This window comes from Phodopus roborovskii, unplaced genomic scaffold, assembly GCF_943737965.1.
Source record: "Phodopus roborovskii unplaced genomic scaffold, PHOROB, whole genome shotgun sequence".
NCBI classification, from domain to species: domain Eukaryota; kingdom Metazoa; phylum Chordata; class Mammalia; order Rodentia; family Cricetidae; genus Phodopus; species Phodopus roborovskii.
The window spans coordinates 11,931,371-12,003,459 of NW_026126418.1; positions in this window are offsets into that span (position 1 = coordinate 11,931,371).

The window sequence follows — 72,089 nt, forward strand, 5'->3', positions numbered from 1 at the left end:
TTCCCTGATAGCTAAGGATGTGGAGCATTTTCTTAAGTGTCTTTCAGCCTTTTTGATTTCCTCTATTGAGAATTCTTTCTTCAGTTCTGTACACCATTTTTTAATAGGGTTATTTGATATTTTGTTGACTAGTTTCTTGAGTTCTTTGTATATTTTGGAGATCAGCCCTTTGTCGGATATAGGATTGGTGAAAATCTTTTCCCAGTCTGTGGGCTGCCATTTGGTCTTGTCGACTGTGTCCTTTGCCTTACAGAAGCTTCTATGATTTAAAAGGTCCCATTTATTAATTGTTTCTCTCAGTGTCTGTGTCCCTGGAGTTATGTTCAGGAAGCGGTCTCCTATAACACTTTGTTCAAGGGTACCTCCTACTTTCTCTTATGAGAGGTTCAATGTGGTTGGATTGATGTTGAGGTCTTTGATCCATTTGGACTTGAGTTTTGAGCATGGAGACAGACATGGGTCTATCTGCAGTCTTCTCCATACCATCATCCAATTGTATCAGCACCATTTATTGAAGATCCTGTCCTCACCCCATTGTATACTTTTAGCTGTTTGGTTGAAAATCAGGTGTTCATAGGTGTGTGGGTTAACATCAAGATTTTCAATTTGATTCCATTGGTCTTCTTGTCTATTTTTATGCCAATACCAGGCTGTTTTCAGAACTATAGCTCTGTAGTAGATCTTAACGTAAGGAATGGTGATGCCTCCTGATGTTCTCTTATTGCATAGTGTTGTTTTGGCTATCCTGGGTCTTTTGTTTTTCCATGTAAAGGTGATTATTATCCTTTCAAGGTTGGTGAAAAATTGTGGTGGGATTTTAATTGGGATAGCATTGAATCTGCAGATTGCTTTTGGAAAGATTGCCATTTTTACTATGTTTATCCTACCTATCCAAGAGCATGGGAGATCTTTCCATTTTCTGGTATCGTCTTTAATTTCTTTTTTTAGAGCCACAAAGTTCTTATTATATAGGTCTTTTACTTGTTTGGAAGTGTTACATCAAGATACTTTATGTTGCTTGTGGCTATTGTAAAGGGTAATGTTTCTCTGATTTCTTTCTCTGTCTCTTTGTCTCCTGAAAAAAGTAGGGCTACTGATTTTTTGAGTTTATCTTGTATCCTGCTAGTTTGCTGAAGGTGTTTATCAACTGTAGGAGTTCCCTGGTAGTGTTTATTGGGTCGCTTATGTAAATTATCATATCATCTGCAAATAGAAACAGTTTGACTTCTTCCGTTTAGATTTGGATCACCCAGATCTCCTTTGTTGTCTTATAGCATTAGCTAGAACTTCTAGTACAATACTGAAGAGATATGGAGAGAGTGGGCAGCCTTGTCATGTTACTGATTTTAAAGGAATTGGCTTCAGTTCTCTCCATTCAGTTTGATGTTGGCAGTTGGTTTTCTGTATATTGCTCTTATTATGTTTAGGTATGTTCCTGTTATCCCTGACCTCTCCAATACCTTTATCATGAAAGGGTGTTGGATTTTGTTGAAGGTTTTTTCCGCATCTAGGGAGATAATCATATGGTTTTTCTTCTTCTGTTTGTTTACATGGCAGATCACGTTGATAGATTTTCAAATGTTAAACCATCCCTGCATTCCAGGGATGAAGCCTACTTGGTCATGTTGGATGATTTTTCTGATGTATTCTTGAATTCGGTTTGCCAGTATTTTATTGAGTATGTTTGCATCGATGTTTATCAGGGATATTGGTCTGTAGTTTTCTCTCTTAGTTGTGTCTTTGTGAGGCTTGTGTACCAAGGTTATTGTGGCCTCATATAAAGAGTTTGGCAATGAACCTTCTGTATCTATCTTGTGGAACAGTTTGAGGAGTAGTGATATTAGTTCTTCCTTGAATGTCTGGTAGAATTCTGCATTGAATCCATCTAGCCCTGGACTTCTGTTGGTTGGAAGGCTTTCGATGATTGCTTCTGTCTCATTGCTGGTTATAGGTCTATTTAAGTTGTTTGTCTGGTCTTGATTTAATTTTGGCAAGTGATAGTTATTGAGAAATTTGTCCATTTCCTTTGAATTTTCAATGTTTGTGGAATACATATTTTCAAAGTATGACCTGAAAATTGTCTGGATTTCCTCTGTGTCTGTTGTTATGTTCCCCTTTTCGTTACTGATTTTGTTAATTTGCATGTTCTCTCTCTGTTTTTTTGTTAATTTGAATAAAGGTTTGTCTATCTTGTTGATTTTCTCAAAAAACCAACTCTTTGTTGCATTGAGTTTTTGTATTGTTTTCCTGGTTTCTATTTTGTTGATTTCAGCCCTCAAGTTGATTATTTCCTGGTGTCTACTCTTATGGGATGAATTCGCTTCTAAGGATTTCAGTTGTTCTGTTAATTCTCTTATGTGACTATCCTCTGTTTTCTTCATATGGGCACTTATTGCAATGAACTTCCCTGGTAGCACTGCTTTCAAGGTGTCCGATAAGATTAGGTACGTTGTATCCTCATTCTCGTTGAATATTAGAAAGTCCTTAATTTCTTTCTTTATTTCTTCTTTGACCCAGGAGTGATGCAATTGCACATTGTCCAGTTTCCATGAGTTTGCAGGTTTTCTGCTCTTTGTGTTGTTGAATTCCAGTTTCAAAGCATGATAGCATGATAAGTTACAGGGGACAATTCCTATTATCTTGTATCTGTTGAGGTTTGTTATGTCACTTATTATGTGGTCAATTTTAGAGAAGGTTCCATGTGGCGCAGAGAAAAAGGTATATTCTTTTGTCTTTGGATGGAATGTTCTATTGATGTCTGTTAACCCCAGTTGAGACATAACTTCTGTTAATTCTTTTGTTTCTTGGAGAGTTTTTGATTTGTGGTCCTGTCTAGTGTTGAGAGTGATGTATTGAAGTCTCCTAATATAAGTGTGTGAGGTTTTATATGAGCTTTGAGTTTTAGTAGTGTTCCTTTTATGAATGTGGGTGACTTTGTATTAGGGGCATAGATGTTCAGAACTGAGACCTTGTGTTGATGGATTTCTCCCGTGATGAATATGAAATGACCGTCTTCATCTCTTTTGACTAATTTTGGTTTGAAGTCTAACTTGTTAGATATTTGGATAGCTATGCCTGCTTGCTTCTTATTTCCATTTGATTGGAAAATCTTTTCCCAACCCTTTACCCTGAGGTAATGAACTATCTTTGAAGCTTAGATGTGTTTCTTGTATGCAGCAGAATGATGGATTCTGTCTTCGTATCCATTCTGTTAGCCTGTGTCTTTTTAAAGGTGAGTTAAGACCATTAATGTTGAGGGTGAGTATGGACCATTGATTGTTGATGCTTGTTGGCAGTGGTATTGTGAATATATTAGTTCTGCTTTACCCTTGGTTTCTGGTGTAGTTGGATTATCTGTTGCCTACATTTTTGTGGGCTTAGTTACCTTCCTTGGGTTGGAGTTTTCCTTCCAATACTTTCTGTAGGGCTGTATTTGTAGATACATATTGGTTTTGTCATTAAATATCTTGTTTTCTCCATTTATAGTGATTGAGAGTTTTGCTGGATATAGTAGCCTAGACTGGCATCCGTGTTCTCTTAATACTTTTAGAACATCTATCCAGGACTTTCTGGACTGAGTGTTTCCATGGAAAAGTCAGGTGTAATTTTGATAGCTCAGCTCTGCCTTTATATGTTACCTGTCCTTTTCCCTGCACTAAATATTCTTTCTTTATTCTGTATGCTAGGCATTTTGATTATTATATGTTTAGGGGTCTTTTTTCTATGGTCCATCCAATTTGGGGCTCGGTATGCTTCTTGTACTCTCATGGGCATGTCCTTCTTCAGATTTGGAATGTTTTCCTCGATGATTTTGTTGAATATATTTTCGGCACCTTTGAGCTGGGCTTCCTCACCTTACTCTTATGCCTATTATTCTTAGATTTGGCCTTTGCATGGTGTTCCACATTTCCTGGATGTTGTGTGTTAAGGATTTGTTGGATTTATGATTTTCTTAGGTCAATGAATCTATTTCTTCTAGTTTATCTCCTGCGCCTGAGATTCTTCTCTCTTCCATCTCTTGAATTCTGTTGGTTATGCTTGTGTCTGTAGTTGCAGATTTTTTGCCCTGTAATTCTATTTCCAGCATTCCTTCAGTTTTTGTTGCCTTTATTTTCTCTATTTCAGTTTTCAAGTCTTGAACTGTTTCCTTACCTGCTTAATTGTTTTTTCTTGGCTTTCTGTACTTTCTTTGCTTTCCTTAAGGAATTTGTTCATTTCTTCCACTTTTTTTTGTTTGTTTTTTCCTCCATTTCTTTAACGGATTTTCTCACATCTTCTTTGAGGGCCTCTATCATTTTTAATTTGTTCCTTTCTGCTTCCTCTGCTTTGTTGTTGTGTTCCATTCTAGTTGGTGTAGATTCTGGTGGTGTCATGCTTGTCTTTCTGTTGTTAAGTGTTTTCTTGTATTGCTGTCTTCCCATAGCTTCTTCCAGTAAATGTTGGTGGGGTCTCCCCTCTTTCTATGGTACTTCCCCAGTGGGCTTATCTGGGTCTGAGATTCAATATATGTAGCTCTATGTGGTCCAAGCTCTCTAGGTGGTCTCTCGGCAGACAGGGACCCAGTGAGGGGTCAAGGATGAGGATCCAGTAGAGGATGCCAGCAGGAACTCACAGTGGTCCTGCATAGATAGGTGGTTCTCTGGGAGGGGCCTGGGACTCCAGCAGAGGACTGGAGGTGGGGTCAGAGACCAAGCAGTGAAAATTCCAGGTGTTCCAGTGTGGATAGGCTGGTCTCCTTTGTTCAGAGTTGCTCTGAGAAGTCTCTGAAGTAGGGTGGATTGTTGGCTCCACACTCTAACCCAGTGCTCAACCAGAGAGGCAGGACCTTGGGTTGGTAGAGCACAGGGAAGGTGTGGCAGGCTTGTGGTGGGGATGGGTGGATGTGTATCATAACTCCAAGGGTGCTCTCGATGGGGGCAGGACACAGGAGCAGTGGGATCAGGGGCCAACCCAGGGAGTTTGGGGGGGGGAGCTTGTAGGTGAGAGGCTGCCCCAATTGAGCCCTGCCTCACTTCTAGCCAATGACTAGTGGAGGAGTACAAAGACTGAGCTGAAATGTGGGAAGTTTTTGTAGGATAGTTGGATCTCACTGGAAACTGGGTCTCTCCAGCTGAGGCCTCTTTCTTTAGCAGAGGCCCTGCTTTGGGGGTCAAGGATCTTGCACGCATATATTGAGTTTTAATAAACTTTCAATTGGGAGCTTCTGTTTTTGGAACTACGGCAATGCTCTAATACCTGTCATAAATAGAAATGAAGAAAATATTTAAGTTCTGGTAGGAATATTCTTTTTCAATTCAAAATACCACATTCCACTACATGGACCCATAGGCTAATTGCCATATCATAATACAAAAGGACATTCAGTCCAACTTAAAATGTCCCACACTCTATGGAAGTATCTGCAATGCTTAAAAGTCCAATATTCAACTCTCTTCTGTGATTCATGACAGTCTCTTTTCTATAAATCCTTATAAAAAAAAACAACAAAAACAGACCACATACATTGGCACAGGATATTAATAACCATTACAAAATGGAGGAACTAGAGAATAGTGAGGAAATAATGGGCCAAAACTCTAGGTCACTATAGAAAAAGGAGTTGTAGGGCAGAAACAAAAGTCCCATAAGCTATGCTGTGTCTGGTTAGGCAAGGGGCCCTGCCTCTTTGGGGATGGTGGGGGAAGGGAGTCCCATGAAAATACGGATCCTACTCCTGACACCAGATATTGTGGTTTAATAAGGATTAGGAGAACAATTAGGCTGAATAGATGTTTATTCAGGGAGAAATAACTTACAACATAGACAGATGAACACCAGCATATTCCTGGTCCCAAGAATGCCTCCGGATACTCTCCTGTCCCCATGCTGCAACAAAAAGAGCTCCTGGGACCCCCTCTAGACTTAGTTCCCCCAGGTAACATCTGCCCTGTCCTCATCCCCAGTTGTCATGGTCTGTGCCACATGTATGGACAAAATGAATATCTCACTACACACAAATCACCTGGGCAAACTCAAACTCTGCATCAGACCTCCAACTTCTTTCAGATTAGTTAACAGCAACATACTTCTTTCTCATGGATTGTGTCTACTTCCTGTTAGCAGATTTCCTCTTCAGGTATTAAATGGGTCTGACATCTCCAACATTTGGGGTCTCTATGGAAATTCAGACTTAACCTTCACAGCTTCGTGCAATGGCTTTCTAGGCTTCCATTCAGGGACACCCCTGACACATGCCTTGCCTCAGTGCCTTTCCTTAATCATGAAGGTAGATTCTTCACCCCTGTAACCTCATGAGCTGGCCCCCCACAGTTCAAATCACCCTCATTTTCACTATATTCCATGCTCCTGCTAGTATGCTCTGAGGCCTGCTTAAACTGCACAATCATTTTGGTAGTCCAAAGTTCTAAATGTTCCATATTCCTCTAAACAAAAGCATGGTCTGGACTATCACAACAGGACTCCAGTTCATAGTACCAAATTATGTCTCAGAGTTTCTATTGCTGTAAAGGGACACTATGACCAGGACAACTCTTATAAAAGAAATCATATAGTTGGGGGGGGCTGGCTTATAGTTCAGAGGCTTAGTCCATTATCATCAGTCATGGAGGGAATCATAGGAGAATGCAAACAAACATGGTACTGAGAATTCTATATCTGGAATGTCAGGCAGCAGGAAGGGTAAGGGAGCCACTGAGCCTAAGTTGACCTTTAGAAAGCTCAAAGCTCACCCCTGGTGATACACTTTTTCCAACAAGGCCACTACCACTCCAACAATAATTTTTCCACTCCCTATGAGCCTATGGAGACCATTTTAATTCAAACTACTGCAGATATATTTTCAGCAATGTCACACAGATTCAAAGAACAGATATATCCCTAAATGTTTAATTCCTTTACCTTTGTTACTCACCCTCAATTCATTCACATGGCTTTAAATACATTCAGAAAATGATGCTATGTGAATTTTCAGTAGCTGTCTAGAAAGCTAAATTTCCTAATGGAATTACTCTAGTTATCTTATTCTTTTACCCAATTTTACCACATGTTCCGTTCCACACAGTATGCATTCTATGAAGATCCCCCTCCAAAAGAAAATAAAACTTTCATTTTGGAGTCATCCATTTTCTCAATGAATATTTTTTACAGAAAAAGATTTATTTTTATTTCATTTTATATGTGCCTCTGTCTGTGTTTGTATGTGTGAATGGAAGTATCTGTGGAGGCCAGAAGAAAGCAGCAGACCACCCTGGAACTGGAGTTATGAGGCATTGTGATTCAGCTGATTTGAGTGTTGGAAATTGAACTCAGAGCTTTTGAAAGAATAATACAAACTTCGATTCAATGAACCACTTCTCCAGCTGCAACAAACATTTAATAAGCAGCTATAAAGTATCAATTACTAGTATACATATTGGAACAAATCATCATACAAAACAAATATTTCTGAGCTCATGTGGTCTTTGCTGCATTGGATGAGGAATGTATAAATAAGCAAAGCCTTCCAGTTACATCATTTATTGAGAAGTCTAAAGCTCATAACATATGCATGGAAATTAAGTGGTATTCATGTGAATTTCAGTAGGCTATCCTAAAGCTATTTCTGAATTTTGTGATATTTGAGCAAAGACTTGAACATGATGAGAAAGCAAATCAATAAATGGCTAACAAATATACTAACTCACTGTTAGAGACTTTCATCTTCTGAAACTAGGAGAGTCACTGGTAGCCTAGTACTCAATGGAATCTATTGGTTCATTGCTCTCTCTCTCTCGCTATATATATATGTATATATATATATATATATATATATATATATATATATAGTGTGTGTGTGTTTGTGTATGCAAGCATGTGAGCGCGTGTGTGAGCATGTGTGTGTTTTGAAAGAGAAAGTTCTAGTTTAGCCATGGTTTCTGTGATAAAATATTCTGAAATATAACCACTTAAGGAATAGAAAGGTTATCTTAGCTCATAATTCTATGTTACAGTCCATCACAGCAGGAAGTCAAGGCAACAAGGTCTAGAAGACACTACTTACATCATACCTATAGTCATGAGTAGAGATTATTGAAAACATATGCTCTACTTACCTAATCTCAGCCTCATGTCTCTAGATCAGGAGACACTGCCTACTATGTTGTGGATTAATATTGGCATGTATCTTCTTACAAGCAATTAATGAATTTATTGTGCCCACAGTACAAACAAATGTACACAATATTCCATTGTGATTTTGTCCAAGATCAATCTAGGTTTTGTCAAGTTGACAAGTTTAATTGTCATAGAGCCCTATATACCTGAATCCTTATGAGAAAGACAAACCAATTGCTCCAGTGAGATTTTAGCAAATCATATATTTCAAAAACACCTCAGCCCACTCTCTGATGCACTGCTTAGAATGAAACGTAAAAAAATAAAGGAACAATAAACAGACAGAATATTAGCATAAACCATGGAAATTATTAAGAAACAAAACTGAACACCATCATTAAGTATCACCAAAGGCTTCTTCCCCCCCCCCTTTCAGGAACTAAAATTATTTATCAAAGTCATATTCCATGTCAACAAGATGCCAAAATTACAAAAAAAAAAAAAAAAAAAAAAAAAAAAAGCACATTGCAATCTCAATGCAAACAATCATATGGAACCCCTTGAATCTATTGGTCTACCTGTCTATTTTTGTGCTAATAACAGGCTGTTTTCAGAACTATAGCTCGGTAGTAGATCTTAAAGTAAGGGATGGTAATGCCTTCTGAAGTTCCTTTATTGTACAGGGTTGTTTTGGTTATACTGTGTCTTTTGTTTTTGCATATAAAGATGATTATTATCCTCTCAAGGTCAGTGAAGAATTGTGGTGGGATTTTAATGGGGATTGCATTGAATCTGTAGATTGCTTTTGGCAATACAGCCATTTTTACTATATTTATCCTACCTATCCAAGAACATGGGAGATTGTTCCATTTTCTGGTATATTCTTTAATTAATTTCTTTAGAGCCATAAAGTTCTTATTATATAGGTTTTTCACTTTTTTTGGTAAGTGTTACCCAAAGATGCCTTATGTTGCTTGTGGTTATTGTAAAAGGTGATGTTTCTCTGATTTCTTTTTCAGCCTCTTTGCTGTCTGAATAATGTTGGGCTACTGATTTTTTTAAGTTTGTCTTGTATCTTGCTAGGTTACTGAAGGTGTTTATCAGCAGTAGGAGTTCCCTGGTAGAGTTTATTGGGTCACTTATGTAAACTATCATATCATTTGCAAATAGAGACAGTTTGACTTCTTCCTTTCCAATTTGGATCCTCCTTTTGTTGTCTTATAGCTTTAGCTAGAACTTCTAGTATGATGTTGAAGAGATATGGAGAGAGAGAGCAGCCTTGTCTTGTTCCTGATTTTAGAGGAATTGCCTTAAGCTTCTCTCCATTTAGTTTGATGTTGGCTGTTGGTTTGCTGTATATTGCTCTTATTATGTTTATGTTTGTCCCTGTTATCCCTGATCTCTCCAAAACCTTTATCATGAAAGAGTGTTGAATTTTGTCAAAGGCTTTTTCAGCATCTAGGGAGATGATCATATGTTTTTTTTTTTCAGTTGGTATATATGGTGGATAACATTGATGGATTTTCATATGTTAAACCATACCTGCAATCCAGGGATGAAGCCTACTTGGTCATGGTGGATGATTTCTCTGATGTATTCTTGGATTTGGTTTGCCAGTATTTTATTGAGTATTTTTGCATCGATGTTCATCAGGGATATTGGTTTTAATTTTCTTTCTGATTGTGTCTTTGTGAGGCTTGGTTATCAAGGTGATTGTGGCCTCATAAAAGAGTTTGGCAATGAAACTTCTGTTTCTATTGTGTGGAGCAATTTGAAGAGTATTGGTATTAGTTCTTTCTTGAATTTCTGGTAGTATTCTGCATTGAGCTATCTAGCCCTGAGCTGCTTTGATTGGAAAGCTTTCAATGACTGCTTCTGTTTCCTTGTGAGTTATAGGTTTATTTAAGTTGTTTATCTGTCCTTGATTTACTTTTGGTAAGTGATAGGTATTTATCAATTTCCTTTGAATTTTCACATTTTGTGGAATACAGGTTTTCAAAGTATGACCTGAAAATTGTCTGTATTTCCTGTGTCTCCATTGTTATGTCCCCTTTTCATTTTTAATTTTGTTAATGTGCATGTTCTTTCTCTGATTTTTCTTTAGTTTGGATAAAGGTTTGTCTCTCTTGTTTATGTTCTCAAAAAACCAACTCTTTGTTGCATCGATTTATTTATATTGCTTTCCTTGTTTCTATTTTGTTGATTTGAACCCTCAAATTGATTATTTCCTGGCATCTACTATTCCCAGGGTGAGTTTGCTTCTTTTTATACTAAGGCATTCAATTGTGTTGTTCATTCTCTAATGTGACTGTCCTCTATTTTTTTCATATGGGCACTTAGTGCAATGAACTTCCCTCATAGCATTACTTTCAAGGTGTCCCATAAGGACACACCTATAAACACCTGATTTTTGAAAAACAAACAAACAAACAGACAGACAAACACACAAAATCATCTAAAAGAATACAATGGGGTGTGGAAAGCATCTTCAACAAATGGTGCTGGCACGATAGGATCATGGTATGCAGAAGACTGCATATAGACCCATGTCTGTTGCCTTGCACAAAACTCAAGTCAAAATCGATCAAAGACCTCAACATGAATTCAGCGACACTGAACAACTTAGAAGAGAAAATAAGAGGTATCCTTGAACCAGTTGGTATAGGAGACCACTTCCTGAACATAACTCCAGGAGCACACACTGCGATCAACAATTAATAAATGGGTCCTCCTCAAACTTACAAGCTTCTGTAAGGCAAAGAACACATTGGACAAGACCAAATGGCAGTACATAGACTGGGAAAAGATTTTCATCAATCCTACATCTGACAGAGGGCTGACCTGCAAAATATACAAAGAACTCAAGAAACTAGTCAACAAAACACCAAATAACCCTATTAAAAAATGGGGTACAGAACTGAAGAAAGAATTCTCAATAGAGGAAATCAAAAAGGCTGAAAGACACTTAAGAAAGTGTTCAAAATCCTTAGCTATTAGGGAAATGCAAATCAAAACAATTTTGAGATACCATCTTACCCCTGCCAGAATGGGTAAAATTATAAACACTAGTGATGACTCATGTTGGAGAGGATGTGGAGAAAATGGAACACTCCTCCACTGCTGGTGGGAGTGCAAACTCATGCAGTCAGTTTGGAGATCACTATGGAGGTTCCTCAGGAAAATGGGAATTAGTTTACCACAGGACCCAGAAATCCCCCTCTTAGGCATATACTCAAATGATCCACATCCATGTGCTCAACTATGTTCATAGCAGCATTATTTGTAATAGAAAGATCCTGGAAGCAACCTAGATGCTTCACAACTGAAGAATGGGTAAAGAAGATGTTGCACATGTACACAATGGAATACTACTCTGCAGAAAAAAAAGTAATGGAATCTTGAAATTCACAGGCAAGTGGTTGGTACTTGAAACCATCCTGAATGAGGTAACACAGTCACTAAAAAAGGGGCATGGTATGTACTCACTCATATATGGATTTTAGACCCTGAGCAAAAGATCACCAGCCTATAATTCACACCACCAGAGGAACTAGGATACAAGGTGTATTCTAATAGATTCATATAAACTCTCTCACAGAAGTGGGAAGGGACAAGTCCTCCAGAGAACATGGGAGTTGGAGGGGGGCGGTGAGTGGATAGAGAAGTAGGAGAAAGAGAAGGGGAGGACAGGAAAGCACATGCCACTAGGAAGTTTGAGTCAGGGTAGGAATAGAAGACAGCAGAGAGAGACAGAGACATAGACAGAGAACAAACATAAAAGAGGGAGCCATTATTGGTTTGAAGAGAAAACTGAAACTAAAGAAAGCTCTAGAGACCTATAAGATTGCCGCCAACTAACAATTTGAGCAACTGTGGAATGGCTACCATAAATGCCCTACCCAGATAATGACATCAACAACTAACTTATCCACCATAATGGAGCCCTCATCTAGTACCTGTTGGAAATAGAAGTAAACACCCATAACTAAACAGTGAGTCAAACTAGAATTCAGATGCAGAGGGAGAGGAAAATACCAGGTTGCAGAAACACATAGAGACAGCTGACCTGAACAAGGAGGAGCTAATGGGCCACCAGACTGATAGCAGGGAATCCAACATGGAACTGATTCATAACCCCTGAATATGGGTCACAGCTAGAAGGACTGAGCAGTCTAAGGAACCTCAGATAGTGGAACCAGGATGTATTCTTGGTACAAAAAAGACCTTCCTGACACATTCCCCATGGAGGGATACTGCCCTAACCTAGAGTCAGCAGAGAAGTCCTAGTCCCTACTTCAAATGCCTTGACAGATTTACATGATCCCACCTAGATGTCATTGCCCTACATGTGGAATTGAGGTGGGGGGATGGAAGGGGAGGTTGGTCAGAGTGCATGTGAGGTGGAAGGGAGGGAGAAAGGCACAGCAAAGTGGGATCGACCTGTAAAATGAAAAAAAAAATAATAATAAAATAAAATAAATAAATCGAATTGCCCCAAAAAGCAATTCAATTTTTTAAATATCTTTATAAATCAAGCCAACTAATTAAATTTTTTTTTAACAAGAAACACAAATTCAGAGTTTTGGTATTATTGTTTAAAAAATGCAACTGCTTAAGCATTTCCATCCATTTGAACATCAATCTCTTGGCCACTCAACTTCATGCCATTCATCATCTGGTAGGCTCTCTCAGACATTTCTGGAGACTCAAAGTTAAGCACACCACATTGCTTGGACTTTCTGTTCTCCATCTTAATATCGGTAGGGCACATAGACCCTGCCATTGAGCGTATGGGCCTGAGCATGTATCACATGGTGCCCACAGGCATGGGGGCCAGCCTGGACCTCATTGGCCCTGTGATGGATAGTATGGCTACTGGCCTGGAGCAAATGGGTGCCAACAACCTGGAGCACATGGGCATAGAGCAAATGGGAGCCAATAGCCTGGAGATAATGGGCCCTGCCATAGGTGGCACTGGAGGTGCCAACTTTGACAGAGCCATTGAGATGGAGCGGGGCAACGTTAGAGGAATCGTAGAAGATTACTTTGGCGGAGCTGGAGGCCATACACCTGGAGTAGCCAGGAAGGCCTGCCAGATATTTGTAAGAAATCTCCCATTTTATTTTACATGGGAGATGCTAAATGACAAATTCAACGAATGTGGCCACTTAATGTTCACCAAAGGCTTCTTAAAAGTGTAAGTATTGTAGGAGTTGAAGTAAAATTTAAGGGACTAATACATAAATTTGTGTGTACAGGCGTTTTTGAAGGTCAAAGAATTCAAAGAACCTTCTCCCATACAGGTTTCTTATGACAGATTGACTAAGATAATATTAAGACCTGGGTTCTAGCAAGTTCTAAAGTACAATATATATATAGATAGATAGATATAGATATATATAGATATATCCCTATGCTTATCTATATAAGCTATGGCTCTAAGCCTACATCACCCTACTTTTAAAAAACATGGACCTTATAAAAATGAGCCATAATTTCTTTCCAATGTCGACTTTTATCAAGCCACAAGTCTGGCTTAGGAGGTAATAAGATGCTTAAGTTGTTACTAACATGTGTGAACAATCATAGATGATCCTTTGCAGAGCCATGTCTCTGATGTTGGAGTTAAACAACAGAGTTTAGCTAATGCATGAATGAAAAAGATGCTAGCAATTTGAGTTTAGAATATGAAGTCTCTTCATTCACCAAGTTTGAAATATAGTAAGATCACAAGATTAGTGTTCTTCATGTTGATTTAACTTTTTCAAAAATGAGACAACAGGTTGAAATGTCTAATAGTCATTTAACAATAATTTACAGGTTGAAGAAGATAACTCTGGCTGATGATCCTAGACATATGCATGTTGTAGTAGTTTAAAAACACTTCTTGGAAAGCTTTAAGTGCCTAATTCTTCTTTGAAGATTTTCTATGCTTGTTTGTTTTATGTGCATATATATGTGCATGGGTGCTAGAGAAAAAAATCCAACAATCACTTTTTCATATTCATCATTTTGCCTTTTCCCCTATCAAATTTTCTTTTATTGGAAATATTTTTACGTAATATATTCTGATTATTCTTTTTCCTCCCACAACTCCACTGAGACCCTTGTCACTTCCCCTGCTGTCCAAATTCTCACCCTTTCTGTCTTTCCTTGGGAAAGAAAAACAGGAATCTAAAAAAAATAACAATGAAATAAAATAAAAATAAATAACCTAGAATAAGACAAAACAATAACAATAACAACAACAACAAAAGACAAAGAAAAATTATCCAAAGGTGGGGGGGAACATAAGAAAACATATAGACAAGAAGACAAGCATATTAGTATACACAGGAATTCCATAAAAATATAAATGAGAGGGTCTCTCATTGAACCCAGAGCTCACTGATACAGCTAGGTTCATTGTCCTGCAGTCCCCATGACTCTTACTGTCTTCCTGTACCAACACTGAGTTTACACATATGCACCACTAAATCCCAGTTTTGGACATGGTTGCTAAAGAGTCAAATTAATGTCTTCATGATTGCATGGGAATCATTACCAACAGAGGCATCTTTATTAAAGATTAACTGACTGACAGATTTAAGCTACTGGCATTTTGATAAGGCTCCCCCTCATAGGCAATATGTTTTTTTTTTTAAACAGTGCTATATTTTACATAATAAAACATAATGGTTTCTGAGCAGTAGAGGTTCATTTTTCTTAATTCTTAGGGAAATATTGTTATGTTGACCAAGTTCTTGTCCATTGAGTTTTCAGAGACAAAAATAAACTTCTATTGGCATGATGCTGACAATAGAGTAAAGCATGCACTCTCATCCTGTAAGCCCAGTGAGCAATGAGCTGAGCTCAGGTTTTTGAGAGTTAATTAGACAGTGGAGTCTCAAGAGACTGCTAAATCATGACACTATTTAAACTGCTTATCCTCAAGCATAGGGTAATAGCACAGTGATTCGTAAAATGAAGAAATTTCTGATAAAATCAGTCTTCTTTTATAAACTGAAGCCTCTTGGTCCATTGCAAATGATGTCATCTTCAACTCCAATGCTAGATGTTGAGCTTTTGCATATAACACAAGTTGAAAGTCCACAGTAATTGATTCCAGTTGTCTTAGCCACAAAAATTATTTTGCTAGAAACAAAATGTATTTATGGATTTGATCACATATTTGTCACTGCCTTCACTTATTATACATTCATTTTCTTCTCTGTTTCCAAACAGAACAGTTGGCAAATAATATACTTTAAGAATTCATTAGACAAAGAAAATTTCTCCACAGGGTGGATTAAATAATAACTTTCATTTTTCTTTGCTCTTAAGAGTAAAACATTTTAGATTGTAAACATGTTTAAAAATAAAAAAGAAAGAAAAAGTTGAAAGAAAAAACTCCATAATCATTTAACATAATGGTAAGCACAAAGGAAAATGAAATCATGAAATTTGAAGGTAAATATACAGAACTGGAAAACATTATGTTGAGTGAGGTAAACCTCGATCCAGAAAGCCAAACACTGCCTGTTCTCTTATAAGGGGATCTTAGCTACAATTTTTATTTTGTATTAAAGTTTTCTTTCTACGTAAACATCCACCTTTTTAAAATTAATTTGTTCATTGTGTGAGTGTATGTGGGTATGGATGTATGCTTGTCTGCACTTGTGTGTGTGTGTGTGTATGTGTGTGTGTGTGTGTGTGTGACTATATGTATATACATTTGTGTGCTTGTGTGTATGTGTGTGTATATATGCATGTATACATGTGTTTCTACAGGGTATGTACATGTATGAAAGTATGCATGTCTGCATATGTATGTGTTTATATGTAAATACCAAAGTATCACAGCATGTATGAAAAGAAGACACCTTAGATGATTCAGCTCTCTGCTTCTATCAGGTAGGGGGTGGAGGTTATCTGTCTTGTTAGGTGTGGTGTAGGACTCTTAACAGCTAAACCAACTTACTGGCATATTTTGCTTTTTAATAAATTAGAACTAAATGTTCTTTTGGTTTCTGTTTTTGTCTCCCACATTCATTAACCTATTTCAAAAACATTATATTTGAAAACATCCAGTTAAGGACATTTGCAATATCTCATTGAACCTTCTGTAATTTATCTAATATTTAGCTAGTTTCTGTAGGTCATTTATTAAGTAATTTTGATACTTGGCTAATCATAGTCCTTATATAACCATGCTCTTATAATTTGTAATTTTTTCTAGAATCTCTAAAATTGCAAATTCTCTGCTGGGGGGAGGAGATAAGAAGAAAGACATTGACTCCTAGAATTTGATTCATAAAATACAAGTGTTCACAGTAGAATTCAAAGGTGAGATGGTTCAAAAAAAAAAAAAAGGTTTTTATGCAATTTCTGCTGAGCTTCATTTTGCTGCAGGAAGTCCATATGCTAACAGACATTTTCTATAAAATGGCCTCGTGAATGCTTTCCCACAGGGTAGCTTGCAAGGATCATAAACATTTTAATATCTTTGTTTTAGGCCCTTTTGCAAGTGATGACAGAAAAGAATGCATATAACCATGTACTGTCTAGAAATTTTATTTCTCCCTTCAATTGTTCATTCATATTAATTCATGAAATTAAGTTACTAGTGTTAATATTATATGAAAGTGTAAAACAAAAATATTTGTTGCTTGAAATTTATGTCAGCTCATCCTGGCACTGGGAAGTATAGGAGAGAAACTGAATCAGTTAAGGGTTTCTATTTGAATCTATGAGATGTATCAGAACTCATCATCATTTTCAACTCATGTAATATTGGTTTTAAAGTCACCTCACCTAACACTGCCTTTAAGTCCTTCCTGTCTTTGTTATCTCTCATATTCTAGATTATGCCATATGCACACAAACACACACACACACATGCACGCACACACACACACAAATCTTTCTCATTTTCGTTTTTTGGGGTGGTGGTGGTAATATGTGGAATTTGCCTTCAATATTATGTACATAGTCACAGTATAACATTATAGAGGGATTTTATTTAGTCTGGTCATTAATATGGATTCGATTCATGGAGACTTACAGTAATAACAGAGTAGTTAAGTGTGATAAATGTACAAATACAACTTCTTCATTCCTTTTTCATAGTAATAATAATCCTGAGCCAGTGAAAAGGGACCCTCAAGTTCCCATAGTAGATTGAGAGACCCTGGGATGCCAAAGCAATAAGAAACTGTAAAGGCTCCAAGTTGCTATGTAGAGAGAAGTTTTTGTTTTATTTAATAAGATGACTTCTCTGGTTTGGCCCCAAAACAATGTTAGCTGGATGATTCTTGTTGTAGGGGGCAGTCTGAACACTGTGTTAATCCAGAAGCATCTCTGGCTGTTTCCTGATTAATATCAGTAGCAACACTGAAGCAATGATGACTCAAATATAAAAAGAATCAAGTCACCACCAATATATTCTGTGGAAGGAATTTCTCTGATTGAGACTTGCTGCATAAAAATGGCATATACACAAATGACCACATCCATGCAACAAAGAATTGTGCTCAACTATGTTCATAGCAGCATTATTTGTAATAGCAAGAACCTGGAAGATGCCCCTCAACTGAAGAATGGATAAAGAAGATGTGGCACAATGGGGAACTACTTTGTGTGTGGGGGGGAACAATGGAATCTTTAAATTCACAGGCAAGTGGATGGAAATTGAAGAAACCATCCTGAATGAGGTAACCCAGTTACTAAAAGAGGAACATGGTATGCACTCACTCATATATGAATGTTAGACATAGAGCAAAGGATCGCCAGCCTATAATTCACACCGCCAGAGGAACTAGGATACAAGGTGGATTCTAAGAGATTCATATAAGGTCCCTCACAGAAGTGTGAAGGAACACGTTCTCCAGAGTGCATGGAGAGTGTGGGAGGCAGTGAGTGGGGAGGGAACTAGGAGAAAGAGAAGGGGAGGAGAGAAAAGCACATGCCACTAGGAAGATTGAGTCAGGGAAGGAATAGAAGAGAGAAGACAGAAAGAGAGAGACAGACAGACAGACAGAGAGAGAGAGAGAGAGAGAGAGAGAACATAGAAGATGGAGCAATGATAGGATTGAAGAGAAAACTGTACCTAATGAAATGTCCAGAGACCTACAAGAGTGACCCCAATTAACAATTTGAGCAACAGTGGAAATGCTACCATAAATGCCCTTCCCTGATAATGAGATCAATGGTTAACTTATCTACCATCATGGAGCCCTCATCTAGTACTGAGGTAAACAGAAGCCATCACCCACAACTAAATACTGAGCCGAATTAGAATCCAGATGCAGAGAGGGAGGACAATACCAGGATGCAGAAACACATAGAGATAGCTTATCTGAACAAGGAGGAGCTAATGAGTACCCCAGACTGATAGCTGGGAATCCAGCATGGGAATGACTCAAAGCCTCTGAATATGTGTCTCAGCTAGAAGGACTGAGCAGTCTAAGTGTCCTCATACAGTGAAACCATGATGTATTTCAGATGCACAAAATGACTTTGGGGGGCTCATACCCCTTGGAGGAATACTGCTTTAACCTAGAGACAGGAGGGAAGTCTTAGACCCTATTCCAAAAGACTTAACAGATTTAGATGACCCCTCCTGAAGGGCATCACCTTTCATGTAGAGTGCAGTTTGGTGGGGGTGAGGGTTGTCAGGGTGTATGAGAAGGTCAGATAGAAGGAGGGAGAGAGGTAGGGAGAGAGGGAAGGATAGAGAGAGAGGGAGCCAGGATCTATATGTAAAATAAAAATAAAATAATAAAATAGTAATATTGTAGAGAGTGAGGAGAGATGAACAAAGGGTCAAGAACAGGCTGGAGAAACCCACAGAAACAGCTGAACTGAACAAGGCGGAGCTCATGGACTCCAGTCTGATAGTTGGGAAACCAGCATAGGACTGACACAGATTCCCTGAATGTGGTATCATTTAGAAACCCTGAGCATTCTATGAGGCCTCTGTTAATGAAACAGTATTTATCCTCGTGTGGTAGTGGACTTTCAGAGTCCATTCTACAGAGGTGTACTCTCTCAGCCTAGATATATGGTTGAGGGCCTAGGCCCTACCCCAAATAATTTCACAGACTTTGATGATCCTCCATGGAAGATCTCACCCTCCCTAGAGAGCAGAAGGGGGTTAGAATGGGGGATTGTGGGGATCATGGGAGAATGGGAGGTATAGGAAACTGGGATTGATAGGTAAATTAATATTATTTCTAATATAAATAAAAAGTAATTTAAAGAAGTATCTTCTCTTCTCATCACATTGCCCCCTCTGAGCCCATCCTTCTCGCATCTCCAGAGACCAAGTATACATTAAGAATAATGTTAGCTACACACCATCATACAATTGTGCCCACACAATTTGTTGAAGATGCTTTCTTACCCCCATTGAATTCTTTTAGCTGTTTTGTAGAAAATCAGGTGTTCATAGGTGTGTGGGTTTATATCAGGATTTTCGATTTGATTCCATTAGTCTACCTGTCTATTTTTGTGCCAATACCAGGCTGTTATCAGAACTATAGATCCGTAGTAGAGCTTAAAGTCAGGGATGGTGATGCCTCCTGAAGTTCTTTTATTGTACAGAGTTGTTTTGGCTATCCTGGGTCTTTTGTTTTTCCATATAAAGTTGATTATTACATACTATGTTCCTCTTTTTGTGACTGGGTTACCTCATTCAGGATGACTTCTTCTAGTGAAATCCACTTGCCTGCGAATTTCAAGATTCCATTATTTTTTTTCTGCAGATTAGTATTCCATTGTGTAGATGTGCAAAATCTTCTTTATCCATTCTTCAGTTGAGAGGCTTCTTGGTTGCTTCCAGGTTCTTGCTATTACAAATAATGCTGCTATGAACATAGTTGAGCTCATGTCTTTGGTGCATGGATGTGGATCATTTGGGTATATGCCTAAGAAGGGGATTGCCGGGTCCTGTGGTAAACTAATTCCCTTTTTCCCGAGGAACCGCCATACTGATCTCCAAAATGGCTATACGAGTTTGAACTCCCACCAGCAGTGCAAGAGTGTTCTTCTTTCTCCACATCCTTACCAGCATAAGTTGACCCCACCTGGATGGCATTGCACTATATATGGAACTGGGATGGAGGGATGGGAGGGGAGGGTGGTCAGGGTACATGTGAGGGGGCAGAGAGTGTAAGGGGGGAGGGACAGGGAAGTGGGATCGACAAGTAAAATAAAAAATAAATAAATAAAATTTAAAAAGGAAAAAAATTAAAGAAGATACCAGAAAATGGAAAGATCTCCCATAAGAAAAAAAAAAAAAAAAAAAAAAAAAAAAAAAAACAATGTAGTAATGTAGTTTTCTAAAATTTCTTTTTCTTTACACTGAGTCTATGAACTGGATACTTATTTGATATCATTTCTACTTAGTTTCTGAATACACTGGCCTGCTTTTATTATTTTGACTTTCTAGATTAAATAAAGCTCACAATCATTATCTATCTCAGTATGTTTGACTTGCATAATTCTAAAAATTAGATATTTGGTGCTTGTTATGAACTTGTTAAACTGTAAATGAATATAGACTTATTTGTGGGTTTTGAAGTCTCTAAATTTGATAGCACACCATTTGCTTTACATCAGAATTCAGTATTTCAAGGGGTGAAAGGCACTTAGGTGAATCACATATGAATAATACTCTCTATAAATCCAGTATTTAAAACTCTAACCCATTTATAGCTGCTCTGTGCTTACTCCTATCTTGTCATAAAGATCAGCCAACTGTATGGTATTTCTTTTCTAAATTAGTTAGTTAATTTAGTTATAGCAATGCAAGTCAAATAAGCATATGACTTATTTTGTTGATTTTTGGACAGAATATCCTTTATTTCCATACAAAAGTTTGCATTTTGGTGTTGCGGAAAGGCCTTATATCCACATATTTGATATCAGCTACAGGGGGCTTTCTGTCTCTTAGCGGTAGAGTTAGAATCCAAGCTTAAAGAGTGATGGATGCCCTTCTTATCTTGTTTATTTGTCACCAAATAATAGCAGAAGATTAAACAACTAGGCCACAAACTTCAGAAGCACTTAAAGCTACTTTGTTATTCAAGAATTTGGGGAAAAACAAGACCTCTGCAATGGAATGATCTGGAAGAAGCAAAGTGGTCTGATTCACAAGGGATAGATGTTGTGGAATGTCACTGTGAGATGTAAGACTTCTTTTGGACATTGTGTTTGAAAGCTTTTTAGCATCATGAAAAATACATGTTTTTTATCCATTAGCTAGCTGTCTGTGGGAAGTGTGTGAGAATGAGACTCTGACCTTTTGGGTTTTCTAATAATGACCAACATTGAAAGATGAGGCAATAAGAAATCAGAAAAGTCTTATTATTTTACAAACATAGAAGACAGTGAAGTCTTAAAATTTATCTTCTAATTTACTAAATAGTCTAATTGAAATGACTTCTTTTCTTAATTTTCCATCTTCCACCTCTGTTTTTAAGATGTTGGATATTATGCAGATTTTCAAACAGGTTCTTGTCAAGGAAATAACAAATGGTTTTTATTAGAGCATTAGTGACTCAGAGCTTTGTAATCATTCAGAGAACAGTACAGGATTAGTAAAATATGAATGCAGCAAGGGATTAAGCAGAAGCCCAATCATTTGGAAGAGTTGAATGAATTCTCCATCTTTGTGAATATTGGAAACTATTTGATTAACTCAATTTTATAGAAATTATTCTTGACCCTTGCTGATGTTTCCCAAATGGAAGTGTTATGATTTATATACACACATAAGCCTTCTGCATTAGCAATACTCTTTCACTGTTTTATTAACCAGGTACCAAGTAGTTCATGCTTTAAGTCTTACTTGTCAGGAAGCTGAATACTAACATCCAACTATCTAAATCCCAATGACCAAAATATCTGGGGAGATGAATTAGCAGATTACATCATGAATAATAGAAAATGAACTTCTTTTTTTTTAATTTTATTTTTTCAAATAGAAATAGTTAATTATTGAATTACTTTTACAGTATTAAGGCTCAAACCCTGTGTTTCTTTTATGCCAGTCAAGTGCCCTACCACTGAGAAGTATTATTAGTTTCCCTCATTTAATTATTCGTTTGGCAGAGTCTCATTAAGTTCCCTTTTAGATACTGTGTAGCCTAAGTGGGCTTTGAGATTATAATTCTCTACCTCAACTTTTCAGTAGTTGAAATTTTAGAAGCGGGTCACCAGGTCATTCTTATAGTTAGGAAAGAATTTTATGATCATCATACTAACTAGTTCATGACATGAAAATGAGGACTATAAAACAGACTTGTTTCCCTTTCACAAAGCTATGCTTTGCAAATTGGCCTATATTAATGCATAAATAGCAATTATAAATATAACCCATAAATGATGCTCTCAATATACAACCCTATTTGTTACATTTTTTTTAAAAAAAGTAATATTTGTTAAATGCCAAAGATTCTTGGAAGGTTTACAAGACCAGGTATAAATACCCTCCCACAGAGAGGACCTTAAGTCCCACAAGTCAGCTGTTTCTTAAACCACCACTGGAAATGCCTTGCTAGGACAAGCAAGATTATACTTTCTGCAGTTTGCAACTGCATAAGACTGCAGTTTACTCCCCTACACCACCTACTCCCAGTGTCCTGCATAGCACCTTCTAACACCAAGAAAGCTACCCTTGAATGCAGTGTTGTCATTCAATTGTAAGTGAGCTACATTTTTTAAAAACTACCATAATCCCTATTCAAGTAATTAAATGATAATGATGCTGATTTTCAGTGCTTGAGAAGCATACATATTTATGTTATGCAAAATAATCTAAGTTTTATATATCTAAATGATATAGTATTAGTGTAATCTCAAGAAGGAAACTTGAGAAGCATAAATATTTATGTTATGAAAAATAATCTAAGTTTTATACTCTAAACGATATAGTATTAATGTAATCTCAAGAAAGCAAATATAATGTGGTTTTGGTAAACTGAAAGGAAATATTCATCTGAAGACAAGAAATATGCAGAAGTCATATATAAATTTATAAAGGTGACTAGTGTATCCTTGAGATATTGATATCCTTCTCTATCTCCCATAGGGATGTGACTAAATGAAGGAATTTAAGATAGGAATGTTAGCATTTATTATTTGATGGGTCCTATGCCAATAATTATAGGTTCCTTAGGAAAGGGAAGTAGATGAGTTAGTTAGAAAGGTTAATGTGATCATGTAAATCTGTCAAATCATTTGAAGTAGGGACTAAGACTTCTATCTCTAGGTTAAGGCAGTATCCCTTCATAAGAAGGAATGAGGGAGGGAGGGGGAAGGGAGGGAGGGAAAAATGAGTTTGACATGTAAAATAAAAAATAAACAAAAAAATATTTTCCTCTCCAAAAAAAGAAAGAAAGAAAGGTTAATAAGATCAAGGAAACACTTGTGGGGGAATGACAATCCCATGATGCTAGACTTGATGATGGAGTAAAAGTGGCCAAAAACAAAGATTTACACAGGACCTCTCTGGAAGTTAGATAAATAATGACCCAGGTTCTTCTCTATGGTCCCCCAAAATGACTACTCCTTCATCATTACCCTTATGATGCTGTTTGGATTTATCCCATATAGAGTTGTAAACAATGTATGAGTGTCCTTCTAACCCATTAGATACTCGTAGTATGTCAATGTGGGGAATAGGAGTTAATAACAATAGATTCCATATAATGAAAGCAAATTAAAGTGAAGTGAAATTGGGCACAGTGTTCATTTTCTGGAAGTGGATGAAAAAAATAACAGCAATAGAATAGGCAGGGGAAGGGATGAATGGACTTTGGCAAAAACATGTTCTCAAGTAAACTTGGGCAATTTAGCATGTTATTTTTTAAGATATGTAAAATTTTGCCTTTCTAAACTTTCAGAAAATTAGCCAGAATTTCCCACATGTTAATAGCCCAGTGTTGTGAACTAAGCTTTAAGTTCTCTGGATAAACTACCCACTTTGTGGATCTGACTATGTTACTAACCTTTCTAATATTATTTCCATATTTCTAAAATTAGATTAGTGTTGTGTCTCATTAATAGGGCTATTTGGAAAACTCTATATCTATAATGTAATATCATGTATGTGACACAACATATAAATGTGTATATTGGATCAATTCCTACTATATGGCAAGCCTCATTCCTGGATAATATGCAGAGGGGTTCTTTTAATTATTGTTGATTCATATAGAATTATTTATTCAATAACTTTGGATAGATACTTTCAAAGTCCTTCAGTTGAAATATATCATAACATAACTCCAGTTCCTGGGGAACATTTACTGAGATTTCTTTTCCATTTTTGATGAAAATGAATCAGATTTTCAGAATTTTCCAATATGCTCACCATTCTAATGATTTTCATTGTGAAAAACTTCTAAGAGAAATTCCACTTGTGATTTATGGATATTGCAATGGTAACATGCTGTCTTGTAGGCTGCATTGCTCCCCATGAGTAAGACATTGTACCTCCATCAAGCCCGTGATATATTTGGAAAAATAACTTTCAAGATTTTCTTGTTAATGGTATAAGACCAGATGTGTACCTTCTGCTTAAGAACATGCTAATTCTGCCTTGACACTGGCACAAAATAAGACAGTTGACTAGAGACTGAAATCTCCAAAACCATGAGTTAAAATAAATCTTTGTTCTTTACAAGTTAGATGTCTTGTATTTTGTCACAATGACAAAAAACAAAAGATTTGCAAACAATTAATATATGATAGGGGATGTATATATATATATATATATGTATGTATGTATGTATGTATGTATGTATGTGTATATATATATATATGTTTCTCTCATTGATTTATGAATAAAACAAAACTAAAAAAAGAACATGCTAATTATTGAGAGAATGACATAGTTAACCATTTTTTAATGTGAAACTTGGAAAAGCACAAACATTGATTTTCTGTCCCTATAAGACTGAAAGAGGTAGTGACTAAGCTGGGCTGCAGAGATCATACTGTAATAATGAAAGGTGGCTAAACTAGTAGGGGGTGTAATGAATGTGAGCCTGAAGTAAATGAATCATTTTAAAATACACTGTCTCTCTGCAATGAGTATGGTTTATTAAAATAATCTCTGGCATAATGTCATCCTCTCTTGGGCTTCTCCTACTGTGAGCCTATCCATGACTCCACCATCACAAATCTTCTCCCTGAGGACAGATTCCTAATGAGAGTAAAATGCTTGATTATTTGCTTTTAATAACTATGCCTCCCAAATCCAACTTAATGCAGCAGAGTCTCTATATGGAAGGACACAGCAAAATTATTGGAGGATCAATCAATTTTGCAAATTAATCATAATTAAAGCTGGTAATCATAGGTGCAATTACTGATTGATTAATTGGGACAGCTCTTGAAATACCAGTAAAGATTTAATATCATATTAGATTCAACCCGATAAACTTCTATGATTACTTTTCAGATTCATATTATTTATATCATACTTCTGTCTACTATTATCAGCGATCTTTATTTATCCATAACTTTGTTTTAGCAGGCCAAACTATTCCATTTTCCTTTGGCGGGGTTAATATATAAAAATATTTTCACTTTATGGCACAAAGGAAATCTAGTGTCAGTTCCAAGCAAATATTTGCAAATTTATAACATCTATTTGCATTCTATCAGCCCAAGGATACTATGTTTTTGCAAAAAAATAAAAAATAAAAAAAAAAAACTAGGACATAAGCATATTCTACTCCTTGACAGTAAGTTATGTTGGTGTACTAGATTTATGAGAGCAAAATGCCAGATTTATTAATCCATTTCTGAATGCTTCACACAAGAAATTCCTTGCCTTTTTTTTTTTTTTTTTTTTTTTTTTTTTTGTAATGATGACAAGAGCCTACCAGTGTAGGAATCAATCATAGAAATCCACACCTTATGGAATTAGGAGAAGGCCAGTACTAGCGTAGCAAAGGGACTGATTAATAAACAAGTCTACTCTTGTTGCTTTAGAATCCTTGATTAGGTACAGCACATACAAATCATGACTATTTAACTCACAATTACCTCAGCAGTTTCTCAATACTGTGCAAAGTAGTTTACCACACAATGAAGGGGTAGGAGTTGCAGGGCTTTTTTAGGTTTTGCATAAATTCAGCAAAGTGCATAGGACATTAACAAAAATATAGGAAATATAAGCTTTAAGTATGCTAATGAGCAGAAACTGTAGGGTTTGAAAAATAAAGAACAACTTAGAAAAATTACAAGCTTTATGGGGATTCTTTTTTATCAAGTCTATTTTCAAGATGTAAAAGTCATTGAAATTCCAGTGGCAGTGGGCTAAAGCCATGACTTAAAAGTTAACAGTCTCTACTCTTCTAGAGGACCAGAGTTTGATGCTAGCACCCATTGTAGGTGACTCATAACCTTTTGAAACTGCAGTTCCAGAGCACTTGATGCCTCTTGCTTCCATGGCACCTCCATACACATGTACAAAGTCACAAAAACAAAAAAGGAAAAGGTAAATTTATAAACATTCCAATGATATTCATAATAGTACCAGGAACAAACTACAAAAAAATCATACTAAACCTCAGAAGATGCCAGAGAGTCATAGCAATCCTAAATAGAAAGAAAGAACAATGATAAAAAATCTTCACAGTGCATTGTATCGAATTATTCTACAGAACCATAGGATCACAAGCAACATGGCCCTTAAAACAAATAGATATGGAACTCAGTAAAATAGAAGAGAATGCCAAAAGTAAAAGCATGTAACTATCTGATTTTCTGTGAAAAAGCTGAAATAATGTTTGAAGAAAAATATTGGTGAAAATGCATGTCTACCTGGAGAAGAAACGTAATCCATGTCTCCCACCCAGTAAAAAAGTCAACATAAAATTTATCGTAAATGTTGATTTAAGATGCAATTTTGAAACTGCTTAAGGAAATACAGAGATAGAATTATGGTATCAGCACACATAATGAGTATCTGAATTCAAGGATAATAGGAAGATAATTGATTAGGAAGCACTAAAAAATAACAAATTGCTTGCATAAATTTAAATGTCTTCTACTCTTCAAAGAAACAATTGGCAGAGAGAAAATTTAGCCTACAGGGCAAGGAAAGACATGTACAATCCAGTATTTTTACAGGAATCAGTATCCAACATATGTAAAAAAGATACTTAATATCAAAACAGCAGACAGTCCAAACTAAAAACAGATGAAATTTCACAAAAGAAGCCCAACTGTCAAAAAGTATATTAAAAAATGTACACCTTGTGGGAATCAATAGTTAAATCTCACCACAGAGAGAGTGACTTTTATTAATAAATCAAGGAAAGAAAAATAAATGTTGGTAAGTGTGCTAGTGAAGGTTTATAAACTCTAGGTGGTAATAGGAATTACTACAGCCAGTTAGAAAATCAGCATCCAAGTTCCTCAAAAACATAATCCTGTTCATGATTGAGCTGTATAATTCCTGGGACTCTGGCCAAAGAATCTCAGTCAGAACACAAAAAAGATGCCAGCGTACCAAAGTCACTCTAGTGATATTCAGAACAATCAGATTATCAAATATGACTAGGTGCCCATCTAATAATGGATGAATAAAGAAAATGAAACACCATCCATATTCATATATTGAATATTATTAATTATGTCATTTGTAGAAAATTTAGAACATAGCCTTATGCGGTAGTTTGAAAGATAATACCCCCCCAGAGGGTATGCATTAGTAAGAGGTTTGGCTTTGTTGGAGTGGGTGTTGCCTTGCTACAGGCTTTGAGTTCATATATATATATATATATATATATATATATATATATAATCAAGCCACACCCAGTGAGTAAATTCACTTCCTATTGCCTGTAAGTCAAGATGTAGGACACTTGTTTACCTCTCTAGCACCATGTCTGCCTGCATACTACCATGTGGAATCATGATGATAATCAGGTAAACCTCTGAAAAGGTAAGCCACCCCAATGAATGTTTTACTTTTATAAGAGTTCCTATGGCCATAGTGTCTCTTCACAGCAATAGAAATCCTAACTAAGACAACATATAAATACAAATATCAGACATTTTCCCTCGTATCAAGAGTCTAGATTTAAAAACAAAAGCAGAAGTAGGAATGTGAGGATTGATTAGAAGACATGAAGGGATAAATATGATCTAAGTAAATTTTGTGCATGTATAATGACATCACAATTAATTCACTATATTGTACAATACTATAAGTAGAGCACAGTAAAAGATATGAAAGTTGATGAGAAACTAATAGAAAAGCGGTTTGGAGTAAGAGGAAGGAGTAGTCAATGAGAAGGCAGAGAATATTGTGGAATATGTTATATTCCTTTATAAAAGAATCACAGTACAACCCATTGTTTTGTAAAATTAATATATGTTGATAAAATCATTTTAATTATGTTCTTTTAAAATTGTTTTCAGGTAATATTTAATTCATTATTATTTTGGTCTTCCATCTAAAGTAGGCAAACAATGTGACTTCTGATTATAAATATAAATGGTACAAAATAATGTTATCACTAATCAGTGGCCACAAGACTAAAAAAAAAAAAAAAGAAAGAAAGAAAGAAACTTTTCACAACATATACCTAGGATACTAGAACAATTAAAATGGAGTTTATAATAAACAAGTCTTTGAGTCTATCTGTGCACCTATGTGATGGAGACAGAATCAGTATTAAGAAATTAACAGTCCATCTGCAGCTACACAGTGCTGAGCTGTGTGGAAATATTCTCTCTCACTTTCAAAGAGGATAATTCAAGTTATGAAGCAGGATCTGCTGAAAGAAAATAGAAATTTATGAAGACTGCATTACAGTAGAAAATTTTATACCATTGTACATTATATACATATTAATAGCAAATTAGCTTAGCATTTTACAATGAACACCCAAGGAATTAGGCACTATTAGCTTTGTCCTCAAAATCACTGCCTCTCATGCACTTAATTCTGTAATATGAAGTCTCTGGGCCTAGTACATCCTTAGATCTCCCTGAGCTACCAGCTTACTTTTAGCTCTATCATTACAACCTCCAGGCTGCTAAACCATGCAAATTCCTATGCTCCTCAGAGCATAGTAATAGGAGTTATATATTGCACAAGTGCTGCTGATTCAACTCCCATTTCCCTTAATACAAGCTTGGGTAATGTCCGTTCAGTGGAGCTGTATTTCAAATGAAACAGAAGAGGCTGTTTTTTTTTTTTTTTTTTTTTTTTTTGGTTGTTGTTTTTTGTTTGTTTTTGTTTTACATGTTGATTCCAGTACCCTCTCAATTCTTCCCTCCCTCCCTCGCTCTTAAACTCTCTGTCCCCTCACATGCACCCTGACCACCCTCCCCTCCCATCCCTCCACCCCAATTACACATGTAGGGCAATGCCATCCAGATGGGGTAATGGAAATCTGTTAAATCATTTGAAGCAGGGTCTAGGACACCTCTCTTGTCTCTAGGTTAAGGCAATATCCCTCCATGGGGGATATGTCCTCAAGGTCCTTTTGTGCACCAGAAATACATCGTGATTCTACTGTCTTAGTTCCCTTAGACTGCTCAGTCCTTCTAGCTGAGACTCATATTCAGGGGGTCTGAGTCAGTTCCATGCTGGATTCCCAGCTATCAGTCTGGGGGCCCGTTAGCTCCTCCTTGTTCAGGTCAGCTGTCTCTATGTCTTTCTGCATCTGGATTCTAGTGTGACATCTGGTCATGGGAAAAATTATGGAAGTCCTACCTGGTTTCACTTTATCACAATATTTTACTTTTTCTGTCCCTCCTCTTTCATTTCCCATCTTATCTCTATGTGCATTATCCACACTGACAGACCTTTCTTCAAAGATATATTTTTCTGACATAATGAGAAAATATTGTATTTCTCTGTTATTTAATTAGCTAAAATGTATTTATTGATTGATTGATTGTCATTTAACAATTTTATATACATGTTTTCCGAAATGTGGTCATTTTCATCTCCCATTCTCATTCTCCTCTCTCCAGATGAAACTCTTCTTACCAATAAGACCTATCTTTAATTTATGTCATTTTTTAAATTTTTAAAAATTCACATATTATGTTTACTTGCATAAGCATCATCTACAATGACCTTCTTGACAAGATAAGTCAAGTACACTAATAGCTTGACTATTAATTATGAAAGTAACCAATTATATTCATATTGGATTTGAGATCCACTTCATAAGAATGAACTCATATGTGATATGTAAATCTGGTAAAGCGCCCAGAGCTGGAGCAATCAGACAGCTTAGGGCAGAACCTAATACTGTTGTTTTTAGTAAATGGACATGATGTCACACTTCCTTTTATATATTTTCTTATATTCATGGATTGTTGCTGTTCTTATCCTTCTTCAGCCTCTTTCTGCAATGCATGGCAGCTAAATACACCAGAATGTAGAGAATAAATTATTGTGGAGTGCTTGACCCTAAATGGGATATCTATTACATACATGCCATCCCCTAAAGCTCAAAGAACATCTACAATATGGAGTGGAAAGATGTAAGAGCCAGAAATTAGTGAATAATACTCTAAAAAATGTGTACTCTGGTATGAGATGGTCATTTCACTCACAAATTCATTGCATTTTTAGTTATTTATACAAGATATTCACATGATTAAGCATATTTCATTTCATTAAGCATATCATTTCATTATATATGGGGGTCATCACTAAGGGAAAATGGGCTATTTGTAGGTTGATCATGTGACAGTAAACCCTCCTCTTTAAGTCTTTCTCAGGAGATAAATATTCGATAACTAGATCCTTTAAAAACTAATAGAGTTACTATAACTAATAACTTCTGGCCTCCTATGTAATGATACTTCTGTAACTGTATTATAAGCAGTGACTCACAAGGCATCACTGAATGTTAACTTTGACAAGATGCACAGTATCACTGCATTCTTTATCTCACATAAAATAGAATTTAGATATGAGTAACTATAAATGCAGTATATTATCCAGAAGATAAAATGCATTTGCTATTATTGTTTGAAATAAAATTCATTGATTGAAGTTTTAATAATGTCCGTGTTTGACAACCATTTTTCACAATCCTGAAAAAATCATTAATCAGTTAAAAAATACACATATAGATTAAATTAAAAATAACTATATCCCTAATTTCTACTTATATCTCTTTATTCCCAAATCTCTTCCTACACATATATTTTCTCAAGATATTATGCACTAATCTCCAGCTAAATTGAACAACTCCCACTCTATATAGATATTTTCCTTAAACTATGAAATTTTACATTTTTATATTATTAATTAAATTACTCCATAGATATTGAATAATATTTTAATTATGTATGAGCATCTTGGGAATAACATCCACCTAGAATCCTAATATATACCTTAGACATCCCCTCTCACCAAGAAAATAAGGTCAATCATGCTACAAATGGCTCTTCAAAATAATCAGTACTTGCTTCCTCAGATGATTGTAATAGTAGTAATATACACAGGAAAGGTGTTCCAATTTTTTTTTTTTTTGAAAAGAAAAAGGAGGTAGTAGTGTTGGTCTTTGCATTAGTGTTAAAACAGTAATTAGCTACATTGCAAATCCATGGCTAGCATGTGATGGAATGAAGGTACTAAAGCATAAGTGAAAAATTTTCAGAGTTCTTATTTCCATGTTTATAGAAAATTGACTCTTAGAGCAATTCAAGAAATTAAAGAAGATACCTATATGAAAGTGTAGTGTGAAAGGACACTTAGTAAGATGAAGGCTTAGTTTATTATGTAGAGTAGGTTTAAATAAGGTCTTCTCTTCCTCTTTGAAAATATTAGAAGATATCCCTTATAATTGCATGAAATCTTTTAAAGAAACTAACTTAAGTTCCTTCTAAAAATTGCCATTGATTTTGGGCTTTCTCTTGAGTCTCCTTTGCCAACAACTTCTGTGGAGATATCCTACACCTGATAGTATGATTTTAATTTAGTGACCCAGTGTTTGTTGGGGACATCAAAACTCTAGTGGGGAACCTTAATACTATTCTTTGGCTAAACATATATATGTTACTCTCAGCCTTAGTCAAGAAGCTTGTCTTTGCAGTGAATACAGAGAATCCTAACTGGTAGGTGTAAAGAAATGTGACATCTTGGGGTTTAACCATATAAAAGATTTTTACTACCCTCTTCAAGCATTAAAGCATATCGTATAAAAAAGTTGGAAGGTAGTGAAAAGGACTATGAAATGTCATCTGCGAGAACTCTTATAGACATTTCAAATGAACTGACAGCACCTGTATCATACCTGTACAAGGCTGGGCCTGTCAAAAGAAAAGTATCATAAGGCATTACCCCTACTTGCTGAACTATATTTTCTAATAGATTCTAGGAGAAATGGTCTTTAGCTGTGTAACCACCGGTGATACAGCTTGGCTCTTATGGATACTTAAAAACATATGTCACAGAGATGACCATGAGTATTTTCAGAGAGTCTAACAAAACAAAATAAAAAGGCATGTTTGGGAAAGACATTTGTAGGAAAAGTGTGTGACGAGGTGGGAGGCAAATAAGTGAATAGGGAGCTAAAAATAACCAGAATGCATTTATGTGCCTATAACATATTCAAAAACAAATGTAATGAATAAAATTATAGCCACTGTTCCATGCATAATGTGTCATGACATTTGAACGTGGGTTGCAACTATCATTAATGATGTCCCAGATAGATGGGGGATGAAATGCCACTAGTAACTCAAGAAGATGGTCAGTGCATGTTATATACACAACCAACCTTTCTAATTCCCCCATCTCTACCTCTTAATTGCTGATTGCTGACCTCATTATACTAGGAAATTCAGAAGGAACTTCTTCAGACAAAGTCAAAGATTTAATTTTCTGTGATGAGAAAACATATTTGAATATTTAAGAAATGAACAGATGATCTTTTACTTAATAAACCTTCAAATTACCAACAGTTGAACTTCCATTGACAGTATTCTCATAGGGTGTTAGTCTCTACTTTCAGCTATTTAAAAACATTCCATGAAATAGTGAGAAGATCTACAGTAATATTAACTTTCTGTAAAATCAATCTTATCTTTCCAATACTAGCTATAACTAGTTCTCTGTAAAGACTTTGAGAAAAACCTCTGTGTGAACAGGTTTTTAAATCCAAAGGTGATGAATCTCTGAATAAAATCTTTATCTTCTATATAGCATAACTTGCAAATGCTTAAAACACAAACACATCATGTGTGTATTGCACAGAGGAAAATGATCATGGATAAGTGGTTACTACTTCATATTTTAGGCCTTCATGGTGATTCTCTGTAGTAATTCAGGAGTTATGGGAACAGCACTTCAGTAGGATCCAGATAAAGGTCTGTCAACTAGAAACTCAAAACACACTGAACCCTTAAGGAAGAAAAAAAAAAGAAGAAGAAGAAGAAACAAAAAGTCAAAAGATTAAAAATGATGTAACTTCAACTATTGCCTCGGATTTGAACATCAGTGACAAGCAATGTTTCTTTCCACAAACTCACAATGTTATGAATTTCATAAAATCATAAAGTTTCTAAACATGTCCCATCAAATGATGATTATATAATATCTTATTACAAAGGTCTTGCTCAAGCCATGCATTTGTCTGGTCAAAAAAAGAAAAAAGAATTAAATAACTGTACCTAGACTCAAATCTGAAGGCTAATGGTCCTGAAGATGTCCAGTGGGAATACGTGCCAAGAAATTTTGTATAATTTTATGCAGCATCCTGTATACTATTTGGGTTGGGGAAGTAACCAAGGTAAGCAGAGAGTTAAATCAGACAGTGTTGGCAAAATATACCTTAGATACAGCTTTATAAGGACTGAGAATCATAGCCCAGAGGAAAAATCCAGGTCCCAGAAACATCAACTTTGATTCCTAGAAAGGCAGGCTCATCTTATGCTAAGGAGTTAGGCAGAGACATGGTGCCTTTCTTCCCCCAAACCCATCCCAGTGAAACATCTTGTGTGATTGAAGTTGGACTGGTTGTGTACATGTCTCAGAAAGGAGCATCTTTCTTTCTTTCTTTCTTTCTTTCTTTCTTTCTTTCTTTCTTTCTTTCTTCCTTCCTTCCTTCCTTCCTTTCTTCCTTCCTTTCTTTTTTCTTTCTTTCTTTCTTTCTTTCTTTGTTCCTTCCTTCCTTCCTTCCTTCCTTTCTTTCTTTTTTCCTGTTTCTCTTTCTGGATGCTTTTTTTTGATCATTTCGGCATCATTATTTTCTCCCTAAAGGTATCCCTTCCTATCTTATGGCCATGTAGTGGCCCTATAAGCCAGGAACGTAAACATATGCTTCCCAAACCCTTCCCTCTGTTCCTTTCATCTGGGTAGCTGCAGAGTTTTACAGAGTGCCTTCTCTGATATTGTTCTGTTTCTTGTAAACTCTGGTAATATTATCCTCAAGTTTCCCTTCAAGTCCATTCTTCTTATTTTTTTTTTTTTAAGAAACTAAGAAACCCAAGAATAGACCTTATTTTTCCCAAGGATCCCAACCCATTTTGGTTGCCAGATGGTTATATAATATTTAAATTGTGCAATATTTGATATAATGTGTCTGGCTTTTGGCAATTAGAAAAGCATTTTAAGATTGTTCTTTATTATAGTATGCCTCTGACCTTGACTACTTATCACTTGAACAACATTCCATTGCTTGTACTTGTCATGGAGTTTGTTCCCCCTTTCACCTACTGATGGACATCGTGGTTGTTTCCATCTTGTAGACTGTGATTATTATCTCAAGGTCCATCTGTGTTTAGCATTTCCAAGTGGTGCCAAATTCTTTTCCATAGCACTTCCATTTTTGTCATCTTTACCTGAAATGCATAAGGATTCTGATTTTTTCCTATGTGCATGCTGCTAATGTTTCAATAGCTACAAATCGTGCCATAAATACCAGACTCTACATTCTAGCAATATCATGAATTCAAATCTTTACCCTAGTAATGAATTATATATTTCATATACACATGTTCACACAAATATCATTTTCATTATTTGCTTGCATATTTTTGAGAGGCCTAGAGCTATTTTCATTAGTAATAATGATATTGATAGTAGTCAGCAAAGGTCTACTCTAATAAAAAACTGCAAAGAAAAAGGTAGTTTAGATTGTCAAAAAGACACCATGACAAAGTGATTCCTTGATGAGTTTTCCTGGATGAGTTCTCTCAAATGTATCAAGCAACTGATGTTAATTCCTTTTCTTCAGATGGATTTCTTGCTAAGGGAAAATATATTCATTCACAATAAACCATTAAATGAGCTCTCTAGTATGAATGAGCACCTAAAGGAGGAGGCAGGGCAGTGTGTCTATTTTCTGGGGCTTGTTTTTTCAATACATGAGAGGTCCACAGATCTGAGAAGAAAGGGGGAAGAATTCACACAGATTGAGTTTCTCTTAGAATAATTTTTCTCAGTTCATTTACAATAAATTTGTAGCAGAATAAAGTGACAGCAGACACCTAACACATAGGTAGCAGGATCATATTTCTCATGTTTAACTCCTAATCCCAGTCTTAAATATGGCCATCACCTTCACTAACACTTTAGCATGCATACACTCACTCCTTCATTCACTTAATACATATTAAGCACTGTATGTTGTTGGTGTCTGTTGCAACTAAAGGTTTCAAAATTTCTGCTCCAAGAAATTGCACAATAGTTAAGAATAAAAATATATAAATGTAAAATTCTATAGAAAACAAAGCACTAACCTATGGACAAAGGTTAGACAGTATACCATTCTATCATTCCCAAATAATACTGTCTACCTTCGGTGAACTGGCAGTGAGAGATGACCCACATAATTTGCTCAAAAGAATGGTTAAAAATTAGGACTATTACAATATCATGAAAAAATAAACTTTCTGGTAAGTATGAGAAGCAGTGAGGATAATATCTTTAACCTGAATCACTTTCATACATGAAGAAAAAATAAGTCAAAAATGATTCTTCAATTAAATACCTCAGGTGTGGAATGTGGAAAGTCCATTTTCTTAGGCAAGAATATATTGCTAGCGTTTGCATCTCATGTAAAATTTATGTATCCATGGAATTCAAACTTCTCCATGGGCTGGTGAGAATTTTGCCAAAGATGCATACAGACCTTGCTCAGCTTTCTCTTTCAGGGTTCCAGGGCTGTTTTGTCCAGCTGTTTTGAATGTACGGTCAGCTTGTACTCTGTTTCAGGCAGTCTGGCGTGATCAAACCACATTGGTCTGGAAAGAATCCACATCTTTTCATTTTCTGTGGAAACAAAAATAGAAATCCTTTCCCCCAGTAACTTGTCCTTCAACTTAAATTTTGGAGTCAAAGTATTTTTTTTAATTTGATTTATTATTTTACATGTCGATCCCAGTTCCCTCTCCCTCCCTCCCTCCCTCCCTCCCTCCTTCCCACCCTTTTACACTCTCTGCCCTCTCACATGCACTTTAAACACCCTCCCCTCCCATCACCCCCACCCCAATTCCATATGTAGGGGAATGCCATCCAGTTGGGGTCAAGTAGATCTGACAGGTCCTGTGAAGTAGGGACTAGGGCTTCTCTCCTGTCTCTAGATTAAGGCAGTTATCCCTCCATGGGGGATATGTTAGCAAAGTCCTTTTGTGCACCAGGGATACATCCTGGCTCCACTGTCTGAGGTCTCTTAGACTGCTCAGTCCTTCTGGCTGAGACCCATATTCAGGGGGGCCTGACTCAGTCCCATGCTGGCTTCCCAGCTATCAGTCTAGTGGCCCTTAGCTCCTCCTTGTTCAGGTAGCTGTCTCTATGTGCTTCTGCCGCATGATCTTGTCCTCTCCATCTGCTTCTTGGTTCTAGTTTGACTCAGTGTTTGTGTATGGGTGTTTGCTCCTATTTTCAACAGACATTAGTTGAGGGTTCCATGGAGAAGTTAGTTGTTGATCTCACTCTCCATTGTCCTCCCCCAATTAACCTGAGCTCTGGGGGACTTGTCCCTTCCCAGTTCTGTGAAGGAATTCATATGAAACTCTTAGAATACACCTTGTATCCTAGTTCGTCTGGTGATGTGAATTACAGGCTGGTGATCATTTGATCTAGGTCTAAAATACATATATGAGTGAGTACATACTGTGTTCCTCTTTTTGTGACTGGGTTACCTCATTCAGGATGGTTTCTTCAAGTGCCATCCACTTGCCTGCGAATTTTGAGATACCATTATTTTTTTCTGCAGAGTAGTATTCCATTGTGTAGATGTGCCACATCTTCTTTAACCATTCTTCAATTGAGGGGCATCTAGGTTGCTTCCAGGTTCTTGCTATTACAAATAGTGCTGCTATGAACATAGTTGAACAGATGTCTTTGTTGCATGGATGTGAATCCTTTGGGTATATGCCTAAGAGGGGGATTGCCGGGTCCTGTGGAAAATTAATTCCCACTTTCCTGAGGAACCGCCATACAGATCTCCAAAATGGCTGTAGGAGTTTGCACTCCCACCAGCAGTGGAGGAGTGTTCCATTTTCTCCACATCCTCTCCAACATAAGTCATCACTAGTGTTTCTAATTTTAGCCATTCTGGCAGGGGTAAGATGGTATCTCAAAGTTGTTTTGATTTGCATTTCCCTGATAGCTAAGGATGTGGAGCATGTTCTTAAGTGTCTATCAGCCTTTTTGATTTCCTCCATTAAGAATTCTTTCTTCAGTTCTGTACCCCATTTTTTAATAGGGTTATTTGGTGGTTTATGACTAGTTTCTTGAGTTCTTTGTGTATTTTAGAGATAAGCTCTTTGTCAGATATAGGGTTGGTGAAAATCTTTTCCCAGTCTGTGGGCTGCCTTTTGGTCTTGTCGACTGTGTCCTTTGCCTTACAGAAGCTTCTAAGTTTGAAGAGGTCCCATTTATTAATTGTTTCTCTCAGTGTCTATGCCCCTGGAGTTATGTTCAAGAAGCGGTCTCCTATACCAATTTGTTCAAGGGTAGCTCCTACTTTCTCTTCTAAGAGGTTCAATGTGGCTGGATTGATGTTGAGGTCTTTGATCCATTTGGACTTGAGTTTTGGGCATGGCAACAGACATGGGTCTATCTGCAGTCTTCTATACACCCTCTTCCAATTGTGCCAGCACCATTTGTTGAAGATGCTGTCCTTGCCCCATTGTATAATTTTAGCTGTTTTGTCGAAAATCAGGTGTTCATAGGTACATGGATTAATATAAGGATTTTCAATTCGATTCCATTGGTTTACCTGTCTAATTTTATGCCAATACCAGGCTGTTTTCAGAACTATAGCTCTGTAGTAGAGCTTAAAGTCAGGAATGGTGATGCCTCCTGAAGTTCTTTTATTATATAGGGTTGTTTTGTCAATCCTGGGTCTTTTGTTTTTCCATATAAAGTTGATTATTATCCTTTCAAGGTCGGTGAAGAATTGTGGTGGGATTTTAATGGGGATTGCATTGAATCTGTAGATTGCTTTTGGTAAGATTGCCATTTTTACTATGTTAATCATACCTAACCAAGAGCATGGGAGATCTTTCCATTTTCTGGTATCTTCTTTAATTTCTTTCTTTAGAGCCACAAAGTTCTTATTATATAGGTCTTTTACTTGCTTGGTAAGTGTTACACCAAGATACTTTATGTTGCTTGTGGCTATTGTAAAGGGTGATGTTTCTCTGATTTCTTTCTCTGCCCCTTTATCATCTGAAAAAAGTAGGACTACTGATTTTTTTGAGTTTATCTTGTATCCTGCTAGTGTGCTGAAGGTGTTTATCAGCTGTAGGAGTTCCCTGGTAGCGTTTATTGGGTCGCTTATGTAAACTATCATATCATCTGCAAATAGAGACAGTTTGACTTCTTCCTTTCCAATTTGGATGCCCTTGATCTCCTTTTGTTGTCTTATAGCATGAGCTAGAACTTCTAGTTACGATATTGAAGAAATATGGAGAGAGAGGACAGCCTGGTCTTGTTCCTGATTTTAGAGGAATTGGCTTAAGTTTGTCTCCTTTCAGTTTGATGTTGGCAGGTGGTTTGCTGTATATTGCTCTTATTATGTTTAGGTATGTTCCTGTTATCCCTGACCTCTCCAATACCTTTATCATGAAAGGGTTTTGAATTTTGTCGAAGGCTTTTTCCACATCTAGGGAGATAATCATATGGTTTTTCTTTTTCTGTTTGTTTATATGGTGGATCATGTTGATAGATTTTCGTATGTTAAACCATCCCTGCATTCCAGGGATGAAGCCTACTTGGTCATGGTGGATGATTTCTCTGATGTATTCTTGAATTCGGTTTGCCAGTATTTTATTGATTATTTTTGCATCGATGTTCATCATGGATATTGGTCTGTAGTTTTCTTTCTTAGTTGTGTCTTTGTGAGGTTTGGGTACCAAAGTTATTGTGGCCTCATAAAAAGCGTTTGGCAATGAACCTTCTGTTTCTATCTTGTGGAACAGTTTGAGGAGCAGTGGTATAAGTTCTTCCTTGAATGTCTTGTAGAATTCTGCGCTGAATCCATCTGGCTCTGGACCTTTTTTGGTTGGAAGGCTTTTGATGACTGCTTCTATTTCATTGCGGGTATAGGTCTATTTAACTTGATTTAATTTTGGTAAGTGATAGTTATCCAGAAACTTGTCCATTTCATTTTAAATTTCAATTTTTGTGGAATACAGATTTTCAATGTATGACCTGAAAATTGTCTGGATTTCCTCTGTGTCTGTTGTTATGTTCCCCATTTCGTTTCTGATTTTGTTAATTTGCATGTTCTGTCTCTGCTGTTTCGTTAATTTGTATAAAGGTTTGTCTATCTTGTTGATTTTCTCAAAAAACCAAGTCTTTGTTGCATTGTGTATTGTTTTACTGGTTTCTATTTTGTTGATTTCAGCCCTCAAGTTGATTATTTCCTGGGGTCTATACCTGCGGTTGAATTCGCTTCTCTTTGTTCTAAGGTTTTCAATTTTTCTGTTAATTCTCTTATGTGACTATCTTCTGTTTTCTTCATATGGGCACTTAGTGCAATGAACTTCCCTTGTAGCACTGCTTTTAAAGTGTCCCATAAGTTCGGGTATGTTCTATCCTCATTCTTGTTGAATATTAGAGAGACTTTAATTTCTTTATTTCTTGTTTGACCCAGGAGTGGTGCAATTGCACATTGTTACGTTTCCATGAGTTTGCAGGTTTTCTGCTATTTATGTTGTTGAATTCCAATTTTAAAACATGGTGGTCCGATAAGATACAGGGGACTATTCCTATTCTCTTGTATCTGTTGAGGTTTGTTATGTCACCTAGTATGTGGTCGATTTTAGAGAAAGTTCCATATGGAGCAGAGAAGAAGTTATATTCTTTTGTCTTTGGGTGGAATGTTCTATAGATGTCTTTTAACCCCAGTTGAGACATAACTTCTGTTAATTCTTTTGTTTCTTTGTTGAGTTTCTGATTTGTGGTCCTGTCTAGTGTTGAGAGTGGTGTATTGAAGTCTCCCACTATAAGTGTGTGAGGTTTTATATGAGCTTTGAGTTTTAGTAGTGTTTCTTTTATGAATGTGGGTGACTTTGTATTAGGGGCATAGATGTTCAGAATTGATACTTTGCGTTGATGGATTTCTCCTGAGATGAATATGAAATGACTGTCTTCACCTCTTTTGACTAATTTTGGTTTGAAGTCTAACTTGTTAGATATTAGGATAGCTATGCCTGCTTGCTTCTTATTTCCATTTGATTGGAAAATCTTTCCCCAACCCTTTATCCTGAGGTAATGTCTATCTTTGGAGCTAAGATGTGTTTCTTGTATGCAGCAGAAGGATGGATTCTGTCTTTGTATCCATTCTGTTAGCCTGTGTCTTTTTATAGGTGAGTTAAGACCATTAATGTTGAGGGTGAGTAAGGACCATTGATTGTTGATGCTTGTTTGATTTAGGTTTGATGTTGGCAGTGGTATTGTGAATATATTAGTTCTGCTTCACCCTTGGTTTCTGGTGTAACTGGATTATCTGTTGCCTACATTTTTGTGGGCATAGATACCTTCCTTGGGTTGGAGTTTTCCTTCCAATACTTTCTGTAAGGCTGGATTTGTAGATACATATTGGAAAAATCTGGTTTTGTCATTAAATATCTTGTTCTCTTCATCTTGATTGAGAGTTTTCTGGATATCCTAGGCTGGCATCTGTGTTCTCTTAATACTTTTAGAACATCTATCCACGACCTTCTGGCCTTGAGGGTTTCCATGGAGAACTCAGGTGTAATTTTGATAGGTCTGCCTTTATATGTTACCTGTCCTTTTTCCTTCGCTGCTCTTAATATTCTTTCTTTATTCTGTATGCTAGGTGTTTTTATTAGTATATGTCGAGGGGTCTTTTTTCTTTGGTCCAGCCTATTTGGGGTTAGGTATGCTTCTTGTAATTTCATGGGCATGTCCTTCTTCAGATTTGGAAAGTTTTCTTCGATGATTTTGTTGAATGTGTTTTCGGTACCTTTGAGCTGGGCTTCCTCACCTTCGTCTATGCCTATTATTCTTATGTTTGGACTTTTCATGGTGTTCCACATTTCCTGGATGTTTTGTGTTAAGGATTTGTTGGATTTATGATTTTCTTTGGTCGATGAATCTATTTCTTCTAGTTTATCTTCTGCACCTGAGATTTTCTCTTCCATAGCTTGAGTTCTATTGGTTATGCTTGTGTCCGTAGTTGCCGATTTTTTGCCCAGCTTTTCAATTTCCACCATTCCTTCCGTTTGTGTTGCCTGTATTTTCTCAATTTCAGTTTTCAAGTCTTGAACCGTTTCCTGTACCTGGTTAATTGTTTTTTCTTGGCTTTCTGTACTTTCCTTAAGGAATTTGTTCATTTCTTCCACTTTTTTGTTTGTTTTTTCCTCCATTTCTTTAAGGGATTTTCTCACATCTTCTTTGAGGGCCTCTATCATTTTTATGATGGTAATTTTTAATTTGTTCCCTTCCACTTCCTCTGCTTTGTTGTTGTGTTCCATTCTAGTTGGTGTAGCTTCTCTAGATTCTGGTGGTGTCATCCTTGTCTTTCTGTTGTTAGGTGTTTTCTTGTATTGCCTTCTTCTCATAGTTTCTTCCAGTAGGTGTTGTTGGTTTTTCCCCCACTTTCTATGGTACTTTCCCGATGGGCTTATGTGGGTCTGAGGTTCAATATCTGTAGCTCTGTGTGGTCCAAGCTCTCTAGGAGGTTTCTCCACAGACAGGGATCCAGGGATGGAGTCAGGGATGAGGTTCCAGAAGAAGATGCCAGCAGGTACTCACAGTGGTCCTCTGGCCAATAGCTCTGGCCAATAGCTGGCAGAAGAGGACGAGGGCTGAGCTGGAACTTGAGAAGGTTTTGTAGGGTAGTGGGATCTCACTGGAAACTGGCGCTCTCCAGCTGAGACCTTGTTCTTTGGCAGAGGCCAGGATTTGGGGGTCAAGGATCTTGCCCGCAGGAACCCCGAGTGGACCTGCAGAGATAAGCGGAACTCTGGGAGGGGCCCTGGACTCCAGCAGAGGACTGGAGGTGGGGTCAGAGACCAAGCTGGTGGAAAATACGGGTGGTCCTGCGTGGATAGTCAGGTCTCCTTTGTTCAGAGTTGCTCTGAGATGTCTCTGAAGTAGGGTGGACTGTTGGCTCCACCCTCTGTCCCAGTGCTCAACCAGAGCAGCAGGACCGTGGGTGGGTTAGGGCACAGGGTAGGGGGGGTAGGCTGGTGGTGGGGATGGGTGGGGGTGTATCAGAGCTCCAAGGGTGCTCTTGATGGGGACTGGAGACAGGAGCAGCAGGGCACAAGTGATTGTTTTAGATGGTTCCATTATTTTACAAATTACATGGAGGCATACACTGCATAGCAAAAGCACACACAAATAAGGCTCATCAAACTTGTGCAAATCATAGGTTTGACTTCTAATAAGACAGCCATATGAACATTGTTTTACCAAGATACTATCAGAATTATTCTTATTGATCTATTACATGTTGATGTTAACAACTGTTTGAGTTTAATGATTTAATGAGTTGAAGTATTCATATAAAAATCTAATATTAGCTATATTAATCCATTCAATTCCCAAATATGCTTTAATTTAAGGAGCAAGTTTTTTTTTTTTTTTTTTTTTTTATACTAAGACTCAGTTCTAAAAATAGGGGGAAATGTGAGAAAATAGTGTAGTGTGTTGTCTCAAAATATTAACTAGGAGTAAAAGCATGGGCCAAAGCAACAGGTTTTCTGTCAATTTTCATATATAAATGAGCAGGTCAGAAACAGCATCAAAGTACTAACTCCATTAAATCAAGTATAATTTAAGTGAATGGAACTTTGTCATTCCAACTTGTGATGACAACACATATTTTGGTTGGAGCAAACAAAATTTCTATTACTGAGACATTACATTTGACAAAGAGAAGAAAGTTTTCTTTTAACTCATGGTCTCAGAGAGTTCATTTACAATTCTTGGCTGGTTGCTTTTGATCCACTCTTGTGCATTGTTTTTTATTCCTTTGGCTCTTTTTAGACCATCAGGTATTTCAGACAAGCAAAGAATCACAGCCTAAATTGAAATAAATGTAGCATGAACAAAAGTCACACACCATATGATAATATTCTACCACAGTTCACTCACTGTGAGGCAGAAGTGAGGCAGCTCCACTTCTCTGAGGCTTCTCACCTCAGAGAGTGGAAGAGATAGAAGGGAATAATCACTTGGTCCAGATATGATTTTCAAAGCCACACCACTAGTGATTTGCTTTTTTTGGTCTAAGCTCCATCCCTTAAAGTATCTATCTTTGAAAATAGCATTACAAGCTAGAGACCAACCTCTCAACTTCTCATATTTTAGGGGTCCTTCAACCACAACACCTTACAGCTAATATGCTACCTAACATTTTGGCACCAAACCTGGTTGAGAGGTACATCTAATTAACCTGACTAAATTAAATAGCACAGCTTGTACTTTTACCACAGGCTATTTTATGGTGGTGAAAATGGATATGCTTCCTTTCTAATTAGATACTTGAAATCTCAAAAGGGCAATAGATTTTTTTCTTTCTTCCTCATTCTCCTGTCTCTCCATGCTTGATTACCCCTATCACCTACAGAATTATCTATTCAACTTCCATGTGACATGTGTTCTATAGTACCTTCTAACCCTCTACCTTTAAAGCCTCTTTTTTAGTGTTCTTTGTAATTGGCCAATTTTGGTTTCTGTTTACACACTTCCTCCTATCCAGTCACAAGTATAACAAGTAAAAGCTAGGATTCTCCCATGACAGAAACCATGCAATGTTTTACTTTTTGATAAAAATTATCCACATAATACAATATTATGCAGTTCAAACCAGTATTATATTAGTTCATTAATAGATTATTTTTCTTCTAAACTATTTTTCCTTCCATATGTGTGAGTAATGATACAACTTAGTTTTCAATGGTTCGTAACTATCAAACAAAAAATTAATGTGAAATATTGTTAAAAATTACCTTTAAAATAATGGAATTGAAAAACAATGAGAGTGAATGTTGCTGCTGTTAGACAATCTAAAGAAAAATGTGAGCATTCTCTTTTATCATGTTTATAGTTCAGTCTCCTCACAGATTCCTCACAGAGAAGTGACCATTCTAGCTTAAAAAAAAATGTGTTTTCTATTTGGACTTGTTTTCATTCCTATGAGGCAATAAAATAAAAAAGAAATTCTAACTTTTATCTGAAAAGTACATAAATGTTGTCTTCCTTACACACATAGAAACTGTGGTTCCTATTTCCCTGCAAATTTGATAAGGTGATGAAACCAAATCTGTTTGGTAGAATATGGGAGGTATTATCATATGATATTTCTGGGTGTGGTTTTAAATAATCAAATAAGAAAATAAAACTATTCTGTATTTTAATACTTCCTTCCCTTACATAGTATGTGTGGGAACAAATCCAAGACTAGATATTTTATCTTGAGTGACATGTCTCTGTGTGTTAATTGGGGCTGGCACAGCGGAAGGGCAAGAGCAGCAGCAGGGTAAAAACCTTATACCTTACATATGGCACCCACGTGGCTAATAAGAACTTCCATTTAAAATTTGAAAAAAGCTTAAAAAAAGGATTTCAGAAACAAAAGAAAAAAGAAAAGCAAGGCTTCTTGTTAACAGCATTATTCTTGGTTGGACTCTGTTTTGCTAGATTCGAGCAAAGATTTCTGTGACTCCTTTAAGGGAGGTTTCCTGACTCAGCATAAGTGGCAAAAAAAAAAATGCACAGCTTTTAAGAAGGCCTGCTAACAATTCATTGGTGTGTAGGAGAGCTGGCAATGGCAGTGACCACATCTCCAAGCAGGTAGCATGCTGCTGGATAGCAGCATAGACCAAGGGGGTGAGCACAGCTCTCACTGCTGGTGGAAAATTTTTGATAAACTGGGGCAGAAATAACTATGACTTTCACTTTAGCAATGTTGCTGTTTACCTGATAAAAGACTCGTGGCCAGAAAAAGATAAAGATTTACAGTAAAGACAGATTCATATTAAAAAAAAAAAAAAAACGCTAAAGGTTTACAGTGTGTTCTAAAATATATGTAGGCTTGGCAGAGAAAAGAAATAAAATGGTTTTAAAAAGACACTGAGTTGCTAGGTGTGGTGGCACACTCCTTGGTCTATGTAGCCTTGTAGGTCTCTAGACCTTTTTTTAGGCTCAGTTTTAAAATGTCTGTTTTATTCTTACAGACATAATGTATGATTAAAAAATTGATTGCAATGAAATATCTTGATTTTGCCCAGACTGGGGATAACATTTCCATTATATTATAGTATTATAGAGTTTATACCCATACAATTTTTTGGAGGCTAGCATCACCATCTCTTTCTTCACAGGTCATTTTTTTTTTTTTGTGATCACCAGATTAAAGATGGAACAGAGCAAAGGAGTACATGCCTTTACTTGTAAGATACACAGATGTTTCAAGGATATATATATATATATATATATATATATATATATATATATATATATCCTCATATTAACCCTGGCTCTGCACGTAGGAAAAAATTTTCATAATCTACTATTATCATTCCAGGCTGGAAATGAATCAGTTCAGCTTGCCACATATAACTTTGAGTAAAGAGTTTATCGACAGGACTCACAAAGCAACAAGGAGTTAATCTTCAGTGTTGACTTTATCGATGTCCACTAAAGTCCTAGAGATAACTTCAACAAGTTAAAATAAGCAAGTATCAGTTACATACCTGGGATACTTTATCCTCAAGATTCTTCATTAATTTTCTGTTTATCCATGATATGGTTCCAGGTGTAGGGGGACATTTTAGTAATTGCATAAAACATCTTGAGAGCTTCATATGTAGGGAAATATTATCACCCTGAAAACTCTGTCCTGTAAACCCAAGTTACATATATTCAAAGCCATGGTGTCATTGGAATTGAATTAAATAATGCCCATAATTAATAAAAGAAATGTTTTCACTGTACTAGAAAATACTATATTAGTGTTTCCTCCTAGAAGCAATCCCAAGTAATAAAAGTTTGTCTTATTTGACAAAAATCTCTGCTACATGCCTTATTGTTGTTGTCTTCTTAAATGCTTGCAGGTTCCTGACCACTGTAAATACATTTAACACATAGTTAGAAGGTAGGCTCAATAATATTTGACATTTATGCACAAATGTCTGTCTTAAGAGTCCACATAGTTCTTCTGCAAGGAAATGTGTTTGTTTTGATGGTCATTGCTGTTGTTCACTGATTCAGGAGCTATATGACTTATAAGGCCCACACAGACCATATCACCAATATGTCTTAGCTGACTGGTGGCCATAAAGAAACTAGTATGGTTTATAATTGAGCCTAACCTTGCTGAAGGAGTACATTGAGTAAAATTACTTTAATCTGACCTCTTTATTGTATCTTTCTCTATTACTAATAAAGACTCTTTAAATAAAAATGAAATTCTATGAGAATATGCAGGAATTAAAATCTGAGAAATTCATACCAAGATAGATCATTTGAATACTAAGAGAAGCTATGCAAAAAGTTTTTAAAGGACAAAGGAATTATCTAACAAGTTTTAAAAACAAAATTCAATTACAGGTCACTTCTAGAATTACCTTTGCTGATTAGTGGTATGGGACATCCCTAGAAATACCACAGAATATAATTGTCCATTGTTGGGAGATGCTCAGCTGAAAAACTGTGACGTAGTAGGCTTCCTTGCATGGATGAGAGACAATACAGATTTTTCAAAATCTTTTCTTCATCACTGTATTCATGCATCTACTTATATGGGTTTTATTTGTTACTGGTAATATTCATAATCCTGACAGAGTAGCTTGAGTGATATTTACCTGTTCCACTGAAGGAATGCATTTTGATTGTAGAGATGTTGGCAGGGAAGGATGTTTTTAACCTGCCATGAAGATTGTAAGAAACACCTATCTCCTACTATTTCTGCTAGTTATTATAAGCATTAAATTTGGGTTACTGAAAGGATGAATAGACATGAACAAGTCATAGTTGAGATAGGAAACTATGTACTATTTCCTCATAGCTGTCTATAGAAAGAAATCATCTCTTGAATTCATGAATACAAGCTCTAGACTATCTAAAAATGTTAATCCCTTGATGTATGTAGCCTTACAGAATCAATGTTCATAGTGATTAACTTGAAACAGAGAGCACGAATAACTCATGAGCAGATTGATATTAATATCTAAGAGTATTTAGGGTGATTTTATATTCTCTGTCTATGTTTGTCTCTGCCTTTGCCTCTGCCTCAATCTCTCTGGCTTCCCCCACAGACCTTTCTCTGCAATACTGGAGTCAAGCCTGAGGATTTAGGCAGGGATTTGTGCTATTCCTTCCCTCTATGGGATTCTAAGTTCTCTATGCTGTATGTCTCTATGTTAAAAGAAATTGAAGTTTATCTCTTAATTATGAGTTGTCTTTATCTAGAAATTTATAGGATACAAAGTGTATCGTTAAACTGTGGTTTATGACTATGATTAGAGGGATATTGCAATAAATGAAGCTATAGCATATTTAGGTACATTTTCATAGTAAAGGATTACTTATTGATTTTAATCATCTATTTCTAGGTTTGAAGGAATACAGAACAATTCCTTTGCCTTTTTAAACTCTATAAGCCCTGTGGAGTTTAAATTGTTTGTAGTAATAACAATGGTAGTTACTGGGGAATCTAGAACTCATGGCCTAATCCCCAGTGTATGGCTTACATGCTTTATTAAATAGCACTTCATGTTGCTAGACATAATCAGCTGGTCATGTGTATAGCCTATACTCTCCTTCTCTTCTATTTTATTCGGAGTGTTGTAAATTGAAGTAGAAATTCTTAATTATTTCAAAAGGAAAAAAAATATATTTTCTACAAGAAGATTTTTCCCACAGGCCTGGTTACAGAGCCATGCCAGCAACAAATAACACACAGAGACTCCATAATAGCTATAAATGCTGTTAGTCTGTTACTAGCATTTCTTATTGGCTGTCTCTGTCTTAAATATTAATCCTTTTCTATCAATCTAAGTATTTCCACGTGGTCTTATCTTACCAGAGAGAGGATCAGGACCTCTGTTCTCTTGTTCTTACATTTTGAATCTCCTCCTCCCTCTTCCCAAAACCTTCTTGTCTCTTAGTCCCCCCTATCTTGCTTTCCTATTGGCCAACAGTGCTTTATTTATTAACCAATATGAGAAACATATTTACAGAATGACATCTCCAATCATATATATGAAACTCTGAAGACCTACACATCTCAGGATTAATCTCCTCCTACATCTCAGCTATTAATTTACTCTATGATCTTAGCCTTTGCTGGGAAAGCTTTAGGTTAAGTAATTATGAAAGCTGTCCATATAGGTTTAGATTTTGTTTTGTTTGTGTTGTTTTTGTTCTTTTTCATTCTCTTAGCAACCAATCACTCCTACAAACCCAGAAAATGAAAGTCAAGCATTCCACAGAAGCCATGATGATGTCAATCACCATACCCAATTGTCGTCTTCAGGAAGGGATTTGTCGGGTTCAACTCACTTTTACTTTCACCAAGCTATCTAATGTAATTTTGGCAGTGAATGGGCTTTTAATTGAATTGGCTATTAGGGAACCTAAAGCCACTAAAGCAGATTGAAAATGTTGTGTGCTTTGTCTTCGTCAAGATAAAAGACAAAATAGAAGTGCTTGAAGTCAGGTATTAACTCAGCAAGACTTGTTTGCAATGGATGAGCACAGTTTCTAGTCACATCACCACCACAACTCTTCTGTAAGGTGCTCCTTCTTCATTACTAAGAAACAATGGCCAAGGACACATTCTGCCTTCTTTCCACGTTGATTTTCAAATGTAACCAGTGGGAAAGTAACTGTTCTTAAAATGGAAAAGAGGAAAATCAACCCAAATTCCTTTGGTCAACCCTTGCTGGCCCAATTTTCTCACATAACTTCAATAAACTATTTTCAGTTATTCAGCTACATCATTGTTCCTGAAAGGATTAGGTGAGATTAAGGTGTGTGGGCTACTTTGTAAATTGGGAATATTCCCACACATATGAAATTGAAATATTAACATTGAAATTTAATATTGATTCAATTTTTCCAAATATATTTCAATTGGGGGTAAAGATGTAGAAACCTCCAACTCAAATAAATATCCTTTTACAATTTATTTCATATCTTTTTTCTTCCACCTTCACTGTGAAACTCTCCAACTGTCCTGCAAGCTGTCCAAGTAGTAGTGTCAACAAAGCCACTAAAAAAATCTTAACATACACTTTGGTGAGAAAATAAATGCAAATCCATCCCATTAAGTAAAAATCTGAAAATAAGGAATGATCTTCTGAAGTGACAAAAAATGAATCTCTCATCATACCTCTATTGTAATTTCTTTCTTTCTTTCTTTTTCTAACAGCATGATGCAAAGATGATTGCTTAGATTAGCCAAGCTATGACAACAGATGATGAATCTTGACATTGTATTGTCTGAAACTGAACATTCACTCATGATTTCAGTTTGTGTGTGTGTGTGTGTGTGTGTGTGTGTGTGTGAGAGAGAGAGAGAGAGAGAGAGAGAGAGAGGAATCATGATATCATGCAGAGTATAGTAAAACTAATAATATCAGTAGTAGATTTCAGCTTCTGATGATGCTGTCTAATGAAAAACTCATAAAAATAGTGTAAGTCATTTGTACTTACTGCTTAACCTACTGAATGAACATCACAACCTTGTAACACAAAACACCACAGAGTACAGGCCACTAATTCTCCAGATTGTGGGTAACTAGAAGCTTTGAGTCATTGTTCTAATCAGTGTGAGGACTGTGTCATGCTGCATATTGACATCCCAGTAAAAAATCAAATTTCAAATTATAATTTTAGTGTATATGCATATCTTTTGCTCAATTAAAACTAACAAAATAATTATAAACCCAACCACCATAGGTCAGGAACTGTTTGTGCACCTTTATGAAGTACATAAAAAGTCCTCAGTGTTCAGGGTATAAAAGTAGAAAATTCTCCTAAATCACAAGAAGGATTTTTTTTTCAAGAAGCCAAATAAGAAACTTGGATATGATCAGTTCTGTATTCAGCTGTAAGAAAACAATAACATCATGTAATCTGCAGGCAAATAGATGACACTAGAAAAAATCATCCAGACCTAGAAAGACAAACATGATATGTACTCACTTGTAAATGGAAACTAGTTATAAAGCAAAGGATAACCAAACCACAAACCACAAGAGAAACTAGGTAATAATAAGGACCCTAAGAGTGACACATGGGCCACCCTGTTAGGGGAAATTGATGATATCTCCTGGGTAAACTGTTGGGGGGGAATAAGGGGAGGGTTGGTTAAAGAGAACATGAGGGAATTGATAGTCATAGACGAGTGGAGGGAGGAATTTATAGGGGAACAAGGAAAGAGAAATCCTGATAGAGTCATTACTGGGCTATGGAGAAACTGGATGCTAGGGAAATTCTCAGGACTCCACAAGGATTACCTAGCTAAGGCCCATAGAAATAGTACGGTGGGTGCCTGAACTGGCCTTCTCCTATAATCAGATTGATGAATATCCTAAATGTGATCATAGAACCTCATCCAGTAACTGATGGAAACAAATAAAAACCTACACCCAAGCACCAGGCTGAGCTATGAGGTGTCCTGTTGAAGAAAGGGAGGAGGGAATATACGAGCAAGAGAAGGATCAGGATTATGAAGGGTAAACCACAGAGACAGTTGATTCTAACTTGTGAAAGTTCATAAGCTCTAGACCAATAGCTAGCTGTAGTGGCTGCATGTGATGGAACTAGGCCCTCTGGAAGTATGTGATAGTTTTGTAGCCTGGCCTGTTTGTGGGGGCTGTAGCAATGGCACCAGGATCTATATCTGGAGCATGAGCTGGCTTTTTGAAGGACATTGCATATGGTGGGATGCCTTACTCAGCTTTGTTGCAGGTGGGTGGGATTTGGTCCTGTCTCAACTAAATGTAGGAGGCCTTTCTGATTCCCCATTAGAGGTGTTACCCTTTCTGAATAGTAGATGAGGTAGGTTGGAGGGAGATGAAGGGATCAGATGGAGGGCAGGAAGGGGGAACTGTGATTGGTATTCTTAAATAAATAAAAAACTGAATAGCTAGGTTTACAAATTCCTTGGTAAGTTAGTGTTTAACCTTAGTCAATTTCATTTCTATCGCAACACCAGGATTGTAATTTAATAAAATATGATTGCTTAATAAATGCCGGTTTTTAAAAGGTGTTTCCTCTGGAAGCTTTCCCCTTCTTGCTAAAATTATTGATATTCATATAAAACCCATTTAAGTGTCAAACGACTCCAGTCAAGCAAAGGTAAGGATCTCAAGACCTTGCCACTCATTCCATTGTGTCTTGTTGGTAACAGTGGTGGACTAGCAAACCAAACCAGGCCATTTTAATACCCTCCTACCTGCTTCAGTGCATATCAGCATTCCTTTCCACTGGATAAAACTTTCTTGATAGGTTCTGAGAATTCAAAGTAACTTTTTACTTCATATCACCCCACATTTCAAAACACATTTAAAGTTAAAACCTCAATCTCTCCAAATCTTATTCTAAGTCAAGAGAAGACTCACCCTTCTTAGAGTGTGTTCTACATGCCCTGACTAGCAAATCACAGCAGAAGGTGCACACAGTGTTGCCTTCACTTCCAAAATTCTGAATCCACTCAGTTGCTGACAAATAATTGTGATGACAGTGCATGGTCATATCACAGTCTACAAATTAATCTGCACACTTTGTCAGGAAGAGTGTATTTACTGAGTGCCCACTTTCTACCAGGACAATTTTTGAATGCCACCAACAGCTTATCTTCTGGAAATAGAAATTTCTTAATGCATTTTGGATTAGTTTTTTTATAGTTTAGGTAGAGATAAAAAAGGATGTGAGAAGTTGTATATCGCTGCCTGTGTTGGTGTGCTTTTCTTACCTTTACCAAAAGATAACCTGGATGTTCCCAAATTGCTCTCCTAAATGTGTATAAAGTTTGCCACTGCCTCATTAAAAAGTGGAAAGGTTCTTTTTCTTTTCCTAAATATTTAAAGAGTAGACTTTGTTTGGCACAGAGTGTTTCACCTCTTGTTCAATAAAAACTCTTACAACTCTACACTACATCCATTCATGCTTCATGGAACTGGAAATAAAGCTGAGATTGCTAAGAGTGGGCAGAAGAGTCTTCCCTGGGTAAAATCACATCAATCCTTCATCCAGTACCAAATGATCAGCCTGAATACATGCACGCAAATAACATCATATAAAGTGAGTGGGCTGTATTTATTTATTTAGGAACGCACACAACATGCACGGGCACATCGGTGCTTGTGTATGTGTTTGTCATGTATTTGGGAGCTGGGTGGCTATGAATTTGAAAGAGAGCAAGAAGAGTTATAGAGGAGGGTTTAGAGGGAGGAAAAAGAGAGGGTCAATGATATAATTATATCATAACCTCAAAATAAAAAATAACAATTTTGATGTCAAGATTAGAACACTTCAGAGATAGCTATGCTTCTCACACATTTACCCTCCACAGGTTGCTTTTTACCCTTTTTCAGGAGTAGACCCTGATGAAATTTAAGGAGAGGAGAATGTGCCATGCCTGCCCACCACCTCCTGACTCCCTTTCACCTGACACCACAAGGGACCTTGAAGAAGGTTATGACTCGGCAGGAGTTCCCTTTCATAATGAGAAGCTTGCTGTGAAGACTATCATAGCAGCTGAAAGATTTACGTAAATGTTTATCAAATAAAAGTGCTTGATGAATCACAGGAAAAGGTATAATTTTCCTTTGGTAAATGCAACATGAACAAGTTAGTTGAAACAGCTGGTTCAAGTGGAAATGAATGACTTCCCCAGAGTCACAGGCTGACAGTAAGTGCTTGCTACTTACACGTGTGGAAGAGGTACTGGGGCCGGATACTGTAATGTAGCAGAAAAATTTATCTGCCTCATAAGTTCATGAATATTTGAATGGAGAGATTCAGAGTGCTCCTCCTTAGCTCTGCTTTTGACATTCCCCACCCCCCTGGATTCCTCCTATCCACTGAATTCCCTCAAATACCTGCTACAACCAGGTCATTGTGGCCATGAAGCTCTGACACATCTCTGGGCCCTTTAAAACATCTTTCCTTGTATTAATCTCAAATTATGATGCATCACATTGTTGTTCTTGCTTATACACAATAAGCGTAAACATATGAATGTACCACCATCTCTCACTCCACTTGCTGTTTGTGTAAGTAAATGGAAATCTTTTAACAGAGAAGCCATTACTGAGCTAGATCTTCATGTACATTTCAGGGCTTAAACTAACTGTGTTATCCACTTTAATAAATATTTTGAGCACTTGTATGGAATGTTATACTCTTGATTCTAGTACTTTTTCAAGCAAGGGCCTCTTTCTTCTACATAACAGGCTTCCTTTTGTTAAATGCAAACACATTCATACCTGGGCTCTAAATTAGGTACTGTAAAATACATTCAAAAGCTTTGCAATGTTAAGAATGCCAGTAAGGGCTCCTCAGGTTGCAAGGATGAGATACTCTTGCCCCTCACATACTTCCTTTCTGCACCCTTTCTCAGCACAGATAAGTTGTATAGGGTGGCAGAAAAGTAATGTGTTCATTACCTGAAAGTCATTAAAAAATCAGAGTTATTCATTTCCTGTTTTTGACAATGGTCTCAGTGACAATCTGGTTTAAGTGGCTAAAGAACAGGAAGCTGTGCATTTAAAGGAAACAAGGAAGAGGGAAATTATCAACACATCTCTTCCTCCCCAATAAAGAGGGGAGGAAACTACTGCAGGATAATCCCACAGATAGAGAGTGAAATCAGACATTCTTTATGTGAACATACTGTACCCCAGATCTCAAATAGGTAGTAGAGGTCACATTAATTTATGTCTAGAATATTATCAAGCAATTATTTAACTAGGCTAGATGTGTTGTAATTTGTAGAAAGTACACCCACAGGATTAATGTTTGGGCATTGGGTCCCTAGCAGGTGGCACTGTTTGGAATGTTGTACATATTTTGTGGCTTAGATACTAGAATGTGTCCCTAGGAATGAATCTTGAAGGTTATACCCAACTCTTGCTCTAGTAAGTTCTGCTAGCTTCTGGAACAATGTGTGAGACCCATTGCTATATATTCTCTCAATTACAGAGTGAGCAGTTTCTACAACCATGCCTTCTTCACCATAAAGAAATACTATTTAAAATGTTTTTTCTGTTATTAACATTTTTTTATTTATTCTTTGAGGATTTCACAACATATACTCCAATTATACACCTTTCCCAGTCCCTCCATATCTGCCTTCACCCTTGTAGTGTCTCTCCCACAGGAAAACTAAATAAGAAATAATAAAGATAAGATTAAAACACAAATGAGGATATTAATAAAAACAGAGCAAACAACAAACAAAACAAATTAACAAAAATATGCTTTCATTTTTCTTGCCTCTCCATTGTCTCACCTTAGAGGTGTATCATGTAATATACACTTTTGTTCAAACAACTTCACTTGCAAATGAACATTATATAATGTGTTCTTGGTCAGATTCCAGGACTCTGGCTTCTTATATACCATAAGTTCTAGATCCTTATTGAATCTAAACTCAGATATCTTGCTGTTGAAAAGTCATAGAAATACTTCAAATATTATTCCATAGGGCAAGTTCCTTTATGTGCTCCAGTAGATCATTGAATAGGTATATATTGGAGAATGTCAACTCATCCTCCTAGATGTGTCTTCAGGTGGCAGCTTTGTTAGTGTGACTGCTACTGGGACCACCCCACTCAGAAAAAGGGCTTATATCCAAAATATACAAAGAACTCAAGAAACTAGTCAACACAACACCAAATAACCCTATTAAAAAATGGGATACAGAACTGAAGAAAAAATTCTCAATAGAGGATATCAAAAAGGCTGATAGACACTTAAGAAAATGCTCCACATCCCTAGCTATCAGGGAAATGCAAATCAAAACAACTTTGAGATACCATCTTACTCCTGCCAGAATATATAAAATTAGAAACACCAATGATGACTCATGTTGGAGAGGATGTGGAGAAAGGGGAACACTCCTCCACTGCTGGTGGTAGTGCAAACTCATTTTGGAAATCAGTATGGCGGTTCGTCAGGAAAATGGGAATTAGTTTACCACAGGACCCGGCAATCCCCCTCTTAGGCATATACCCAAAGGATTCACATCCATGCAACAAAGACTTCAGTTCAATTATGTTCATAAGAGCACTATTTGTAATAGCAAGAAACTGGAAGCAACCTAGATGCCCCTCAATTGAAGAATGGTTAAAGAAGATGTGGCACATCTACACAATGGAATACTATTCTGCAGAAAAAAATAATGGTATCTTGAAATTCGCAGGCAAGTGGACGGCACTTGAAGAAACCATCCTGAATGAGGTAACCCAGTCACAAAAAGAGGAACACAGTATGTACTCACTCATATATGGATTTTAGATCTAGATCAAAGGATCACCAGCCTATTAATTCACACCACCAGAGGAACTAGGATACAAGGTGTATTCTAAGAGATTCATATGAATTCCTTCACAGAATTGGGAAGGGACAAGTCCCCCAGAGCTCAGGGGAAGTGCGGGGGGACAGCGAATGGAGAGAGAAGTAGGAGAAAATGAGGGGGAGGAAAGGAAAACATGTGTGACCAGGAAGATTGAGCCTGGTTAGGAATAGAAGACATGGAAGAGAGAGAGAGAGAGAGAGAGAGAGAGAGAGAGAGAGAGAGAGAGAGAGAGAACATAAAAGAGGGAGCCAATATTGGTTTTAAGATAAAATTGAACACAAAGAAAGTTCTAGAGAACTGAAAGACTGCTGCCAACTAACAATTTGAGCATCCGTGGAAAGGCTACCATAAATGCCCTTCCTGGAGAGTGAGATCAACAACTAATCTATGAAGCCCTCTACTAATGCCTGTTGGAAATAGAATCAAACACCCATACATAAACACTGAGTTGAAGTAGAACTCAGATGCAGAGGGAGAGGACAAGACCAGGTGGCAGAAACACATAGAGACAGCTTACCTAAACAAGGAGGAGCTAATGGGCCACCAGACAGATAGCTGGGAAGCCTGCATGGGACTCACTCAGGCCCCCCTGAATATGGGTCTCAACCAGAAGTACTGAGTAGTCTAAGGGACCTCAGACAGTGGAGCCAGGATGTATCCCTGGTGCACAAAAGGACTTTTCAACTTCCCCCCATGGAGGGATAACTGCCTTAACCTAGAGACAGGAGAGAAGCCCTAGTCCCTACTTCCCATGACCTGTCAGACCTACATGACTCCAACTGGATGGCATTCCCCTACATATGGAATTGGGGTGGGGGGAGGGGAGGGTGCTTAGAGTGCATGTGAGAGGCCAGAGAGGGTAAAAGGGTGGGAAGGAGGGAGGGAAGGTGGGAGGGAGAATGGGAAGGAGGGAGGGAGATGGAACTGGGATCAAAATGTAAAATAATAAATTAAATAAAAAAAAATGCTTTGACTCCAAAATTTAAGTTCAAGGACAAGTTACTGGGGAAAAGGATTTCTAATTTTGTTTCCACAGAAAATGAAAAGATGTGGATTCCTTCCAGACTAATGTGGTTTGATCAAGCCAGACCACCTGAAACAGAGTACTAGGTGATCCTACATTCAAAACAGCTGGACAAAGCAGCCTTATAGACTACAGCCAGGATTTCTGAATCCTCTTTGAATCCCCCATAACAATGTTCCTTACCAGCAGGAAGTAGTTTGGAAAGAACAACGCCCAAATTCCCAAATATTGTCTATAAATGTTTGTTTTTATTTAAATGGACTTGGTTATGAAATAAAATAAAATACAATAAATAAATAAAAGAAAAGAAAAGCAGAGAATGCAGCTCCCCCATACCTGTGATGAGGGGTTGGTCCAGCTTTCACAAGTGTATTGGGGGTCCATTATATTAGGGTCTATAAAGGGTAGGACCACTCATAACCTTCAAACTCTCAAACTTCAACGTATCTTTCAATACATACTTTGTATGGGTTCCTCTGTAAATATAGGCAATGGATATCAACACATACCCCAGAGGTAGCAGGACTATCAACCAAGACATGTACAATAGCAGCATCTTGAACTCAGATGTCACCATAGCCCTGCAGACAGCTCAGGCCCAATAGCAGTATGGTCCCTGGCCCCATATGCTAGGCAGCTACATGGTCTTCTATGGTAAGAGGAGCCACAGACCCAAATACAGAACCAGACAGGGCCCTCAGCCACAGGTTAGACCTGGACATCAATATAAACCTGGATGTCAACACAGGCTTCCTTGAACTATATGACCCTGATTGCAGCATGACACTAGAGCATTAACATGGCCTCAGATGTCAGCCCACACCCTGAACATTTGCATGGCACTTGGAAGTAACAGGAGCCACTTACATCAACACAGACCCTGACTACAGTAGGGCCATGGACACAGACATGATCCTTGGCAGCAGTTAACACCATTGCCACTCAGTACAGGCCACTCAGATTGGCATGGCACCAGCTTAAGAATGTCCTTTGGTCTCCAACATAGCTACAAGTGGGTATTTTGAAATATCAGTCGAACTTGTTTTACATTCATTTATGATGGGAAATGTGTGTTTGATGATGCAAGTATGCCTTGCATTCTTTTATGTTGCATTTTTTTTAAACTCTGTAAAAGTGTTTTAATTTGCCTGTCTAAAACACCTGACTGGCTTGATTGATCTAATAAAGAGCAAAAGAGTCAGTGTGTGGGAAGGAGAGAAAATGGCAGGGCTATCATGCAGAGAGAATAAATAGAGGGAGAAGAGGGAAGAGCAAGAAAAGCCAGCCACGCAGTCAGCCACAGGGTAAGAAGGAAAGAAAGAGATATGTAATAAAGAAATGTAAAAGACCAGAGGCAAAATGTAGATGGGATAACTTAAGTTATCAAAGACCTCCTTATGCGTGTCTCTCCAGAACTGGGATTATAGATGTATGGCACTGTTTTCTACTTTTTATGTGCATGCTGGGTATCTGACCTCAGGTTCCTGGGCTTTCCCAGAAGCATTTTACTAACTGACCTCTCTCCAGATATCCATTCTCACTCTATATCAATGGAAGAAAGCTAAGGTTTTCAAGGATTACAGATGCCTGTAGTCAAAATCTGATTTTCTACAGCTTCAGTTTCCCTATGTTTATGTGTATGTCCTACACTTTAACCTAGTACTTCAAGGTATCACAGAAGTTTTAAACTATTTATTGTCATTAGCAATTAATGTAGAAAAGTGGTTCATGTAGCAAGTGTTTGTCTGTGCCATGAGCCAGCTCATAAATAACCACTCAGTGATTTATTATTACTTATCAAGCTCAGCTAAAAGCTTAGAATTGTTTTTAACTAGCATTTATAATTTAAATTAACCTATTTATATTAATTTATATGCTGCCACGAGTCTCATGGCTTATCACCTCACCTCCTACATATAATGCTTCTTAAACACCTCCTGTAACTCTGTCATTCAACTTCTCAGTATCTCCTGTATTTTTAAATCCTGTGAAGGTATTGCCCATTTAACTCTTTCTCAAACCAATCAGACTGACCCATATTTACAGTGTAAAAAATATTTTGCAACACTTACCCCTTTTGACTAAATAAAAAGGAAAATTTAAACTCTAACATAGAAGAGCTGTATATAATGAGAACAACTATCAGGTAAGAATTGCATTTAAAAAGCCCAGTATACTAGTATATAGCAAATTTAGAGAAAATTTTCAAATATTCCATTGTCTATCCTCTCTTGGTAATCCCAAGTTTTTGTTTTTATTGTTTTTGTTTTTTGTTTTTTACCTATTTACTTTCTATCATGACTAAAAAAAAAAAAAAACTTTAACTATAATTCTCTAGCCTTCAACTCCATCAGACACCTGAAAAGGATACAATATTACCTGTGTGGTGGTGGTGGGGGGAAGTATAGAGCAAGCAACTTCCAAAACTGTGAAATGACAGAACATCTGGCTGCTTGGACAGTCACATCAGAGTACCTATATAAAGTTGAGACATCCATCCTTGGTGTACAGGCCTAGAATATTAGGCCGAATTTCTGTGAAGATTTTCTGTGAAGCAATGATTTAATGGACTGTCCTAACCTCTCTTAACAAGGTTTGGCAGCCACTTTCTCTCTCTCTCTCTCTCTCTCTCTCTCTCTCTCTCTCTCTCTCTCTCTCTCTCTTTATTTACATGTGAAACAAGGTTGTTTTACATGTCGATCCAAGTTCCCTCACCCTCTCATCTTTCCCTGTCACCCCCACCAAATCCCAGTTCATCCCCTTTTTGTTCCCCTGGGAGGATGAGTACTTCCATGGGTAGTATTCAAAATCAGTCATATCATTTCAGGCAGGATCTAAGGCCTCCCCCATGTGTTTAGGCTTTGAGAAAGTATCCCTCTATGTGGGGTGGGCTCCCAATGTTCATACTTATACTAGGGATAAATACTGATCCATTAGACTAGAGGCCCCATAGACTGCCCAGTCCTCCTAAATAATACCCACATTCGGGGGGTCTATGTCAATCCTATGCTGGCTTCGCAAATATCAGACTGGGGTGCATGAATTCCCACTGGTTCAGGTCAGCTGATTCTGGGGGTTTCTCCAGCCTAGTCTTCACCTCTTTACTCATCACTCCTCCCTGTATGCAGCTTGATTCTAGGAGTTTGGCTAGTGTTTAGCTGTGGGTGTCTGCTTCTGCTTCCACCAGTTACTAGATGAAGGCTCTAAGATGGTATATAAGGTAGTAGTCAATCTCCTCATCATGGAAGGGCATTAAAGGTAGCCTCTCCACTATTGCTTAAATTTTTAGGTGGGTTCTTTCATGTAGATCTCTGGGCATTTCCCTAATGCCAGCCTTATCCTTAAATAGACAATGTCTCCCTTTATTATGGCATCTCTTTGCTTTTTCTCCTCTATTCTTTTCTTGTCTGAATCTTCCTATTCCCTCATAACCACCTCTCCCTTTCTCTTCTCCCTTTATCTTTCTCCTAACTCCCTCTCCCTCCCTCCATGCTTCCAATTTGCTCAGGATATCTTGTCCATTTCACCTTCTCCAGAGACCATTTATGTCTCTCTTCATTTCCTCCTTCTTTCCTTGCTTTTCTGGCAGTGTGAATTGTAGGCTGGTAATACTTTGCTCTATGTTTAAAATCCATATTTGAGTGAGTACATACAGTGTTTGTAGTCCCTCATGAAAATGGGAATTTGTATACCTCAAGATCCAGTAATTCTACTCTTAGGCATATACCCAAAAGATGCACTTTCATACAAGGACATCTGTTCAACTATGTTCATAGCAGCATTATTTGTAATAACCAATAACCTGGAAGCAATCTAGATATCTAGATGCCCCTAAATTGAAGAATGTATGGAGAAAATATGGAACATTTACACATTGGAGTACTACTCAGCAGAAAAATCACAATGCAATCCTGAAATTCACAGGAAAATGGATGGAACTAGAAGAAACCATCTTGAGTGAGGTAACGCAATCACAAAATTACAGTAACTTTCTTTTGTGTCCAGTTTGGACAGCATGCTTTCAGCAATTGAGGGAAGGACAGTTTCTTGCTCAAATGGCTAGTTTTTACCACAAAGAAAGAAACCTTCATAAGGAGGTTCTTTCATAACCATCTTTTTATGAAGAAGATTAGTGCTGCCAGTAGAAGACTTGTCTCAGCCCAAACATATTAAAACATTAAAATGCCATATACTGAATTTTCTAAAGTATTTAAAGACCATATACCTATTTAAAATATGTCCATGATTAACCTTTCAAATATACATAAAATGACCATAAGTTTGTTATAGATGGCTACATACTAACCTATATTTTTATTACCCTAAACAGCTTTCAAAGATTATAACTTTTCATTACATTTCTAAAAATGAACTGCATAGTTACAGTTCCTTAAACAACAAATAGAAGCATATAATACAGTATAACAAAATAACCTTAGATTTGTATCAATATACAAAAATATCTTAAAGAATGGTAGAAGCATATAAGCATAAGAAAACTAATCTAAATATGTATCAATATGCAAAAATCCATACCAATGTAAGAATATTTAAGATTAGTGGTTGCTTTTTGAACTTAAAAGTAGATCCAATAATCTTCTCTTTATTCTATCATATCTTTATACCCCCCTTTTCTTTCCACATAGAAATCCCTGAATCTAATTTCTCTTGTTCAGTTTATGTGACTAATACCAATAATAATTTGTATTCAACCCCCTCAAACAATGACAAACATCCATAACCCAACAAATTATCAAAATACAACGCACCCCATCTAATGGGAATGTGGGTGTTGTGTTCTCTAGACTGCATCCTATTGCCTTTGGGGGACCCCAAGAACATTAAAAATAATAGTCAAGTCATGGCTAGATAATCTGTGAGGCTGGGCCATCTAAGCCATGAGTCGTACAGCTGTTTTGGATATGGAATTCTGAGGAAACTTGCACAGAGGCACTCTAATAGGCTGGATCACCTAGGCCACCCATTTTCATTGTTCTCTGATTCTGTTACTCTGAAAACACACAACATTTAAAAGGTAAAATAAATGTCTGTGTTAGTAAACATATGAACTATGAGTTGCACACAGGCTAGGCAAGAATGATTTTTATGTGTTTATTGTTTGAGCAGGTCAAATATATATCACCTGTCTTATGCTGTCTTCTAGTTTATTTTTTCTTTAGGTTTATTTCTTTATGTCTATTGTCAGAATTTTCAGGTGATCTCCCCTAATCAAACTTGATTTCTATCAAACTTGAATAAACCCACTTCCTTTCATTTTCTTTTGAAACAAAACAGAGCCTCTTCCCCAATATAACATATATCTTATTTCTATTTTAAAGTTAAAACATTATTTAAAATAAAGGTCATTTTAATTTAATAAATTTATAATCCAATGTCTCTCAGAACCTATTGTTTGCTCATCAGCAATCAAAAATTTAAAGTCAATACAATACCATACAGGATAAGTCAATATAATACCATACAGGATACAGAATCCCTCTATATTTACCATCTCAATGTGGCTTATTCTATTTTGATTATTTATGGACTGTTTACTTTTTAATGACCATCTATACCCATTTTCTTTTCTTTCTTAAGCCTACACATATTTTTAAATACAGTATAATCTGTTTAGAGGTTTTTATTTCCTTCTGAACCAATGTTACTACATATCTGTAACCTTTTCTGTATGCTTGAACAAAATCTTAAATCAACATAGAGCTTAGCTAATGGCATGTTGGTGACTCCAACCTGCAGGCAGTGGCTAAGAAAACTGTTTCTTTACCACTACATGCATGCAAGAGACTGCAGGACTAGGACACCATGTTTGGCTCAGTTTTTGTGTGATTGGAATCCCTTTAAAATCTTTCTTAGCTCTTAAGTGAAAATACATGCCTCCACATTGGATGTCATTTCTGAAAAGATTTTCTCTGTCCTACCAGCCAGCTCTCATATAACCACATTGGGATTTATTATTAATTATGAAAAGTAGGTGATAGCTTAGGCTTGTTTCTAACTAACTGCTATAACTTAAATTAATCCATTTGATTTATTTATGTGCTGCTATGTGGCACATGGCTTGTTACCTAATCTCCTACATGTCATGGTTCTGTTTCCTTGTGACTCCACCCTTCTTTTATCATTCTCTGTGCCTGGAAATCCTGCCTCGTTATGAGTTTTTGGCTCTTTATTAAACTAACTATAGTGACACATTTTCATAATTTACAAAAAGGTTATTTACAGCAGATTCACATCATTTGTGACTGACTCATGCTTCTAAAGTTGGTGGAAAATATATAAATTTAGTTATTACTGATATAGTGAACCCCACTTACATTAGTTTTTCTTTGAAATGATGTGTCTTTTATTGCTAAATACCAGCAAGCATTTTTTTAAAATTATTTTTATGTGGATAGACTGTTGAACTACCTTTATAGCAAATTTTACTGGTTTTTTTTCTTCAATGTTTTCTCCTATGAGTTCTTGTCTTCAGACACAAACTTTTCTTAAGTCAAGGAATCTTTATATCTCAACATGTACATGTAAACATTCATAATTTTTGAACCAGAGACTACATTTGCTATATGCTGTAAACTAAATGTATATTTTGGGATATGCACTCATCTAGACACAAAGCCTTTCCCTAAACAACAGTTTAAAATGCTATAATGTGCATTCATTGGAAATGATGCATTTGACAAGGAGCTTTTTTGCAGTTGTCTGTAGAAACAGCTCTGCTACTTAGACACAAATGAATGGGGCAGCCAAGGTAAATTGTTCCCCAAATTCCAAAGCTGAGGTGTTTGTTTTATCCTTTGCACATACAGCGCTTTCTTATTTCTCAATTGGCACTCAGAATAACATCCTCAGTTGTTTATACACAAATATTCCAGCATTTCTATCAACTAAGCAAGTTTATCACATTCATCATTATATCAGGGATGTTGACTATAATGTGATCCTGCACAAGAATTCAACATATTTTTATTGACTGAACAAAAGAATATAGGTGTCCACTTTCTCTAAATAGATTAGGATTTTTATGGATCAATGTCATGTGACATCTAGATACCCTGTCTGATTTTTGCCCTAGCTTCTGGAAGTAGAGCCAGCAGCACACAACCTTAGCTATCATTATCTTCAGTGGATGCCTCGTCTGTAAAACTCTGGTTAAATTAATGTCAGATACACTTCCAAAGGAGGCCACATGATTGACAAGTGAGAGACTGCAGGAGCTTGGCACTTTTTGCAACAAGGAATATCAATGAATGCTTAAGAAACAAAGTTCCTATAGACTTGTATAGGTCATAATAACTTTTCCATTTGTTCAGTTTTGTTTTGTTCTTCCTACTTCTATGAATGTGGAGCTGAAGGAGGATGCTTCTTACCATACACTGTTCTGTAGTAGTTTATTCCAACTTGAAATTGTTTTCCAGGAGGAAGGGGAAGGCAGACATAAGGCATGGGAACTAGACAGCTTTCTCATGTCTGGAAAGAATGAAACTTGCAAGTTTTATGAAGATCCCTTTGAAGCCTGCATGAAGCAGCAAATAACTAACATGATATTCAATCTAGGTGACTATGGAATAAAAAAATTCAGACATATGGAGCTTCCTTTAAGCCCTGCAGAGAGTTCCAAGGATGCAGCTTTCTTGAGGCCTAACCTATCTTGGAACTAGGCTTTACAGTGATGCAACTATATTCAAGCATAATTTTCCCAGCTCCTTTAAATAACCTCTTGCCAATCCTCTTGCATAGAATCTAGTAAAAACCAGTTAGTTCAACAAGTTAGACTTCAATGCAATAATTGCACGGATAGCTCCTGTATTCCATATGGGAAGTTGATGTGTATATGTTCCTCTTTGTGCGTATTTCTATGTATGTGCATATGTACCTGTGTGTTTGTGTATCTGCAAGTCTGTGTCTCTCCCGTACCTATGTTTGTATGTTTGTTTGTGTGTCTTTGCCTGTATTTGTATCTGTCCCTGTGTTCTGTGTATATCTGTATGTTTGTGTGTATGCCTGTGTCTCTGTGTATGTATCTGTGTCTGTCTCAGTGTGTGTCTCTCAATAATTTGTGGTGTGTGTGTGTATGTGTGTGAATATGTATGTGTTACACGATTTATAAAGAGAAATTTAACCTGTAATGAGTAAGGTTTTCTGCCCACCGCCGTTCTTGTCCCGCCTCACCAGCCCCAATTAACATACCAAGACTCTGTATTTGACATAATGCTGTTGGCCAGGTACTAGTTTCTTATTGCCTATCTCTGTTTTAATTATTAATCCATTTCTGTTGATCTAATATTTCCACGTGGTCTCATTGTAAGACCCTCAGAATGAGGAGTCTTCAAGTTTCGGTCGGTACCCCAAGAACTCAATGTCCAGTCCAGTTGCTGCAACATGCAAGAGGTTTTAATGAACAGGAAATGTTTGTGAAAATGGGCTCCTCCAGCACACAGGCTAGAGAGAAGCCTCCCCCCCCCCAGGCACAGGTGTTTTTAAAGGCAAACCCACAAGCTTAGGGAGTGGGGTGGGACCCTCTGTCCATTGACCCTTTGAGGACAGATGGTCTGCTATCAGGGTCAACAGACCTTAGGGCTTCAGGGTGTGCTAATTAATTTTGTCTGGGCAAACTGGAATTGCAGCTATCACTTTGTTTCCTAAGGACCCTATTCACAGGACCCTGACTCACAGGAAAGGAGGGGCAATGTGAATTCTTGGTGTCTTGTTATCTCAGGCCCTTGTGAGGGGAAGTTAGCAAATTCCAAGGAACAGATATTGGTTTCCAGGTTAGTCCTTCATTCCAAGTCGGGGGGGGGGTATCTTTAACTTTACTTTTTTTGTTTTTCATCATTTTACCAGGAATATGGAAGGCAGTCTCTCCATCTTGACTCTCATTACTCTCATTACTACTTCCTCTTTCCTCCTTGTCTCCTAGTCCTGCCTATTTTGCTTTCCTATTGACCAACAATGCTTTACTCATTAACCACTATGAGAAACATATTTACAGAATGACATCTCCCATCATCTCCTCTTTTCTGTCTAAATAAAAAGAAGGGTTCTAACCTTAACACAATAAAATATATCACATAACAGTTATCAAAGAAGAATCACAGTTAACAATACTTAGTCCATTAACATTTATCAAGATTAAAAGAAACTATTCTATCATTTATCCTATATTTGTGAGTCTAAAGACCTATATGTAACTTATCTTTAAGCTTAACTAAGGAAAACTATAACCATAACTATTTGTCTTCAACTCCTTCAAAAACCACAGAAGGATAGTATATAAACTCTAGAAACGACTGAGACAACTCTCTGCAAGGTCAGTCACCTGATGTTCTTTTGTAATCTTCCATCTTTAGCCCATGGGCCATTGTGTGTGTGGCAGACTCTTCAGTAAAGCAAGAAACTTTAAACACTCTTCTTGTATTGGCAGTTTGTCAGCCACTTTTTTCTGTGTCCTGTAGACTGTCTGGAATACTCTTCCATGAAGCAAGAACTCTGTAGCAATATCCATCTTGAATTAGCAGTCACTTTTCTGTGGGTCCTGTATGCCCAGTAGATATAGCATAAATTCAAACAGTTCAGACAAGAGCAGTATCTTGTCCAAATGGCTAGTCTTGCCATATTGGAAGTAAACTCCCTAATGAGTTTCTTCAATGTCCATCTTTTTTTTTTTTTTTTTTTTTTTGAAGCAGGTGTTGTTGCCAGGAGCAAATGTGCCTCATTATCAAGGAAAATCCCTAAACCATTTTAAATGCCATATTCTGTAGGTTTTTGAAATGTTTGAAGAATTCCTATCTATCTCAAATACATCTCTGTGTATCTTGAAAAACTAATTTAACTCTAAGCTTTGACTCTCCTAGGTAATTATCTATAATCTGTATTACATTATACATTACATTTCTAAATGAACTATATAAACACAATGCCTAAACAAGAGGAGAAATATCTATCAAAAAATTGACCTTAAATTTGTATCAATAAATGAAAATCCATTCCAAATCAAAGTATTCATATCTATACCATAATCCCCTTTTTACCTTTAAAAAGATATTGATTGTGATCATTAACTATTTATAACTAACCCCATTTAAATGAAAACAAACATTTATAAATCATATTTGGGGATTTGGTTGTCGTTCTTTCCTAACTACTTTCTGCTGGTAAAGGTCGCTGTCATGGGGGATGCTAAGAAGATGCAGAAATCCTGGCTTTAGTCTGCAAGTCTGCTTTGTCCAGTTGTTTTGAATGTAGGATCACCTGGTACTCTGTTTTAGGGGTCTGGCATGCTCAAATCACATTAGTCTGGAAGGAATCCACAGCTTTTCATTTTCTGTGGAAACAAAAATAGTGTGTATGCCTATGTCTCTGTGTCTGTCTCAGTATGTGTCTCTCTATATTTCCGTGGCATGTGTGTGTATGTGTGTTGTGTGTGTGTGTGTGTGTGTGTCACATGATTTATGAAAAGAAAGTTAACCTCTAACCTCTGTATTATCATGTACTTTCTGAGAACCACTATTTTTTGTAGCAAAAGTAACACAATTTTACCCTTAGTTATTTGCTGCTTAGACAATTATAGGACAGTTTAAACTTCATGGATCTTATATAATTCTTCTTTATCACTACAAAGTAGGTTTTTTGTTTCCATTCACAAGATTTTTATGTGGCTGAAAATTATCTCCAAACTCTTGAAGTTGAAGAAAGAGAGTTCATCAATTTGTACAAGTGTGTTGGATGTAATAGACCCAGTTCAGTTCATAGCAGCTACATTGGGCAGCTCACAAATACCGGTAATTACAGCTACAAAAGGTATTACTCCATATTGTGTCTCCACAAATATGACACACAGCTTATATACATACATATAAACGATTTTAAAATATTTTCAATTCATCTAAACCTACAATTTACTTTTTCCTCATAACACAAACAATGTTGTAAGTAAATAGCTATAACAGAATTCTAGATTTTTTTTTGTTTTTTCTCACATGTCAAAAGACCACCACTAGTATAACAGTGCTCTTAATAAATGTTCATTTAATTGTTTCACAGATAGCTGTTCTGCATTTCATTATAGCCTTGAAACAAGATGGGTAGACAAAGAAGTAACAGAGGCTATTCTGTGTCATATTTCAATGGCTAAAGTAGAATGAGAACACAACACATGGGTAACTTTTTAACTGATAAGGAATTTATTTTGAAGAGACAAATGATGTGTAATATTGGCTTATTGAAAGCATGTAATGGAAGATGTACCAGTTTTCATATTACCCTTATATGTAAGATCCTGTATTACAACAGAAATTGGCTAGCAGCACTGGGCTTGGTTTCATATTTATTGAGACTTTGTTTATAATTTTCATTAAGTATTGTGTTTACACAGGTTTAATAAAATATGGGATATGAATTAATATGATTCATTGCAAAAAACACATAGGTGGTTTAGTAACTCATATGAGCAATTCTGAAAATGGCTAAGCAAGCTTATTCACAATATACTAGGTTATAAGAGACAAAGAAGAGTAGAAAAAGTTGTTATCAACTTAGGGAAGCCAACAGCTCTGTGCACTACTTAACTTTTACACTTTCCCCCACTTTATACAAATACTGTTGAGTTATTTCTTTATAAACAATCTCAAATATGTTGTTCAGTTATTTTGTCTTTGACATAACAACTTTTTACAAAATTTCAATTATATCAGAGGATTATAGTCCTGTAAATACTATAAGTTAGTGAGGTAGGAGACTTGAGCAAGGTTTGAGTCTTCAGTGTTCCTAGAAACTAAAGAAAAGTTCCTTGATATTTAATCTTCTTGTGTTTTCATAACAATAACTAAAAGGATGGGGTTTTTAATCCAATGAGAATGGGAGCTCAACAACAGATAGGGTGTGTTGAAATCCATTATTCTCCATGAAAACAGTGACATTGGGGGTGAATATAATATAAAAATGATACTGTGAATAGAGTTGTTGCATTAAATAGGAGAAATTGCAAAGGACACCAAAACCCAAAGACTAGCATGATTTTACAGAGACTTAATCTTTAATGCCCTACAGGAAAACAGAAGGGCAGATTAACGTTTATGTAAGTAGCAATAAATTGCAATAAAATTTGACAGAAGAATGACTAGAATAAGGTAAAATGAGAACTTCAGAATTTAGTCACAGGTTTGAGGTATAATGTAGAAGTAGTCTAACAATGGCTAGAAAAATTGATTGCCTCCAACAAAGAGTATTCTTTTACTCTTAGTGAAGATGGGAGATTTCTTGAAACATGAAAGCTTGAGAAAATGTAAACTCATAATAACAGGGAAAAGAGAGAATTAATGGCTCTTAGGTAACACAAGATATGAGTCCAATATAATACACATGGAGTTGACAACACCTGAGAACAATGAAAACGGTTTTTCCATTTCAATAGGAAGCAAGAAAAATTATGTGGCTGACAAGCAAGGAATTGGGTGTCAAATACAAAAATCCTTTCTACGTGTTCTATATTTTTAGGGCAACAGAATGATGCAAAGAGCTAAGAATGTGGAGAGAAGAGGAGGTGAGACATAAAAAGAGATGGTGTCAAATGACTTTAGGCCCAGACTAGCTGAAAAGTTTGTTAAAGAGTCAGATGTTTAATATAAGGAGGGATTTGGGAAAATATGAAATGATATCTAAAATGTAAGTCATGTATAAAATATGAATTGAATAGGGATTGCATTTATATAAAACAAGTAGCCCAACTGTAGCAGTGAAGAATAGAGGCCATTATTAGATCAGGGAAGACAAATATTCGAAAGCAATGCTAGAAAATGCAACAGCTACATGGGCATTAACATCATTACTTACCTTGGAAGAGGTAATGTTGGAAAGTGAAGCAGTGGGCCAAAGATGTAAATCATTGGAGAGTAGCCTCAGAGTACACAGGTGAGAACAACCAAGTCTGGGAGTGGGCATTTCTGTAAAGGTATATGGCAGAATCCCTGTTTTCACCCAGGGGATGGGGGCTGTCCTTACCTACTGGTCATTCAGTGTTCCAGGAAAACAACTGAAATTACAGAGTCTATCTTCTTCAAGAGGAATTCTCAAATCAGCACAATATGTCTGATTTATCTCATTTGAGTGTTCAGATTGCCGCTCATCTTAGTTACTACTGTTTGTAAAAGTGAGTCACCTAAGATCATAATTTCCATAATATTCACTTCAATGCCTCATAGACCCTTCAGCATATTTTGAAACTCCTTACCCACAGTCACTTTTTCAAGAATCACTAACATTTCTTGGAGACACAGCCATCGTTTTCTAAACCTCATTACTAGAAGTCCTTGCTAATTTAGAAGAAGTAATGATTCCTAGCAATCCACCTCCAACTTTACCTGTGTGTATCACAGAGTAGAATTGAATATTGGCTGGCACACATACAGAGACTCCACAAATTAAACACATTTTTTGATGAGACAAGATGCAACAGTAACTCAGCTGGTGTAGAGTTTGTTCTTGTGAGCACAATCTGGCTCAGCATGGGCTGTCTTGGTTTGTGTTAACATTCTAATGCACTAATCATTTTAATACTTAACACTTAATATTTATTATATATATATTTGTGACATAAATCAAATCCTTCTCTGAACTAACTAGTTGATGCCCCTTGTGATTCAGCTTTCCTGCTGATTTTATTTATGTTATGTCCTGTTATGTTGCCACCCATGCTAGAAATTTATCTGAGCTATGACTTTTGCTGCTGATTTAGCAAACATTTTATATTCTCAAATGAACTGTAAAAATTATTTTTTCTCCTGACAGATCCATTATGACAAGTGCTATAAACTCTACTGTGGACTATATCTCTTCCATTAAGTTGTTCTTTATGTCAATTTTCCTATGCACATAACATGATGGTAGTAATATTGTACCTGTCTGAGATTGCCTAAGACAATCATTAAGTTCTTCAGCATGGCACATCTATACACTTAGTTTTATTACACCTGTTTCTGGTTTATACAGCTTGTTAGAATGATTGAGTTAAGGATAGTAAAATGAGCTGAAAGTAGCCCATGAAACCCAATTTCATTCCACATATTTAGGCTGGCTATCTATGAACAAACAAAGCATTTAAAAAGAGATGGTAAAGTCCACCATTTCTTATCAGGTAAAAAATATTGCAATGTATCTGCATTACACCAAATTTTCAGATAAGAGTAAATGCAGATCTTGAAGAAAAAAAAATATTTCTGATGCAAAGTCATGTCTATATGGTCCCTTACCTTAGCTTAGGTTGCTGGAAAAATCTTTCATTTGTTACTATATTTTAAATTGTTTATCAAAATTCTACCACAAATAGCAACTGAGGAAATGAGAAAAGAGGCACATAACTTAAGAGATAAGTCTGCCGCCCACCAAATTTTATGCTGAAATTCTAATTCTCAGGAAGTGAGTCTGTTAAATTGTGTTCCTTAAAAGGATAATTAAGTTAAAATGAGGTCACAGGGATTTCTTTTCATTCTTTTTAAATTATGTATTTCTTATTTTACATATGCCCAGTTCCCTCTCCCTTCTATCCTCCCATGGTTTCCGATTCCTCCCTACCATCCCATTTCCCACCCACTCCACAGGGAGGGTGAGGCTTTCCAGGAGGGATCAACATCTGTCTAGGTATTTGGAGTAGGGCCTAGCCCCTCCCACCTCTTTCTAGCTTAAGGGAGTATCCCCCCATAGGGAATATGCTCCCAAAGTCCTTTGCTGTACCAGGGATACATCCTGGTTCCACTGTCAGAGGAAATCCATAGATTTCTCAGGCTTTGTAACTGAGACCAATATTTAGGTCGAGGTCAGTCCAATGCTGGTTTCCCAAATGTTAGGCTATGTCCCATAAGTTCCCCTTTGTTCAGGTCAGCAGTCTCTATAGGTTTCTGTAGCCTATTCTTGACCCATTTGCTCATCACTTCTCCCTATCTGCAACTGGATTCCAGAAG